At 45.6% G+C, this 72,089-nt stretch overlaps 2 protein-coding genes across 3 annotated transcripts in view; both read right to left on the reverse strand.

Moving 5' to 3' along the window:
* Window positions 1-4,572, reverse strand: part of batf (basic leucine zipper transcription factor, ATF-like) — an 11,116-nt gene extending 6,544 nt beyond the window's left edge. The window contains exons 1-2 of the mRNA XM_080201920.1: window positions 4,435-4,572; window positions 907-1,011 (exon numbers count right to left, since the gene is read on the reverse strand). Of these exons, the coding sequence (XP_080058046.1) occupies window positions 907-1,011; window positions 4,435-4,500 (171 nt within the window). The 5' untranslated portion in view covers window positions 4,501-4,572. The remainder of the gene's footprint in view (window positions 1-906; window positions 1,012-4,434) is intronic.
* Window positions 4,573-23,935: 19,363 nt separating this feature from the next.
* Window positions 23,936-50,311, reverse strand: LOC145352372 (jun dimerization protein 2-like). Of its 2 annotated transcripts, none has more exons than XM_080202135.1 (4): window positions 50,216-50,311; window positions 44,186-44,429; window positions 39,086-39,193; window positions 23,936-25,794 (listed from the first exon to the last, which is right to left on the reverse strand). In XM_080202135.1, the coding sequence occupies exons 2-4, from the start codon at window positions 44,384-44,386 to the stop codon at window positions 25,612-25,614; spliced, it is 492 nt and encodes a 163-aa protein (XP_080058261.1). In that variant the 5' UTR covers window positions 44,387-44,429; window positions 50,216-50,311; the 3' UTR covers window positions 23,936-25,611. The 2 variants fall into 2 exon arrangements, with proteins under 2 accessions (XP_080058261.1, XP_080058262.1); XM_080202136.1 differs by lacking the exon at window positions 50,216-50,311 and adding an exon at window positions 49,418-49,797.
* Between the last annotated feature and the right edge of the window lie 21,778 nt (window positions 50,312-72,089).

A 72,089-nucleotide genomic window follows, 5' to 3' on the forward strand; every position in this document is an offset into this window, starting at 1 on the left:
GGGTTATGGTGAGCAGGCGGGTAAGTGGAGCTGAGTCCACAAAAAAATCAGCCATGATCTTATTGAATGGCGGGGCAGGCTCGAGGGGCCAGATGGCCGACTCCTGCTCTTAGTTCGTTTGTTCTTATGAATCAACCTGGTAAACCTTCGCTGTACTCTCTCTCTATAGTAAGGACATCCTTCCTCAGATAAGGACACCAAAACTGCACACAATACTCCAGATGTGGCCTCACCAACACCCAATACGATTCCACCAAAACATCCCAATCCCTGTTCCCAAATCCTCACGCCATGAAGGCCAACATACCTTCTTCACTGCCTGCTGTACCTGCGTGCTTACTTTCAACAACTGATGCATGAGGACTCCAAGGTCTCATTGAGTATCCACCTCTCTCAATTTACACCCATTCAAGTAATAATCTGTCTTCCTGTTACTGCTACCAAAATGGATAACCTCACATTTATCCACATTATACTGCATCTGCCATGCAGATACCCACACACTCAGCCTGTCCAAACACACTGAAGCTTCTCTGTATCCCCCTCACAGCTCACCCTCCCATCCAACTTTGTATCATCTGCAAATTTGGAGATAATACATTCAGTTCCCTCTTCCAAATCATTAATATATAATGTGAACAGTTGGGGTCCGAGCACAGATCCCCATGGAACCCCACTAGATAGAGAAATATGAAAGGAATCGAAGGGGTGGGAGGAGCCTCATGTGGATCATAAACACCAGCAAAGAGCAGATGGACTGAATGGCCTGTTCCTGTGTACACTTTCCTACTTTAATCCTGAAGCAGCTGCTACCTGGTTTGGGCATTTGTCCCTTTTCTGTCACTTTGTGGATTTAGTCTGACCTGGTGATCAAGTCAGTTTGTTTCTTTCACGCAATCCCTTTACCTGATGTAGTGTATCTGCTTTCAGTGTCTGTCTCTGTCGACTCTTCTGAGCTGCCAGCCGATTCTTTTCCCTTCTCATGACTTTCTTTGTCTCCTCAAAGCTTTCCTAGAAATACGTAAGATAATTGGATTGTTACTCAGTGACCGTGGAAATCTGAATTATGTACAACACAACTGTGTGCAGAATGGTGTTCTAGGCATGCAGGAGTGTTTCAAGGTAGAATCTAATATTGTATTCCATCTGTACAATGCTATTTCAAGCAGTGAAGTCTAACTGTTGCTGTTTATTATTCTGGCTCAGTTCTCTGGAAGGTCCACACCAATGTTGTAATTTTATATGTTATCATCATTTGACAGTAATGACAGAACTGATTAACTGTGCCATTTCGGGCTCTCTCTCATTCTGCACTTCACATCACCCAGACATTATCATCTTTCAATTATAATCTTTCAAAGTAAAATCAGTAATTCAAAATGTCATCATTTTATGATCAACTAGATGAACAGGTGCCTGTTACCCATTGGTGCGTAACTGAGTGAAACTCTTTCAGATAATGTTCTGGTTAACGAGTCACCCTATGTACATTGGTTAATTTCAACTCCATCACAAGTCTGGGACTATTAATTCTATGTTAAGGATTCTATATAAATGTAAGTTATTCTAAATTCCCACTCTCTCAATGCCTGCAGTCAGTTCCGTTCTGAAAATTTCTCCTATCAGATATACCCAGGGATGTTTGGAGGAGTTAACAATGTATAAAATTTGGATCATTTTTTTGTTGAGCTAATCCCTCTGATGCAGAAAAGTAAGATGAGAGCTTCCATCCCAGTGAACCAGTCTCAGGTCCTGTCCAAAGAAGGATCTCGACTCCATCTACCCAAATGTGTTCCATATCCCTTATTACTCCAGCCCTCATCCAACAAAAACCAAGCAATCTTAGTCTTGAAAATAGTGACTAATCCCAAACCTCAGCAGCTTTTCTGGGGACAGAGTTCCAGATCACCACTTCCCTTTATGTGAGGAAGTGATCCATCACCATGAATGGACCCCACTCTCACTTCAAACTTCTGCCGCTTGGATTTCCCCACCATTCCTTCAACTGTTTTAAACACCTTGATTGAACCAGCCTTCTAGACAAGTTTCTGCAACCTGTTCTCAGAATTAAACCTTAAACTAGTGAATGAGAGTAACCAGGCTTTGTATAATCACTCAATTTGCATAAAGTGCCAGGAAATAATTATCTCATAGTTTTCAAAATGTCAACCAAATGTCTGTCTGCCCCTGTAGATGAAGAAACACGCTTAAAATTAGATAAAAGAATAAACTAACATTTATAAAATCAGAGAATGTAACATTTTCACTTGTTACACACTATTTCACAAAGGCTCCAAGGGAGAGAAACCAACAGTACACTGTCCCCATCAAACACTCCCAGGACAGGTACAGCACGGGGTTAGATACAGAGTAAAGCTCCCTCTACACTGTCCCCATCAAACACTCCCAGGACAGGTACAGCACGGGGTTAGATACAGAGTAAAGCTCCCTCTACACTGTCCCCATCAAACACTCCCAGGACAGGTACAGCACAGGGTTAGATACAGAGTAAAGCTCCCTCTACACTGTCCCCATCAAACACTCCCAGGACAGGTACAGCACGGGGTTAGATACAGAGTAAAGCTCCCTCTACACTGTCCCCATCAAACACTCCCAGGACAGGTACAGCACGGGGTTAGATACAGAGTAAAGCTCCCTCTACACTGTCCCCATCAAACACTCCCAGGACAGGTACAGCACAGGGTTAGATACAGAGTAAAGCTCCCTCTACACTGTCCCCATCAAACACTCCCAGGACAGGTACAGCACGGGGTTAGATATAGAGTAAAGCTCCCTCTACACTGTCCCCATCAAACACTCCCAGGACAGGTACAGCACAGGGTTAGACACAGAGTAAAGCTCTCTCTACACTGTCCCCATCAAACACTCCCAGGACAGGTACAGCACGGGGTTAGATACAGAGTAAAGCTCCCTCTACACTGTCCCCATCAAACACTCCCAGGACAGGTACAAGTGCAATTTGGTTTAATCTATGCAGCCCTCACCATCTCTCCATTGCTAATACTGGAGTTAATTATCCATTATCCATTTTATTAGTTGTTCAAAGTGAACTCAAAACAGCAAAGTGATAGGTTTTTGATTTTTACCATTATCACTTTTAACAATGCAAAATGTACAACTGTGAAAATGAGAATTTTGAAACTATATTCAAGTGGCTTTGTGTAATAGAAACAGAAAATGCTGGTAAAGCTCAGCAGCATCTATGGAGAGAGAAGCAGAGTTAATGTTTCGAGTCACAGCTTCAGTCATATTGGAGTTGATAGATTAATTAACTGTTTCTTTCTCTACAGATGCTGCCAGACTTGCTGAGCTTTTCCAGCATTTTCTGATTTTATTTCAGATTCCCAGCATCTGCAATTTTCTCTTTTCTTTTGGTTTGGGTAATGTTGTATTCCAGTAACCAGCATTGCAGAATCAGAGTTTCAGAATAGGAAATGTCTCTGGCTTTGTGTAAGGGTCAGAATATTCTCTGTAGTTACAGCTTGGTTTTGGTGCATCCTCAAAACTTGTAAAGGAACCTTCCTGAATTTGTTGTGTATCAGGATGCACTGTTAGTGAATAGTTGGTTGGGAGTGCAATGATAATTGCTAAACATGCTAATTTTCAACAGTGAATTATTTTAGGCAATGGTTAATTTAGAGACATCTGTTTTGTTGTGTGGATCACACTATCACTCAAATATGAAATCAGCAACAGAAGCAACAATTCAGACAAAAACATCTGGAACCTGATTGAATGAGATTCAGCAGACTTGGATTGCCAGTTTGCGGGATTTGGCAATGAAAGGGTTAATATTGTGTGAAAAGAGTTCTAACACATTTCACTGCATAGAATTTGAACAGCAGTCACAAGCCAGCAAGGCTGTTGAGTTGAATGTTAAAATTCCATGTGTTCCTTTGTAACATGTGGGCTTTGAGTATGCATGTTGAAACCTCGGATAAATCTTGTGCAAACATTAAAAGCAGAGTAATGGACAGACGGAGAGCAGAATGATTGTAGTTTCAAACGAAACCACTCAGAGCTGCAGCAGTTATGGAGACTGACATTAGCAGAAACTCCGCTCACACAACTGCTCTGAGAATGCACGTGTACACATATCCAAGAGGCTCCCATTCAAACTCTTACTGTTCTGCTAAACTTTACACAATCCTGATCTCTGCTAATCAGAAGTTATACAAACCAGCCTAGCAATATCAGAAAATTCTAAACAGGAGAGAACTGGAAAACACAGTAAAAAGGTGCATCCTTTGACACATGGGACATTATCTCACAGTGTAGAGATATTACATTCAATTAAAATGCATCAATCCTCAGAAAGATTCAGCAAGCTTTCCAGATTCAGTTTTGAACACTACACACAACACACTATATCTGCCGCTCAGTTAGCCCATCCCCAATTCGGCTTTAGTGTACCTGTTTGCCACTGGACGGCTGATACCTGCTGTAGCCACTGTCGCTACTGTCAGAATCCTGAGCCATGCCTTGTGAAACAGTCCTTCGCACCCTCTCTCTGTCTCTCACTGGCTGCACCTCTCATCTCACTTTTCTTAAAGTCTCACTCAACCACTTCTGGTAAGTACATGCCCTGTTAAGCTGGAAGTCACGTGATGTGTGACGGAAACTGTCACACACAACTGGGAATGAAAGCTGCAAAAACCCTTCAAAAAACCCAATTCTCTCAGTGAGTGGGAGTGAATACAGAGAAATCGACTGACAGCCAGCAACAGAATTGCCACAAGAGTCACAGGAGACAGAGAAAAATTTTAAACAAATTCAGTTCAAGATGCAAGAGGGTCAGAGATTCAAACAGTTTTCAAATCATTAGTTTTTCAGAATTTAAAGAATTAACAGTTCTGAAAAAATAATTAGTTCTGTTTAAATGTATTCCAAAGGGGAAATGGAAAGATAGGATTGTGTCCAGTGAAGTCCCCAATATCACATCCAACTTGAGAAAAAATGAGAGAAATAATCTATTGGGTTTCTAACTGCCAATTTTCTCCTAATAATAGAAAGTGTTCCCATTCCTAACATTGACCTCCATTTCTTTGGCCATCATTCCCACACGGATGAGCTTTGTTAATTCAGCTCTGTGGGAGCTGAAATGTAAAGTGTCCACAATGTCAGAACTAAGAGCAAAATACTGCCGATGCTGGAATCTGAAACAAAATTAGAAAATGCTGGAGGAGTTCAGCGGGTCTGACAGCATACATGGAAGAGAATAGAGCCAAAGTTTCAAGTCTGGATCAGTCTTCATCAAGCTCTCTCCACTGTTGTCAGATGTGCAGAGCTTCTTCAGCATCTTGTGTTTTGAAGTGAGAACATTGATAATTGCAGAGAGTGTGAGAATCAATAAGAACCATTCACACCAACAAGTCATGAGTGACTGCAAGTCTCATCTAGTGACTGAGAATCCAACCAGTTTAGTTTCTACTTTTGGTGATTTCACTCTAATTTAGTGGATGCTTTGTAAATAAATACAGAAAATGCTGGAAGCACTTATGGGTAAGGTATACACGGGAATGTATGAACTGTAAAGAGTGAAAGTGAAAACAAGTTTCGGACCTCAACATCTGGCCAATTTAAGGGGCCCATTTCTCCCGGCTGTTCTCATGTCCCATGTCCATCACATACAAAGTAAAGCTCCCCATCAACCACTCCCTGGACACGTACAGCAAGGGGTTAGATACAGAGTAAAGCTCCCTCTACACTGTCCCCATCAAACACTCCCAGGACAGGTACAGCACAGGGTTAGATACAGAGTAAAGCTCCCTCTACACTGTCCCCATCAAACACTCCCAGGACAGGTACAGCACGGGGTTAGATACAGAGTAAAGCTCCCTCTACACTGTCCCCATCAAACACTTCCAGGACAGGTACAGCACGGGGTTAGATACAGAGTAAAGTTCCCTCTACACTGTCCCCATCAAACACTTCCAGGACAGGTACAGCACGGGGTTAGATACAGAGTAAAGCTCCCTCTACACTGTCCCCCCCATCAAACACTCCCAGGACAGGTACAGCACGGGGTTAGATACAGAGTAAAGCTCCCTCTACACTGTCCCCATCAAACACTCCCAGGACAGGTACAGCACGGGGTTAGATACAGAGTAAAGCTCCCTCTACACTGTCCCCATCAAACACTTCCAGGACAGGTACAGCACTGGGTTAGATACAGAGTAAAGCTCCCTCTACACTGTCCCCCATCAAACACTCCCAGGACAGGTACAGCACGGGGTTAGATACAGAGTAAAGCTCCCTCTACACTGTCCCCATCAAACACTCCCAGGACAGGTACAGCACGGGGTTAGATACAGAGTAAAGCTCCCTCTACACTGTCCCCCCATCAAACATTCCCAGGACAGGTACAGCACGGGGTTAGATACAGAGTAAAGCTTCATCTGAAAATATTTTTTTTGTGTTAGAAGTATACTGTAGCTTTTGATTTGAAGATTTTTTTCAAAGCAGAATTCTTACTGAAGGTGCGATATTTGGAAGTTCCCTCAGGTTTGAGACTGTGGGTGCTTGCTGGACCAGTCGAAGACTGGAGTTTCCAATTCACTTTGAATAATTAGTGACAGTAAACAGATCTCATCATCCTTCTCATAACACCATTCAAAGATAATAAGTGACCCTGAGCTCACTGAGGTAAAGATAAGGATCATATATTTCTCAGCAGTTAGTCTAGTTGAAGCAGTGACAGTACATCCAGAGGAAATTGATGGGCTCTGATGAAGGGCCATCCAGACTCGAAACATTGGCTCTATTTTCTCTCGACAGATGCTGTCAGACCAGTTGAATTTCTTTAGCATTTTCTGCTTTTGTTTCAGGTTCCAACATCTGCAATATTTTGCTTTAAACTTGCTTGGCCATTTAAGAGTCATCCACATTGCTGTTGTTCTGGAGTCACATGTAGGCTAGACCAGTTAAGGACAGCAGATTTCCTTCTCTAAAGGATATTAATGAACTACATGGGTTTTTACAACAATCGACAATAGTTTCATGGGCATCATTAGACTTTTAATTCCAGATTTTTATTGAATTTAAATTTCACCATCTGACATGGTGGGATTCGAACCCAGGTCCCCAGAGCATCACCCTGGGTCTCTGGATTCCTAGTCCAGTGACAATAGAGGAGGATTGGACAGACAGTGCAGGAATCTTCTGTGGCCATTCCCCTGCAAAACAAATATACCATCCTGAATACTGTCGAGGGGAATGACCTCTCAGGGGAAAGCAGCAACAGCAAATCCATTGCCCCACAGTTGGCTCAGCTGCAGAGGGGAAGAGTAAAAAGTGTAGAATTCAATAGTTATAGGGGATTCAATTGTAAGGGGAATGGACAGGTGTTTCTGTGGCTGCAAAAAGACACAAAGGATGATATGTTGCCCCCCTGTTATTAGGGTTTCAGAGCGGTTATAGGACATTCTGAAGAAGCAGGTGAACAGCCAGTTGGTGTGTTACAACTGGTACAAACGACATAGATTTTAAAAAAGTGATGAAGTCCGAAAAGCAGAATATAGAGAGTTAGAAAACAAGTTGAAAGTTAGGAGCTCAAAGGTTGTGATCTCGTGGTTAATACTAATGCCTTGTACCAGTCAGAGTAGAAATAGCAGGATGTATTGGATAAAGCATGGTTGAAGAGATGGTGTGATGGGGAGGGTTTCAGGTTCCTGGGACATTGGGACTGGTTCTGGGGGAGATGGGACGACTACAAACTGGACCGGTTACATCAGGACAGGACCAGGACTGATGTCCTTGAAGGAATATTTACTGGAGCAGTTGGGGAGGATTTAAACTAGAATTACAAGGGGATGGTAACCTAAGCAGAGTGACAAGGGAAAGAGAAACAAGGACAAGAATAAAAGTAAGTGCAGTAAAATGTTAAAACGGTAGACAGGATAATCAAAGGCAAGAGGCAAATAGGGCCACAGTAAACATAAAGCCAAAGAAAAATTAGGATGATTAATAATGGCAAAAAGGCAAATCTAAAGGCTTTGTAACTTAAAGAAATGAAGCATTTGGAATAAGATAGACAAATTGACAGTGCAAGGTGAGATAAATGGATATAATCTCATAGCCATTACAGAGATATGGTTAAAAGATCAAAACTGGAAACTTAATACCCAGGGATATTTTATCTTTTGGAAAGGCAGAAAGGAAGGAAAAGATGCTGGCGTAGCACTGTTAATAAGAGATGAAATGAAGGGCGGGATTTTCCAGCCGCACATGCCCCAAGACCAGAGATTCCTGCAGAGCTTAATGGACCTTAAAATAGTCTGCCAAATTTTCTGTCCCACCAGGAAAATTCTGCCCAAGGTCAGTTGTGAGAGATGATCTCAGCTCGGATGATGTTGAATACTTTTGGGTGGAGGTAAAAAACAGCAAGGGAAAGAAGACATTGGTAGGAGTGTATAGACCCCCAAACAGTAACCACCCTGTAGGAAAAGAAATAAATGAGCAAATAATAGAAGAATGTAAAAAGAATAGAGCAATAATTATGGATGACTTTAATCTTCGTGTTAATTGGCTTAATCAAATTGGAAAGGGTAGCTACGACAACAAATTAATGGAGTGCATTAGGGATAGTTTCCTCGAGCAATATATCATGAGCCAACCAGAAGACAGACTTTCTTGGATCTGATAATGGGTAACGGGGCAGGTTTAATAAATGACCTCAGAGTAACATATCCCTAGGAAATAGTGATCATAACGAAATAGCGAATGGGATGCTGGCCTTCATAGCGAGGGGGATTGAATATAAAAGTAGGGAGGTCTTGCTGCAGCTGTATAGGGCATTGGTGAGGCCGCAGCTGGAGTACTGTGTGCAGTTTTGGGCACCGCACCTGCGCAAAGATATTTTGGCCTTGGAGGGAGTGCAGAGGAGGTTTACTAGGTTGATACCAGAGTTGAGGGGGTTGAGCTATGAGGAGAGGCTGAATAAACTGGGCTTGTACTCGTTAGAGTTTAGAAGAATGAGGGGAGATCTCATTGAGACTTATAAGATGATGAATGGGATGGATAGGATAGAGGTGGAGAGACTCTTCCCGCTCAAAAAAGACAGTAGGACTAGGGGGCACAGCCTCAAGATAAAAGGGGGGCGGTTTAGAACGGAATTGAGGAGGAACTTCTTCACTCAAAGGGTGGTGAATCTCTGGAATTCTCTGCCCGTTGAAGTGGTGGAGGCTACCTCGCTAAATATTTTTAAGACGCGGGTTGATGGGTTTTTGATAAGAGAGGGGATTAAGGGTTATGGGGAGAAAGCGGGAAAGTGGAACTGAGCAGCGACAGATCAGCCATGATCTTATTGAATGGCAGGGCAGGCTCGAAGGGCTGGATGGCCTACTCCTGCTCCTATTTCTTATGTTCTTATGTTCTTATAACATGATAGAATTTAATATTCTGTTTGAAAGTGAGAAACTTGGTTCTGAAACAATTGTGTTTAACTTAAACAGAAAGGAATAACAATGAAATTAGGATAGAGTTAGCTAAAGAGGACTGGGCAGAGAGATAAGCAGGAAAGACAGTGAGCAAGCAGTGGAGGATATGTAAGAAGGCCGTTCATGACTCTCAGCAAAATAACATCCCACGAAGGAGGAAAGATTCTAAGAGAGGGATGAACCAATCATGGCTAACCAAGGAAGTTAAAGAAAGTATTAAGTTGAAAGAAAAGCCATATAAAGAGGCAAAAATCAGTGATAGCCCGAAAGACTGGGATAAATTCAAAATCTAGCAAAGGAGGACTAAAAATATAATAGAAAATAAACTACAAGGGCAAAATAGCGAGGAATATAAAAATTCACAATAAGAACTTCTTAAAATATATAAAAAGGAAGAGAGATGTCAAAGTGAACATAGGCCCCTTAGGAAATGAATCTGGGAGATAGTTATGGGGAACAAGGAAATGGCAGAGGAGTTAAATAAATATTTTGCATCATTCTTTACAGTGGAATGTGTGAATGGCTGTGGGGGCAGGGTCCTTATCTATATTTAAGGCTGAGATAGGTTTTCGATCACTAAGAGGGAGTCAAAGGTTACGGGGAAAGGGCAGTCCTTGTGTATATTTAAGGCTGAGATAGATTTTTGATCAATAAGAGAATGAAAGGTTACGGAGAAAGGGCAGGAAAATGGACATGAGGAATGTCATTGGATCAGCAATGATCCTGTTGAATGATGGAGCAGGTTTGAGGGGCAGAATGACCTACTCCTATTCCTATTTCTTATGGTCTAATGATCTCAATAACATTATACTAACAGCTCCCCCACATGGTATCAGAAGATTGGGGAATTACAAGAATTACCCTCCTTGTTTAAAAAGGTGGAGAAGAACAAATCCAACAACAACTCAGTCAGTGTGTTAATATGAATATGGTCTTTGGAATTCTGAAGAATGAGGGGAGATCTTATAGAAACATATAAGATTATGAAGGGAATAGATAAGGTAGAAGCAGGGAAGTTGTTTCCACTGGCGGGTGAAACTAGAACGACGGGACATAGCCTCAAAATAAGGGGGAGCAGATTTAGGACTGAGTTGAGGAGGAACTTTTTCACACAGAGTGTTGTGAATCTGTAGAATTCCCTGCCCAGTGAAGCAGTTGAGGCTTCCTCATTGAATAAATAGATAAATTTTTGAACAGTAAAGGAATTAACGGTTATGGTGAGCGGGTGGGTAAGTGGAGCTGAGTCCCCGAAAAGATCACCCGTGATCTTATTGAATGGCAGAGCAGGCTTGAGAGGCCAGATGGCCGACTCCTGCTCCTAGTGCTTATGTTCTTATGGTTGGTGCAGACTCGATGGGCCAAATGGCCTTCTTCTGCACTGTGGGGATTCTATGAATACAAACCACTGTGAATGCTGAAAATCTGAAATTAAATCAGAAATAACGCAAATTTCCTTTCCAATGTTGGTGCGAAGTTCCAGAGTTAAACTTTGGGCAAAATGTTTAGCTTGGGTCACTTTCAGGTATATGGTGGGTGTGGGGGAATGGGAGGTCACTGACTGTGTCCTGATGGTGAATGGAATGCTGGCCTTTATAGCGAGGGGGATAGAATATAAAAGCAGGGAGGTCTTGCTGCAACTGTACAGGGTACTAGTGAGGCCACAGCTGGAGTACTGTGTGCAGTTTTGGTCGCCGCATTTGCGTAAGGATATATTGTCCTTGGAGGGAGTGCAGAGAAGGTTCACTAGGCTGATACTGGAGATGAGGGGGTTAGCCTATGAAGAGAGACTGAATAGACTGAGTCTGTACTCGTTGGAGTTTAGAAGGCTGAGGGGGGATCTTATAGAGACGTATAAGATAATGAAGGGGATGGGTAGAGTAGAGGCAGAGAGATTCTTCCCGCTTAGAAAGGACAGCAGGACTAGAGGGCACTGTCTCAAGATAAGGGGGGGGGCAGTTTAGAACGGAGTTGAGGAGGAACTTCTTCACTCAAAGGGTGGTGAATCTCTGGAATTCTCTGCCCGTTGAAGTGGTGGAGGCTACCTCGCTAAATATATTTAAGTCACGGGTAGATAGGTTTTTGATAGACAAGGGAATTAAGGGTTATGGGGAGAAAGTGGGAAAGTGGAACTGATCCACTTCAGATCAGCCATGATCTTATTGAATGGCGGGGCAGGCTCGAAGGGCTAGATGGCCTACTCCTGCTCCTATTTCTTATGTTCTTATGGAACAGTCTATTTATTGCTTGCAGGAGTATAATTTGGAATTTTTTTGTGCTGATGTTGATGGCAGGTTAAAGACAGGTCGAATTTCCCACTAATCTGTGTCAGGAACCTCATTTGCATTCATTAGCATTTTATAAATGCTCATTAGAAGGCCGACTCACCAGAAGAGGTGCCTGACCCACTGGATTATTAGAAGGGTCTGATTCTGACTGGAAGTAAGCAGTGTGCAGTGAGTAACTTTCCCTTCATCAGACTTTGAGGTGTGTAGACATTGCTTTCCCCTCCATTTAAGAGCAATGCTAAGAGATTTTGGGTATTTCCATCAGAAGCTGCACTAACATTGATTAAGGAAGACACAACCAGCTGGAAGGGGAAAATGGAGACAAGAGTTGGGGGGATTGTGGTGGGATGGGGTGGGGGGTGTGCAAGGATCAGAGCACCTTGAGGCAAGAGATATAAAACTGTCCGTAAACAGTTACAAACTGATCTGGGGTTGGTGCACACTGTCAGGGGGAATATTGTTATAATTCAGGTCAGAAACTCCAAAGTCTTTTATAAAGTCTGCCTGGATCATAAGTTTTGCATTTTGTTTTTTGCTCAGTTTCAACTGACCCACTAAGGAGCTTTCATCAAACAAAGTTTATTTAAGAACACAGTTAACATATGTAGAAAGAAAATTAGCAACAACTTTTACCTATTACAAACAAAAAAACTCCATGCTATTGTATAACCCTTAATAAATATACAAAATGTTCCAACCAAACAAACTTCCTGATACAAAACCCTTGCCACAGGTTTAGCACTTAAAATACAAATGTTCACATGGTGCTGGAACTTGGTCTTTTGTGTGGACAATTGAAACTCTGACTTCCCAGCCTTGTAACTTCTAGTAATCCTCTTGATCTACACGCAGACCAGCTTGGAGTCAGAACAGCTTCCCAAACACCAGAGAGAGAGAGACTGACTCTAGGCAAGCCATTCAACAACAGCAGATTTTTTTCACTTGAGGAAGGCCAGGAGACCCGTTACCAGCTTGTCAGCAGAATCTATAATACCAGGGACAGCGAGAGAGAAAAACTGCCTGCCTCCTGACAACCAGGGCAATTCTAATTCTAAAGCCAAAACTGAAGATAAATCCTTGGATTCTTTCGGGGGAGAAATGATCTGACTTGTAATCAATCTTCCCCCTCACAATGCAGGGTCATAAAAGATCCCAGAAAGTACTTGAGGCCCAGAGTAAAAATAAACACAACCCCATTTAAACTATTGAAGCAACAATAAAAGGGCTTCTAGCAGACAGCCTGGCAACAATGAAACCAAAAGGATTGCTTACAACTGCAGAGAACATGATTTAAAAAAAAGCACTTCTTACAGGTACACTAACATCACAATATTGAACATGCTGTCCTGGGGCTGAGGCCACACTGTCAGGGAGAATATTGAATGACTGTACTGTGCCTTTGAGAAATGTATTTGTATCATGCTTCTTGTAAAGGGAATGTTTTAAACTTAAGCTCTGATCATGTTGCTGATGTGTCTGCTCCAGACAGCACACCTGCTGAGAATGCAGAGCATAATTGATCTGAGTTCCAGGTATTTGTTTTAATCTGAGTTAATGCAGTTTTGTTGCTTTTTGGGTTGTCCCTTAGGGTTTCAGATTTAATTATTTGATTGACAAGAGCAGCTATGTGCTAATGGGAAGAGCTCGGCTTATAGAGAGAACAAGCCAGCAATTTCCGTTTGGATTTGTAAGGTGCAGCAGCTCATCTGTCTCTCTGGAAATTTAAGTTTCAGACCTGCTAGAAAATAGATATCCATCTCCAGAAGTATTAAAGAGCTTGAGACTAGCAACCCACATAAGACTGTGTGTTTTTGCTAACTGATTTTGAAGACAATGAGCAATATTGATTAAATTGGAACTAATAGAGATAGGATGGCAATTAAGAATTATATCTTATCATGTTTAAGTATTTCAATTGTTGGAAGTTTTTTTGGTGTATTTAAACTGCTTTATTAAATAAAGCTTGTTTTAATAAAAAAAACTTCCTCGTGAGTCAATAGAATCACACCTGGAGCATATCACCTTATTCTCGCACTAATGCCAAAATCAAAAATAGTTATGATCCAGCCTAACTTCATTAGACACCGTGGAGTTTCTGATCTGGTCTTCTAACTGAGGGCTCTTGCAGGATTAAAATCTGTAACTCCTTGTTTGGCTTTGGATTATTGAATTCAGAGATGTGGGTGTTGAGTATTTTTTTTCAGGTGTTGGATTTGGTTAGTTTAAATAGGGAATGCTTTGTGGAATAATGGCTCTTTCAGTGGCTACAGTTTCCCTGAGTGTGGAAAATGTCATTCAGGATGGTTTACAAAAAAATAGCTAAAACAAAGATTTTGGAATTGGCAAACAAGCTGAGTTGACGTTATCCGAAGGGACGAGGAAAGAGATAACTGCAGCGATAGCTCAAAAGTTTAAAATAGCCAGAAATACAGTCTGAATTAGAAATGGCCAGAATTCAATTACAAATGAAACAGCTTGAATTAAAACCTGAAGCAAAACAGACAGAAAGGCAATTGCAGTGGAAAAAGTGAGTTGAGACAATTTGAATTGTAATTAAAAGGAAAAAGGAAGAAAAGCCCTGGCACAACAAACAGAATAAAGAATGAGAACTTCAGGAACTGGACGGACAGTTTAAGGTTGAAGTGTTAGAGTAACAGTAAAAAACGCAGGTGATTTTGCATTGGTTCAGGAATCAAGGTGTGGTTTTCGACATTAGTTTCAGCCAGTGAGGGATAGAAACTGGGGGAAGAGAAATCCTCAGGGTGAAAAAGCAAAGGAGATCTCATGGCAGATAATAAAGACAACATTCCTCAGCTTGTAAAGAAAACACAGGAAGGTGGAAGAGAAATAAAATGCCTCGGATGTTTTCATTGTACTAAAGTTGGACACAAAGTCACAGTGTTGGCGGTTTAGGAAAAGCACAGGCAATAGGAAAAGCTCCAGCAGCAATAAAACCAACACCCTGATACCCATTCTGGCATTTGAGGAACCTTTAATGAGGATCCTGATTTTGATTTGATTTATTATTGTTACACGTAATAGTATACAGTGAAAGGTATTGTTTCTTGTGTGCTGGACAAAGCATGCTGTTCATAGATGACAGAGGAGAGAAGAAAAGGAGACAGTGCAGAATGTAGTGCTACAAAGAGCAGTACAGCACAGGAACAGGCCCTTCGGCCCACCAAGTCTGTGCCGACACAGATGTCTCTCTAATCTAATATTTTCTTGCCTCAATGTGGTCCATATCCCTCTATTCGCTGCCTATTCACGTATCTATTTAGATGCCTCTTGAACGTTGTTATAGAATCTGCTTCCATCACCTCCTCTGGCAGCACATTCCAGGCATTCACCACCCTCTGTGTGAAAAACTTGCCCCTTACATCTCTTTTAAACTTTCCCCCTCTCACTTTCAACCTATGCCCCCGAGTAATTGACCTTCTGACTCTGGGAAAAAGACTCTGACTATCCACTTCATCCAAGCCTGTCATTATCAAGTTCCCCCTCATCCTCTATTGAAAACATAGAACATAGAACATTACAGCGCAGAACAGGCCCTTCGGCCCACGATGTTGCACCAACCAGCTAAAAAGCAATGACCCTCTAACCTAAACCAAACCCTTTCCATCCATAAACCTATCCACGGATCTCTTAAACGCCCCCAAACTAGGCGCATTTACAACTGCATTTACAACAATCCAAGTTTGTTCAATCTTTCTTCATAGTCCATATCCTCCAAACCAGGCAATGTCCTGGTAAATCTCTTCTTCATCCTTTCCGATGCATCAACATCCTTCCGGTGGTGTGGTGACCAGATTTGTACAAATACTCAAAATGCAGTTATTTACAGTCATATCTAGGGTGTGTAAAAGATCAGATTCATATATGGTAGATCCATTCAAAAGTTTGACGGCAGCAGGGAAGAAGCTGTTCTTGACTCGGTTGGTACACGATCTCAGACTTTTGTATCTTTTTCCCGATGGAAGCAGATGGGAGAGAGAATGTTTAGGCTTCATGGGATCCTTGTTTATGTTGGCTGCTTTGCCGAGGCAGCTGGAAGTGTAGACAGTGGATAGGAGGCTGGTCTGAATGATGGACTGGGCTATGTTCACGACCCTTTGTAGTTTCTTGCAGTCTTGGTCAGAGCAAGAGCTATGCCAAGCTGTGATATATCTGGAAAGAATACTTTCTATGGTGCATCTGTAAAAATTGGTGAGAGTCGTAGCTGACGTCAAATTTCCTTAGCCTTCTGAGAAAGTAGAGGCATTGGCGGCTTTTCTTAACTATAGCATCAGCATGGAGGGACCTGGACACCTAGAAACCTGAAGATCTCGACCATTTCCACTTCACGACCGTCGCTGTAAACAAGGATTATGCTTTCTGAAGCCAATGACTATTTCCTTCATTTTACTGACACTGAGGGAGAGATTATTCATAGAACGATAGAATCATAGAACCCTACAGTGCAGAAAGAGGCCCTTCGGCCCATCGAGTCTACACCGAACACAATCCCACCCAGGCCCTATCCCCATATCCCTACGTATTATACCCACTAATCCCCGATTGTGCAATTGTCATCACACCATTCACCAAATTCCCTTCCTCTACCCCATATCGTCATTGTTTGAGATCCAACCCTCACCAGCAAACCTGTAGGCCATCAGGCCCCTGGGAACTTGTCTGCTTTCAATCCCAATAGTTTATTGAGCACAATTTCCCTATTAATCATGGTTGTTCTAAGCTGCTCCCTTTCTATTTCCTCTGCATTATCTTTTATCATTGGGATAATACTACTTTCCTCCACTGTAAAAACTGAGGCAAAATATTGATTAAACGTCTCTGCCACTTCGGTGTTCCCCACTATTAGCTCCCCAGTCTCATCCTCCAAGGGACCAATATTCACTTTAGCTAATATCTTCCCTTTTAGTTAAATATGGAAGCATAATTTACCTTTGATCATTTTATTACTTTAAGTAACGCTTTGTTGATCGTTAAAAACTTTTCAATCTTCCAGCCTGTCACTGGTCTTTGCAATATGGGCTGCCTTTATTTTTGTCTTTAGGTTGTCTTTAACTTTCTTGCTTAGCCATGGATGTTTTATTCTCCTCTTACAATCATTGTTCCCTCTGGAATGTATTTTAGTTGGAAGGAATTAATATCCTGAAAAACTGCCACTGCTCATTAACTGTCACACCTTTTAGCCTTCCTACCCAACCCACATGGGCCAAGCTTGTCCTTAGGCCAACATGATTACCTTTGTTTAACTCCAAAATGCAAGTATGGGACTCCAGTTTCTCGCCCTTGTACTGAATTTTAATTTCTATTATACAATGATCACTCTTCCCTAAAAGATCCTTCACTATGAAGACATTAATTAATCCCTGTTTATTACACAATAGCAAATGCAGAATAGCCTGCTCTCTGGTTGATTCCACAGCATATTTCTCCAAGAAATAATCTCTAATAATTCAATGAACTCTCCCTCAAGGCTACCCTTGCCAATTTGATTAAACCAGTCTATGTGCATATTAAAATCACTCATGATTATTACCAAACCTTTCTTACAAGCCCCCAGTATTTTGTAGTTTACACTGTGCCCCACTGCGAAACTTGTTTGGGGACTGATAGATCACTCTCACCAGGGACTTCTTTCCATTGCTATTTCTTATTTCTACCCAGTCTGATTCCACATCTTGATTTCTAGCACTTCTATCATTTCTCACTATGCTGCTCCCTTCCTTAACTAGCAAAGCTACAACACCGACTTTTCCCTTCTGTCTATGCTCCTGATATGCTGATTACCCTTGGATATTCAATTTCCAGACTTGTTCTCCTTGTAATCATGTTTCAATAATCGCCACCAAGTCATATCCGTTTGTCTCTATTTGCACTGTTAACTCGTTAATTTTGCTCCAAATCCTTCGTGCATTCAGACGCAAAGCCTTTAAGTTTGTTCTATTATCAAAGTTAGATGTCAATGTTGAAGCTGTACTGGAGCAGCTTGGTTAGGGACATGGCAAACTCTGGAATTTTCAGAACTATTGCTGGAATATTGTCAGGGCCCACTGCCTTTGCAGCATCCAGTGTCTTCAGCTGTTTCTTGATATAATATGGAGTGAATCGAATTGGCTGGAGATTGGCAGCTGTGATGCTGGGGACCACAGGAGGAGAACGAGATGGATTATTCATTTGGCACATCTGGCTGAGGATTGCTGCAAATGCTTCAGTCTTATCTTTTGCATTGACATCCTGGGCTCCTCCATCATTGTGGATGGGGAGATTTGTGGAACCTCCTCCTCCAGTGAGTTGTTTACTTATCCACCACCATTCATGGCTGGATATAACAGGTTTTAAACAGTGGTTTGACTTTCAGTATTTGCTGATTTGTCGACAGGTTGCTCTTCTCCTGTTTAACTATCTTTCTAAATTATGAATTATTACCAACTGAATTCGATAATGGAAAAACTTTGGTAGATAAAGTTTCGAGGAGTTGTCGTTATTGTGTGTAGTTGCGTGTGAACACACATGTACATTCTGAAATGCAAGTTATTCAAACGTAGAGAAAATAAGCCACTACAATTAAACCACTGGTTTCGAGTCCATGCGTGTGGGTTAAACAATGAAGTCAATGTAACTGAATTCTAACGATTGGAAGGTGCATTGATGGAGGCAGAGGCTTGTTGCAATGAAAGGGTTAAGTGGGTAGGCGTTAACCTACTGCAGAACGGACTCAGCTCACACTACAGGAGCACAGAATTCTTGGAGGTTTTTCTCATCAATGTGTCAGGCCAGATGTCAGCACCACATCAAATAAAAACATGTGCGTTAATGAGGGCAATGTGAGAAGCAGGGCTTCCAGACAAAACCTCATTTCACTCAAAAAAAAAGCTCAACTTCCCCGCAGCACCAGAAAGCAATATTCCCAGTGATGCCTCAAACGAGAAATTGACCATTTCAAACCATTTCAGCTCAAATATAGCAGTACACACAGCTCTCTCTGTGTACAGTGCTGATGTTCAGTACACACAGCTCTCCCTGTGTACAGAGCTGATGTTCAGTACACACAGCTCTCCCTGTGTACAGAGCTGATGTTCAGTACACACAGCTCTCCCTGTGTACAGAGCTGATGTTCAGTACACACAGCTCTCCCTGTGTACAGTGCTGATGTTCAGTACACACAGCTCTCCTTGTGTACAGAGCTGATGTTCAGTACACACAGCTCTCCCTGTGTACAGTGCTGATGTTCAGTACACACAGCTCTCCCTGTGTACAGAGCTGATGTTCAGTACACACAGCTCTCCCTGTGTACAGAGCTGATGTTCAGTACACACAGCTCTCCCTCTGTACAGAGCTGATGTTCAGTACACACAGCTCTCCCTGTGTACAGTGCTGATGTTCAGTACACACAGCTCTCCCTGTGTACAGAGCTGATGTTCAGTACACACAGCTCTCCCTGTGTACAGAGCTGATGTTCAGTACACACAGCTCTCCCTGTGTACAGAGCTGATGTTCAGTACACACAGCTCTCCCTCTGTACAGTGCTGATGTTCAGTACACACAGCTCTCCCTGTGTACAGAGCTGATGTTCAGTACACACAGCTCTCCCTGTGTACAGTGCTGATGTTCAGTACACACAGCTCTCCCTGTGTACAGTGCTGATGTTCAGTACACACAGCTCTCCCTGTGGACAGAGCTGGTGTTCAGTACACACAGCTCTCCCTCTGTACAGAGCTGATGTTCAGTACACACAGCTCTCCCTGTGTACAGTGCTGATGTTCAGTACACACAGCTCTCCCTGTGTACAGAGCTGATGTTCAGTACACACAGCTCTCCCTGTGTACAGAGCTGATGTTCAGTACACACAGCTCTCCCTGTGTACAGAGCTGATGTTCAGTACACACAGCTCTCCCTCTGTACAGTGCTGATGTTCAGTACACACAGCTCTCCCTGTGTACAGAGCTGATGTTCAGTACACACAGCTCTCCCTGTGTACAGAGCTGATGTTCAGTACACACAGCTCTCCCTGTGTACAGAGCTGATGTTCAGTACACACAGCTCTCCCTCTGTACAGTGCTGATGTTCAGTACACACAGCTCTCCCTGTGTACAGAGCTGATGTTCAGTACACACAGCTCTCCCTGTGTACAGTGCTGATGTTCAGTACACACAGCTCTCCCTGTGTACAGAGCTGATGTTCAGTACACACAGCTCTCCCTGTGTACAGAGCTGATGTTCAGTACACACAGCTCTCCCTGTGTACAGAGCTGATGTTCAGTACACACAGCTCTCCCTGTGTACAGAGCTGATGTTCAGTACACACAGCTCTCCCTGTGTACAGTGCTGATGTTCAGTACACACAGCTCTCCCTGTGTACAGTGCTGATGTTCAGTACACACAGCTCTCCCTGTGTACAGAGCTGGTGTTCAGTACACACAGCTCTCCCTGTGTACAGAGCTGGTGTTCAGTACACACAGCTCTCCCTGTGTACAGAGCTGGTGTTCAGTACACACAGCTCTCCCTCTGTACAGAGCTGATGTTCAGTACACACAGCTCTCCTTGTGTATAGAGCTGATGTTCAGTACACACAGCTCTCCTTGTGTACAGAGCTGATGTTCAGTACACACAGCTCTCCCTGTGTACAGAGCTGATGTTCAGTACACACAGCTCTCCCTGTGTACAGAGCTGATGTTCAGTACACACAGCTCTCCCTGTGTACAGAGCTGATGTTCAGTACACACAGCTCTCCCTGTGTACAGAGCTGATGTTCAGTACACACAGCTCTCCCTGTGTACAGAGCTGATGTTCAGTACACACAGCTCTCCCTGTGTACAGTGCAAATGTTCAGTGACATATGTGCCTCCAGCACCTACAGACATGGCCGTTGGGGACACACCTAGAGATCGGTGTGGTAGCACCTGATTGGACTCTTATCAATCGGGGGATCAAGTCCTGATCAATTGATTGCCAATGGCCAAGAGGAGTGCGGAACCAAACGGGGTATAAAGGGTGCTGCACAACCAGGAAGGTCTCTCTCTCTCTCTCTAACCCCACAAACAAACTACAACAATGATGACCATCGCCAGTGACGACCAGCACGAGGAGAGCCACCACACCCAAGAAGGAAGGAAAGGAAGACCGGAGCCAGGGTGCCAGACCAGAGCAAAGGACCAGACTACGCAGACAACTACCGAGACCGGCGCACAGATAAAGGCCAATATCTGCTTGGATACTCACCAGTCACACAAAGCTAAATCAAGGCCTTGTATTGTACTTAAACTTTAGTATTTTACTGTAAGATTACTTATTGTTGGTTGGGTGGGTGATTATTGGTTGTGTGGGTTTAAATAAATATTGGTTGCACTAATAGGACGTCTACTCGTAGTTATTTATCCACCATATAAGGGTTAAAAAAGACTGTGCGGCAGGCAACACTAGTGACCCAGATTGAGCCACTGTCTGTGTGGAGTTTGCACATTCTCCCTGTGTCTGCATGGGTTTCATCCGGGTGCTCCGGTTTCCTCCCACATTCTGAAAAATGTGCTGGTTAGGGTGGATTGATTCAAACAGGTGCCAGATTGTGGCGATGAGGGAATTTTCACAGTTACTTCATTGCAGTGTTAATGTAAGTCTTACTTGTGACACTGATAAATAAACTTTACTTTTGCTTTATCCGCTTGTTGATGCTCCAGCTTCAGAAACAAAAGTGCATTTGCTCAAGTTCCAGGGCCAATCAGTTTACTGGATTCCTGTTTTGGGCTATTTGATTGGATATTCAAATCAATGAACGATCTTTCTCACTCCCTCTCATTTGTCAGAATTCCCCAACTCGATCACTCTGGTTCCCTTTCCTCACCCATCAAACACACTCCCAAACAGCCCAATCCCAAACATTTCCTATCCCAAATATCCCTATCCCAATCCCAATCCCTCCTGATCACTGATTGCTCCCCATCCAGATTCTGTACAAGGTGAAAGCCAATAGGAACTCACTCAGTGTTGTTCCAGTTCCAGAGCTAGGGAGAGGTTATTTGACTGGGTGCGGAAGCGACAGGAATATCTCTCCCCTTCTCACCAGCTTCTCTTTGTTCTTCCAAATCTTTCCAACATTTCACTGATAGTGTGGGAGTTACTGCTGAGCTGCACAGTGTCAGCACGATGCTCCTTCTCTCAAACAGACTTAATCTCCCCCAATCTGGTGAGGCTGCTTCTGGAACTCCCACAACATCATCACCTTTAATCAATGCTCCAGCCTCACCCTCCTCACCCCCTGCTAATCCCCTCGCGCTCCTCACCCCTAGCTAACCCCCTCACTCCCTGCTAACCCCCCCTCACCCCTGGCTAACCCCCTCCTCACCCCTGGCTAACCCCCTAGCCTCCCTCACCCCTCCTTGCCCCTTCACCCCCTGCTAACCCCCTCACCCCCACCCCCCCCTCCCCCGGCTAACCCCCTCCTCACTCCCCTCAGGCCCTGCTAACACCTTCACCTTCTCCTCTTCCTGATCTCATTCACCCTCCCTCCTCTGTGAAGACAGAAGTAAAGTAATTGTTTAATTGTTCCACCTTTTTTTGTTTTCTGTTTTCCGTTCTCCTGTTCCAAACTGTAAGGGACCTACATTTGTCTTCAGTTAACTTTTTCTTTTTAATACTTAAAATACTTTTTATGTTCCTTGCAAGTTTACTCACATTCTTTAGTTTTCTTCTCTTGCTCAATCTCTTGGTCCTCCTTTGCTGAATTTTAAACTCTCCCAATATTCAGACTTGTTACTTTTTCTATAAGCTCCATATGACCCCTCTTTGAATCTAACATTAGCTTTAATTTCTTTTGTTAGTCATGGCTGAGCCACATTTCCTGTTGTGTTTGTACGTCAGAAAGGAATGTCTCACTGTTGCAATGCATGCATTCATTCCTTCAATATTAGCCGACCCATCCATCCCTCAATGCAGTAATCCAGCCAGCTTGTGCAGGCCCCATCGTTCCCAGAATCGGTCCCGGTGCCTCAGGAATCTAAATCACCCCTTCCGACACCATCTCTCCAGCTACACAGTCATCCGGTCCACTCTATTTCCTGATCTCGCCAGTAATCCTCAGATGACTTCTTTGAGGTCCTGCTCAAAGTTACTTCCTAACTCCCAAAATTGAGCTTTCACAATCTCATCCGTCTTTTTACCAATGTCCTTGATACCAACATGGGCCATAACCTCTGGCTGTTCATCCAACCCCTGCAGAACAACCTGCAGCTGCTCAGTACCATCCAGACACGAGCGAGGCAGCATCCCAACCTGGTGTCACAACTTATCTGTTCCCCTGATGACAGGATTCCTGATCATATTTGGCTTCCCACTATTTTAACCTCCCCATCTCCTACACCGCTGAACAATTTGGTGCCACAGGGGCATAGAGAGATGGGGAAATTAGGGGGAATAGGGAGATGGGGGGATTAGGGAGAGAATAGGGAGAAGGGGGAGAATGGGGAGAGAATAGGGAGATGGGGAGACGGGGGGGGGAGTGGGGAGATGGAGGTAATGAGGAGACGGGGGGAATGGGGAGATGGGGGGGAATGGGGAGTCAGGGGAATGGGGAGACGGGGGGAATGGGGAGACGGGGGGAATGGGGAGTCAGGGGAATGGGGAGACGGGGGGAATGGGGAGACGGGGGGAATGGGGAGACGGGGGGAAATGGGGATACGGGGGAAATGGGGAGACGGGGGAATGGGGAGACGGGGGAAATGGGGAGACGGGGGAAATGGGGAGACGGGGGGAATGGGGAGACGGGGGAATGGGGAGACGGGGGAATGGGGAGACGGGGGGAAATGGGGAGACGGGGGAATGGGGAGACGGGGGAATGGGGAGACGGGGGAATGGGGAGACGGGGGAATGGGGAGACGGGGGGAAATGGGGATACGGGGGAAATGGGGATACGGGGGAATGGGGAGACGGGGGGAATGGGGAGACGGGGGGAATGGGGAGACGCGGGGAATGGGGAGAAGAGGGACAGGAGATTTGGGGAAATAGAAAGAAAGGGGTCAGTGGGATTGGGGGACTAGGGAGATGGGGGAATAGGGAGAAGGGGCACAGGGGGATTGAAGGGATCATTTACCATTAGGTTTAGAGAGCAATGATTTGCAGACACTGTCAGCTTTTCTAAAGCAGAATTCTTTTTGAAATGAAGACCAACACCTCATTATACACAACACTGAATATTTACTGCTTCTTAAACAGCATAAAATTCTGATCTGGCTAAAAAATGATAAAGTTATAAACAGCAGAATAATAGTTTGTGTTGCTGCCAGTAATGAGTCTGAGCTGGAATTCAAGCAGCTAAACCTGCACAGCATCGATGGCACATGTCTCAACACTGAAAGACACGGATAGTGGCAGTGGCATCCAGAACCTTCCCGGCTGTAAATACACTGCATCATCTCCATGTGTACATCAGAAAGCACACACTGATGAAAGTGAAAATAGACAAAGCTGTTCCTGAGCTCTTGCGCACGAGGCAATCCCATTCCAATACTGACAGCTGGTAATGTTCTCACTCCAGGGGCTGGTGATTATAGACACTGCTGAACTGAAACCATTTTGTATTTCCGGGACGCAGTTTCCTGTGTTAGGCTGATGTTTCCTGCATTGGTCAGAGTGTCTCCTGTCCCACAGGATTACAGTTGTATGAAATACAGATTTCTATGGCCTCATGGTACAGCTCAGTCAATAACAGAGACAGCATGAGAACCCCAAAAACAGCACCTGGAATAGATATTCCCAATAGGGCACTCCATAATACTGGAACTCAGAGAACTGGGGCCCTGGGATCCTAACTTCATCATGGAGGCATTGAGATCACATTAAACTGAGAGGGGAGGGAGCAAAGGAGGGAGCGAGTGAGGGAGGGAGGGAGGGAGGGAGCAAGGAGGCAATGAGTGACAGAGGGAGCTAGAGAGGGAGCAAGGGAGTGAGGGAGTGTGAGAGGGAGGGAGCGAGGGAGGAGGCTACACAGGAGAGACAGAAGGCAAGAGAGAAACGGAGAGGTACAAGGAGAATGGAGGGACAAAAAGAAAGGAAGAATATCAGGGAGAGATGGCTTTTCTTCCTCTTCAGGTTTGGATATTTGATTCCACTGTGAGGGGGGGAGGAGATTAATTTTGTCAAGACATGGAGAACAGTGTGGGGTTTTGGGGGCATTGTTTTATTATTTTTTTCCAGATCTGTAAGAGGCAGGGTATTAATGTTTTGTGGAATCAGAGCCTGTGCCTCATATCTACAGCACAGTGTTTGCAGTTCCTGCTCTTCCACATTGCACACAGCATTCTGTTTGCAAACTGGCCCCTTTTGTCTTTAAATCAACTTCACTCCATCCAGATTGTTCTTGGAATCATAGCAATTCCGTCTTTTCTGCAATTGTTTACTCTTCCTCCATGTCCCTTCTTCACCAATCGGTCTCCTCATCTCTCCATCACTCCCTCCTTCCATCACTCCCTCCCTCCAGAGAATATCCCACATTGTCACTGGTAGTCCCAAAGTGGGAGTAGCCCCATTGCCTCGTTCTAAAATTGCTGTCATGACCACTGTAAGTGTGTACAATGTACACCACTGCCCAAAATGTTCTCATGTTGCAGTCTGTGTGATCCAGCACACTGTGGTTTCAGAGTATGTGTAAAGCAATTGATCATGTGAGTCTGTATTCCTGTCACTCCTGGTTCTTGCATACCACTAAATCTGAAGTCAATCTGCAACAAGATCTTTGAGAAATTCCCTGGGTTGCAGCAATTCTTTAAACCGTGAGCAGTGGGAATGATCTGAGGGCTGGGTCACTTTTCCAAAGCAGTTCTCAATCAATTGCAATTTCCAAGTTGCCTGAGGGGTTTGGAAACTTTCTCAATTCTTCAGTTGCTCAAGCAGTGGATTAGTCTCAGTCTCTGGGGTTTTGACACTGTCCGTTCTCACAATGCATGTAGGTCGGTGTCTGTTTAACATGTGAATCAGCTGCTGTCGTTCATGCTTCAGTTCTTCAATCTGTGCCTTTAGCTCCGAATTCATCAGTTCAAGCCTCTCTGATTCCTGTATGAAAAAGAGTAGACACGCATCTTCATTTAAACACACTTCAACATATATGAACACTTCCCAGTAAAGGAATTTGCATTTCAAATATTGTTAATATTCATGGAAATGTGTAAATAAAAGATGGTTGCATCTTGGACACCTACACAACTGCTTCAGGATTACATAAAAAAGATTGAAAAGACCAGGTCACTACACCACTTTACGTAGTAGGATCTGTCATTGATGATGTGATAGCAAGGCAGGGAGTTGATAAGACTCCAATTTCTAATGAAGAAATCCTGCAAGCTTTCAACTCTTTCTTGGAACTTAACAATAAAGCACTAAATTTAATTAAAGAACACAAAGACCAGGTGAAAACACAGATTAATTCATCAACAATCTCTATAGGCTGGCAGGGAATTGAAATGATGGACTTTTAAAGGGTGATTCATTCATAGTCATGGTCCTAGATAAAGTATTATCAGATTTTGAATTGATTAGCAAGAGCCAGCATGGATTTCCAAAGAGGAAATGCTGCTTAACAACCTGGAGTTTTTTACAGAGGTAACTATAATGATGCACATTCACACACTTCCTTAGAAACATAAGAACATAAGAAATAGGAGCAGGAGTAGGCCAACTAGCCCTTCGAGCCTGCCCCACCATTCAATAAGATCATGGCTGATCTGTCGTGGCTCAGTTCCACATTCCCGCCCTCTCCCCATAAGCCTTAATCCCCTCTCTTATCAAAAACCCATCAACCCGCGTCTTAAAAATATTTAGCGAGGTAGCCTCCACCACTTCAACGGGCAGAGAATTCCAGAGATTCACCACCCTTTGAGTGAAGAAGTTCCTCCTCAATTCCGTTCTAAACCGCCCCCCCTTTATCTTGAGGCTGTGCCCCCTAGTCCTACTATCCTTTCTGAGTGGGAAGAGTCTCTCCACCTCTATCCTATCCATCCCATTCATCATCTTATACGTCTCAATGAGATCTCCCCTCATTCTTCTAAACTCTAACGAGTACAAGCCTAATTTATTCAGCCTCTCCTCATAGCTCAACCCCCTCAACTCCGGCATCAGCCTAGTAAACCTCCTCTGCACTCCCTCCAAGGCCAAAATATCCTTGCATAAGTACGGCGCCCAAAACTGCACACAGTACTCCAGCTGCGGCCTCACCAATGCCCTATACAGCCGCAGCAAGACCTCCCTACTTTTATATTCAATCCCCCTCGCTATGAAGGCCAGCATCCCATTCGCCTTCCTGACCACCTGCTGCACCTGCAGGCTGGGTTTTTGCGACTCATGCACAAGGACCCCGAGGTCCCTCTGCACCGTCGCCTGCTGCAGTTTTTCTCCATGTAAGTAATAATCCTTCCTACCATTATTCCTACCAAAGTGGACCACCTCGCACTTGCCAACATGAAACACAAAATGAGTATTAATAAAAACTGTATGGCAGCCTCATGGCTGCATCAAGTTCCCTACATGTATCCAGCTCAAGAGAGAGCTCCAGCCCCTAGGACAATTAGCCACTTTGAGTCCCAATTGGTCTCACAAGCCAGGTGACCCTTACTCTGCTGTGTTTCCCTCAAAGGGACAATCACCATATCCCTCTCCTTTAACTCCTTTATATAATCTTCAAAACCAAGTTACTCAGTAATAAATTCTAACTAAACATTATGTACATGCATTGGACAATTGTAAATCAATTCTATGAGGGGGTTTTTTGTTTTTTGTACTGCGGTGTAATTCTGTACTCTGAGATGTTTCCACAGAAGCGGCAGAACCAGAGCTGCAATAATGGATACTCCTTCTGGCACAGACACTTCATCACTACTTGCTTCCAGGAGACATCATTTATGTCTACAACAGATCGATCAGGCACTTCGGTGCTTACGGGATCGAAAACATTTCTTGATGGCAACACTGACGGCTGGAGCACCTCTCTACTCCTCAAGTGGTCCACACGTTTACAAACAATCCATCCCTCCATGTCTACTTGGTACAACAGAGGTCCAGTCTCAGAGGCAATAATGACACCCATAGAGTTTGAATGGATATATAAGTGGGAAGCATGCGGTAAATGTGCGACTTCTGTTGAATAAGGCAGGTGAATTGAAACAGTCAAGAAATGGCAGATATACTACATAAATTTTTGCATCAGTCTTCCCTGTGGAAGACATTGGAAATATTGCTGAGTTGTTAGATAGGTTAATTTCAAATAACATAGTAGAATTTACAATAATCTCAATCACCAGGGATGAAGTATTAGAGCGATTCAAGAGGCTAAATGTGGACAAGTCGCCGGGACCCAATGAACTGCATGCTAGGATTTTAATGGATGTGGCTGCAGAGATAATGGACCCATTGGGTGAAAATTTTTGTAACTCGCTAAATTCCAGGAAGGTATTAGAAAGATTAGAAAACAGCCACCGTGATTCCTTTGTTTAAAAAGGGAGAAAAGACAGAAAGCAGGAAACTATAGGCCAGTTAGTTTAACATTTATTATTGGCAAGATGCTGAAATCAATAATCAAAGAGGAAATAGCTAATCATTTTGGAAAGCTGAATATAATCAAACCTGGTTAACATGATTTTATGAAAGGTAAATCATGTTTGACAAATTTGCTCAAATTCTTTGAGGATGTAACAGAGAGCGTAGAGAGAGGGGGGCCTGTGGATGTAGCATATTTAGTTTCCAAAAGGCATAAAAGAACAAGAACAAAGAACAACACAGCACGGGAAACAGGCCCTTCGGCCCAACGAGCCCGCGCCGCCGTCCCACTGTCTCAGTGACCTATTCATGATTTTAGTCTACGCCTAATGTGCGAGGATCAGGGAGGTCCAATTTAGGGACAATTTAGTACCCAATCAATCGGCCTAAAAGCACATCTTTGGGATGTGGGAGGAAACCGGAGTACCTGGAGGAAACCCACGCAACCACGGGGAGAACGTGCAAACTCCCACAGACACAGGCCCAAATCCATGTGTCCGCACAGCAACAGAGATAGTCTCTGAGCTGTCATGTTGCCCTCGAGATGGTCCAGTTTAAGCACACTAACGACATGAAGCAATAGGCAACTCCCGAAGCAACGTCCAAGAGCAGCCCACTACAACCTGCCGCATGCATGCCCCTTGCTGGACTTAAATGCCTGTGGAGACAAAAAAATTCATTATTAAACAGGCAAAGACTGTAACATCCCTGAGGCAAAAACGTAATCCCAAGCCTACAATGTTTAGTAAGGCCTGCTATATCCCCCTATATGTAGACCGCTCATGTGGCTGTCTAAGTGACTCTTAAACAACCCTAGCGTGCCTGCTTCCACCACCTTACTCGGTAGTGCATTCCACACCCCCACTACCCTTTGCGTGAAAAACTGCCCTCTAATATTTGTCTTATACCTAGCCCCCCTCACCCTAAGCCCGTGACCCCTCGTTCTATCCATTTCTAATAGCGGAAAAAGCTTACCACCATTTACTCTATCTATCCCCTTCATAATCTTATAAACCTCTATTAGATCCCCCCTCAGCCGACGTCTCTCAAGGGAAAACAGCCCAAGTTCGTTCAATCTTTCCTCGTAAGACAGCCCTTCCATACCAGGCAGCATCCTGGTAAATCTCCTCTGCACTCTCTCCAGGATCTCTACATCCTTCCGGTAGTACGGCGACCAGAACTGGACGCAGTACTCCAAGTGAGGCCTAACCAACGTTCTATACAACTGCAACATCAGACTCCTACTCTTATATTCTATACCTCTTCCTATGAAGGCTAACATACCATACGCTTTCCTCATCACATTCTGCACCTGCACCGACACCTTCAGGGACTTGTGCACTTGCACCCCCAGGTCTCTCTGCATATCTATACTCCGGATAGTTCTACCTTTTATCGTATAACTCCCCTCCACATTATTCCGGCCAAAGTGCATCACCTCGCATTTCTCCGGATTAAATTCCATTTGCCATCTATCTGCCCAATCTACCAGCCTGTCTATGTCCTGTTGCATTGCCAGGCACTGCTCCTCAGTACCCGCCAATCCAACCATCTTAGTGTCATCAGCAAATTTGCTGATCACACCACCTACCCCCTCTTCCAAGTCATTAATATATACCACAAATAGAAGAGGTCCTAGTACCGAGCCCTGCGGCACACCACTGGTGACAGACCTCCAATTGGAAAAGGAGCCTTCCACTACTACTCGCTGTCTCCTCCTCCCAAGCCAGTTCTCCACCCATCTACATACCTGGCCTTGTATCCCATGAGCCTTCACCTTTTCTATCAGCCTACCATGAGGGACCTTGTCAAACGCCTTACTGAAATCCATATAGACGACATCAACGGCTTGTCCTTCGTCAACCGTTTTTGTCACCTCTTCAAAAAATTCCACTAGATTCGTAAGGCACGACCTCCCTGTAACGAAGCCATGCTGCGTATCCCTGATCAGATTGCAGCGCTCCAGATGTTCATACATCCTATCCTTGAGGATCCTCTCCATTAGCTTGCCTATAACTGAAGTCAAGCTCACCAGCCTATAATTCCCTGGGTTATCCCTCTGACCCTTTTTAAACAACGGTACTACATTTGCAATGCGCCAATCCTCTGGGACCTCACCTGTGTCCAAAGAAGAGACAAAGATTTGCGTCAGAAGCCCAGCAATTTCATCCCTCACCTCCCTTAGCAGCCTGGGATAGATGCCATCAGGCCCCGGAGATTTATCCGTCTTTATACTGTCTAAAAGTCCCAACACCTCTTCCCTCGTGATGACTATTTCCCTCAACGGACCCTCAAACTCCTCAAGCACAGCACCAGACATCAGGCCCCTCTCCTGCGTGAATACCGACGCAAAGTATTCATTCAAGATCTCCCCCATTCCCCCAGGCTCCAAGCATAGTTCCCCTCCTCTATCCCTGAGAGGACCAATCTTCCCTCTAACCATCCTTTTATTTCTAACATAGGAGTAAAATGCCTTAGGATTTTCTTTAATCCTACCCGCCAAAGCCATTTCGTGGCCCCTTTTTGCCTTTCTGATGCCCCTTTTAAGTTCTCTCCTACATTCTCTGTATTCTTCTAACGCTATCTCTGTCTTCAAATGCCTAGATCTAATGTACGCCTCCCTCTTCCTCCTGACCAGGTCCTCAATATCCCTAGTTACCCACGGCTCTCTAATCCTACCCTTCCCATCCTTCCTCTTGACCGGCACATGTCTTTCCTGCAAAGATTTTAGTTTTCCCTTGAGAGACTCCCACATACCCAGCGTCGACCTGCCATCAAACAGCTTACCCCAGTCCGTATCTTTAAGATCCTGCCTAATCCGGTTGTATCTAGCCCTCCCCCAGTTTAACACCCTCCCCTTAGGACAGGCTTCATCTTTATCCATTAATATCTTAAACCAGACAGAGTTGTGGTCACTGTTAGCCACATGCTCTCCTACTTCAACGTCAACCACCTGCCCAGGCTCATTCCCCAGAACCAAGTCCAGTATAGCCCCCTCTCTGGTCAGGCTATCCACATACTGCTCCAGGGATCCTTCCATTACACACTGTACAAATTCCTCCCCATCAGCACCCTCTGATCTCGGCACCTTCCAATCTACCCCGGGGAGATTAAAATCTCCCACTACCACCACCCTATTCTTCCTGCACTTATACAAAGAACAAAGAACAACACAGCACGGGAAACAGGCCCTTCGGCCCAACGAGCCCGCGCCGTCGTCCCACTGTCTCAGTGACCTATTCATGATCTTAGTCTACGCCTAATGTGCGAGGATCAGGGAGGTCCAATTTAGGGACAATTTAGTACCCAATCAATCGGCCTAAAAGCACATCTTTGGGATGTGGGAGGAAACCGGAGCACCCGGAGGAAACCCACACAACCACGGGGAGAACGTGCAAACTCCCACAGACACAGGCCCAAATCCATGTGTCCGCACAGTAACAGAGATAGTCTCTGAGCTGTCATGTTGCCCTCGAGATGGTCCAGTTTAAGCACACCAACGACATGAAGCAATAGGCAACTCCCGAAGCAACGTCCAAGAGCAGCCCACTACAACCTGCCGCATGCATGCCCCTTGCTGGACTTAACTAGAATGTCCCTGCTTATCCCTTCTTCCACAGCCCTCGGGCTGTTGGGCGGTCTGTAGTACACACCCAACATAGTAACATCTCCCTTCCTATTCCTCAACTCCACCCAAAGCGACTCGATTCCTATATCCTCTATACCTCCCTCCCTCTGCACTGCTATGATGCAATCCTTTACTAACAACGCCACTCCCCCACCTCTCAGCGATCCACCCCTATCACGCCTGAAGCACTTATACCCGGGAACATTCAACTGCCAGTCCTGCCCTTCCTTTAACCAAGTCTCTGTCACCGCCACCACTTCCAACTTCCTTTCGAACATTAATGCCTTCAGTTCATCTGTTTTGCCAGTCACACTCCTAGCATTGAAACACATGCACCGAAGACCCTCAGAAACAATCCGATCCTTCTTCCTACCCTCCGGGCTTACCCTATCCCCAATCCCAGTTCCGTCCACCTCCCCACCCCCCCTCCATATTAGTTTAAACCCTGCCGAAACACTCCAGCTAACCTTCCAGCTAAGATATGCACGCCCTTCCCAGTTAACTGTACCCCATCCCTCTTGTATATTTGCCCCTCTTTCATAAAGACTTCCCAGTGGTCTACGAATCTAAAACCCTCTGCCCTACACCAATCCTTCAACCACGCATTTAGTTGGAGTATCTCATTATTTCTAGCCCTGCTAGCCCCAGGCACCGGCAGCAGCCCAGAGAACGCCACCCTGGAGGCCCTACATTTCAGCCTAGCTCCCAACTCCCTGAACTGCCTACGTATGTCCCCCCTGCACTTTGTTCCTACATCCTTCTCTCCTACGTGCACTATCACATCAGACTCAGTCCCTCCACCCTTCAAAATTCCCTCTACCCTTTCTGAAACATCCTGTACCCCTGCTCCCGGGAGGCAGACTACCATCCTGGAGTCCCGCTTTTGCCCACAGAACCGCCTGTCAATCCCTTTGACTCTCCCATCCCCCACCACTATCTCACACCCTGCACTCTTCCCTTCCTCCGAGGTATTCTGATCTCCCTCCCTTGCCTTCTCTACCCCAGCTGTCACCCCACCCTTGATATTCCGGGGTAATTCCTCCGGGGCGGTCCTAGTGCTATGACTCCTTTTCTTTTCGCTCTTCCTAACTGTAACCCATCCATCTCTCCTCCCAGGTCCTGGTATCTGCTCAGTGTTACTGTCCCTATCCATTATTTCCTCATTTTCCCTAACTAAAAAAAAATATCCTCCAGCCTCAGTTCCAGCTGCCTCACCCGGGCCCTTAAACATCTGATAACATGTCACATACGAGGCTGGCGCACAAAGGAAAACCCAGGGAATTGGAGCAAGTGTATTAGCGTGGAACGGCAAATTGTGCGGAGGGTGTGGAAAGTCTGCAGAGGGATCTAGATAGGCTGAGCGAGTGGGCAAGGACCTGGCAGATGGAATACAATGTTAGCAAGTGTGAGGTTATCCACTTTGGCAGGAATAATGGTAGGAAGGACTACTACTTACAGGGCGAAAAGCTGCAGCATGCTACGGTGCAGAGGGACCTGGGGGTCCTTGTGCATGAGTCGCAAAAACCCAGCCTGCAGGTGCAGCAGGTGGTCAGGAAGGCGAATGGGATGCTGGCCTTCATAGCGAGGGAGATTGAATATAAAAGCAGGGAGGTCTTGCTGCAACTGTATAGGGCACTGGTGAGGCCGCAGCTGGAGTACTGTGTGCAGTTTTGGTCACCGCACTTACGCAAGGATATTTTGGCCTTGGAGGGAGTGCAGAGGAGGTTTACTAGGCTGATGCCGGAGTTGAGGGGGTTGAGCTAAGAGGAGAGGCTGAATAGACTGGGCTTGTACTCGTTAGAGTTTAGAAGAATGAGGGGAGATCTCATAGAGACGTATAAGATGATGAAAGGGATGGATAGGATAGAGGTGGAGAGGCTCTTCCAGCTCAGAAAGGACAGTAGGACTAGGGGGCACAGCCTCAAGATAAAGGGGGGGCGGTTTAGAACGGAGTTGAGGAGGAACTTCTTCACTCAAAGGGCGGTGAATCTCTGGAATTCTCTGCCCGTTGAGGTGGTGGAGGCTGCCTCGCTAAATATTTTTAAGACGCGGGTTGATGGGTTTTTGGTAGGCAAGGGAATTAAGGGTTATGGGGAGAAAGCGGGAAAGTGGAACTGATCCACTTCAGATCAGCCATGATCTTATTGAATGGCGGGGCAGGCTCGAAGGGCTAGATGGCCTACTCCTGCTCCTATTTCTTATAGAACATAGAACATAGAACACTACAGCACAAACAGGCCCTTCGGCCCACGAGTTGCGCCGATCACATCAACACCTACCAACCTACAGACCTATCTATAACCCTCAATCTCATTAAACCCCATATACTCATCCAGAAGTCTTTTAAAAGACCCCAGCGAGTTCGCCTCCACCACCACTGACGGCAGCCGATTCCATTCACTCACCACCCTCTGAGTGAAAAACTTACCCCTAACATCACTTCTGAACTTCCCTCCCCACACCTTAAATCTGTGTCCTCTCGTAGCGACCATTTCAACCCGGGGAAATAGCCTCTGAGAGTCCACCCTATCTATTCCTCTCAACATTTTGTAAACTTCTATCAGGTCGCCTCTCAACCTTCGTCTCTCCAGGGAAAAGAGACCCAGTTCCCTCAACCTAACTTCATAAGGCATGCCTCCCAGTCCAGGCAACATCCTTGTAAATCTCCTCTGTACCCTTTCAATAGCTTCTACATCTTTCCTATAGTGAGGCGACCAGAACTGTGCACAATACTCTAAATGAGGCCTGACAAGGGTCTTATAAAGTTATGGGTCAAAAAGTGGATGTCACATAGAAACTAGAGAGTTGGAATAAATAGGTCAAGATTTTATCAATGAGCCATCACCGCTGCAACAATAACTTTAACTGTGTACAGTTCTAAATATGGTCTTGCAAGGAACTGTTCCACACAGGACTGCTGCACATTCAGGTTCTGTCCTAGACTCTTCACTGATCATGAAACTACATACATCACTTTGTGGGAGATGCCATGCTCCAGCCTCATGCTAACCCTTGGTCTGCCGAGCACCTGACAATATAATGCATGCAGGCACATGTCATCACAAATCAACACAGTCTTCTGTCTTGACAGCTCTTTCACATTATTGACCTGTCATGTAACAGAATGATTGTAATACTCTGTTTCTGGGCAGCACGGTAGCACAGTGGTTAGCACTGCTGCTTCACAGCTCCAGGGACCCGGGTTCAATTCCAGGCTTGGGTCACTGTCTGTATGGAGTTTGCACATTCTCCTCATGTCTGCGTGGGTTTCCTTCGGGTGCTCCGGTTTCTTCCCACAGTCCAAAGGTGTGTGAATTAGGTTGATTGGCCATGCTAAAAATTGCCCCTTAGAGTCCTGAGATGTGTAGGTTAGAGGGATTGGTGGGTAAATATGTAGGGATATGGCGCTGGGGCCTGGGTGGGATTGTGGTTGGTGCAGATTTGATGGGCTGAATGGCCTCCTTCTGCACTATAGGCTTCTATGATTGCTGCTTCTTGTGCTTTTCCATTCACGTGACTATTCCAGCAATCTTGTCCTGCCGCATAGAGCGAGATTTTATGACCTCACTTGGGTGAGATCATAAAATCCTGTCTGAGGCTAGCGGAGATTTCCATTCTGCAAACATTGCCCCCCTCCCCCGATTTCAGGGCCAGCAGAGCGGTAAAATTCCAGCCATAATCTCAGTTTCTTTCTCTGTCTGAATTGCTCATTCTGCTGTCAATTTCACCGCTTCGGTTTTACCTCTTCAGTTAATTTCTCATTTCCAAGCTTCCTTCTTCAAACTCTTATTCTCCCGAAACAATTCCTCACTTGATTTGTCCTTATTTTCTAGTTGCTTTTCGTGGAATTCAGCTTATTCTGCATTGTCCCCCTTAATTTCTCCTTTTTCCTTAACTTCATTTTGTAAATCTTTGTAACTTGTTTTAACTTTGCTGGCAGTCATTTCATCATGTTGTTTTAATGTTCAATAGTGCCTTGCTCCTTTTCAAATCTTTAATTTCTATGTTTCTTCCGAGGGGGAATCCATCACGTTGTTACTGGACAGATACATTTCACCAATGGAACCTTTATTTCCACTTGTTTAAACTTCAGCCAAATCCTATTGGCATTGTTGTTGGTTGGGGCTGTCTCTGATAAAGTGTTGACTTGTTTCCATTCTGCAATTCTCTCATTGTCTTTCATTTGGTTATTTAGTGTCTTTCATTGACCTCCTTTTGGGCTCTCTGCTGGCTCCTCTGAGGTCTTCCGTTGCTGATGGACATTTTAGAGAGTTCTCTCTATTTGTGGTCTTCTCCAATTTTCCTGCCCATACCCATTTGAACCATTGAATCCGTGCCGTGCAGAGGGAGGCCATTCAGCCCATCAAATCTGCACTGACTGGAGGAAACAGCATTTTAATCAGGTCCACACCCCCCCCCCTGTAATCCCACGCATTTACTCGGGCCAATCCACCGAACAGGACATCTTTCTTCCTTCATGTCATTGCTGCTTTAAATGAGCACTTTAAGACTTTGATTTACATAGCTTTCCGCAGTGGCTGGCTTCCTTGTTATTTTTCCTTCACTTTAGGTTTTGGTACAAACCTTGACTGTTCTTTGCCGAACATTTTAAACTTCTCCAATCGCTGAGGGCAGGTTGATTCCGGAGTGATTTTCTTCTGGACATTTGGAAAATCCGTTTCTTTTCTTTGTTGTGTTGGATTTTTGTTAATTTCACTCAGAGACCCGTGAGGAAGGTTTTCAAAGCTTGCAGAGGGATTTGGACGAACTAGAAAAATGGGCTGAAAAATGGCAAATGGAGTTTAATGCAGACAAGTGTGAGGTATTGCACTTTGGAAGGACAGACCAAAGTAGAACGTACAGGTAAACGGTAGGACTCTGAAGAGTGCAGTTGAACAGAGGGATCTGGGAATACAGGTACAGAATTCCCTAAAAGTGACGTCACAAGTGGATAGGATCATAAAGAGTGCTTTTGGTACATTGGCCTTTATAAATCAGACTATCAAGTATAAAAGTTGGAGTGTATTGGTAAGGTTATACAAGGCATTGGTGAGGCCAAATTTAGAGTATTGTGTACGGTTTTGGTCACCTAGTTACAGGAAGGATGTAAATAAGGTTGAAAGAGTGCAGAGAAGGTTCACAAGGATGTTGCTGGGACTTGAGAAGCTGAGTTACAGAGAGAGATTGAATAGGTTAGGACTTTATTCCCTGGAGTGTAGAAGAATGAGGGGAGATTTGATATAGGTGTATAAGATTTTGATGGATACATATAGAGTGAATGCAAGCAGGCTTTTTCCACTGAGGCTAGGGGAGAAAAAAACCAGAGGGCATGGGTTAAGGGTGAAAGGAGAAAAGTTTAAAGGGAATATTAGGGGAGGGATTCTTCACGCAGAGAGTGGTGGGAGTGTGGAATGAGCTGCCAGATAAAGTGGTCAATGCGGTGTCACTTTTAACATTTAAGACAAACTTGAACAGGTTCATGGATGAGAGGGGTGTGGAGGGATATGGTCCAAGTGCAGGTCAGTGGGACTAGGCAAAAAATGGTTTGGCACAGACAAGAAGTTTCTGAGCTGTAATTTTCTATGGTTCTATGGTTCGAAAGGTCCAAGTGGACATTGCTGTTATAAGCTGTTAATCTGTTTTTGACTGAAGTTCTGCAATTGTTGCCATGGAGGCACCACAGGTTCTCTTCCAACATTGGGAATGTTCCAGCTCCTGGTTTTGCAGTGAACTGTGACACTCATCTTTCTTTGCAGCACTGATTTCTGGAAGCGCTTTTCCTTTATGACAAAATTTTAGAGCAACGCTTTTATTAAACTTTAAGCACTTGCTTCAGAGGGACTTTGCTCATATTTCTAAACTGGTGACCGAAAGGGGAAATTCACGGTTGTTCTTCATCTCTCACTTAGCCTATCGAATCCAGGGAGTTTTCTGGACCACCCCACCCCATGTCCACAATGGAAATGGATGTTTCTGTATTTCACTAAAGTCTGCGTGGGGATTCTCAGCCAAGGTTTCACTGTGTGGCCCACGCCACACAGCCTGGAACTGTCTAACTCTATTTAGACTAAACTCAGGGACTGGCTAACCCTAACCCTGACCCTAACCCTAACCTGAACCCCGACCCTAACCCTAACCCTGACCCTAACCCTAACCTGAACCCCGACCCTAACCATAACCCTGACCCTAATCCTAACCCTGACCCTAACCCTAACCTGAACCCCGACCCTAACCCTGACCATAACCCTGACCCTAATCCTAACCCTGACCCTAACCTGAACCCCGACCCTAACCCTGACCCTAACCCTAATCTTAACCCTAACCCTGACCCTCACCCTAACCCTAACCCTGACCCTCACCCTAATCTTAACCCTGACCCTGAACCTCACCCTAACCCTGACCCTGAACCTCACCCTAACCCTCACCCTGACCCTGAACCTCACCCTAACCCTCACCCTGACCCTGAACCTCACCCTAACCCTGACCCTGAACCTCACCCTAACCCTCACCCTGACCCTGAACCTCACCCTAACCCTGACCCTGACCCTCACCCTAACCCTGACCCTGAACCTCACCCTAACCCTCACCCTGACCCTGAACCTCACCCTAACCCTGACCCTGAACCTCACCCTAACCCTCACCCTGACCCTCACCCTAACCCTGACCCTGAACCTCACCCTAACCCTCACCCTGACCCTGAACCTCACCCTAACCCTGACCCTGACCCTCACCCTAACCCTGACCCTGAACCTCACCCTAACCCTCACCCTGACCCTGAACCTCACCCTAACCCTCACCCTCACCCTGACCCTCAACCTAACCCTGACCCTGAACCTCACCCTAACCCTCACCCTGACCCTGAACCTCACCCTAACCCTCACCCTGACCCTGAACCTCACCCTAACCCTCACCCTGAACCTCACCCTAACCCTGACCCTGACCCTGAACCTCACCCTAACCCTGACCCTGAACCTCACCCTAACCCTCACCCTGACCCTGAACCTCACCCTAACCCTCACCCTGACCCTGAACCTCACCCTAACCCTCACCCTGAACCTCACCCTGACCCTCACCCTGACCCTGAACCTCACCCTAACCCTCACCCTGACCCTGACTGGAATCAGCTCAATTCACAGTCAATGTGAGAATCGCGAGAACGACTCAATTCACCATGTGTAAATTTCTCACCTTCTGGAGGAAATCTGTTCTCTCTTTCTTTTTATTTCGACAGCGAGCTGCAGCCACCTTGTTTTTCTCTCTCCTCCGTTTCCGCCGCTCATCATCCTCGCGATCTGTCTGGAAAAGATTTCAAATGTGAACATTCCACCTGAACTGACAGTGTACAACCACTGGAGGTCAGCGTTTACACTATTATCAGCCTCACCGGCTTCCCATTACTCAGTGTTCAAAGAAACAGTCTTTTCTCTATATCTGGACCAAATACTGTCCTGAACAACAACATTTCACTTACTGTGAACAAACCACATGATCTACAAAAAGCCACCATCCTTCATACTGTTAAACAGATAAAACATTGCAACTAATTCATACCAGTAATTGCAGAGTAAAGCTCCCTCTACACTGTCCCCATCAAACACTCCCAGGACAGGTACAGCACGGGGTTAGATACAGAGTAAAGCTCCCTCTACGCTGTCACCATCAAACACTCCCAGGACAGGTACAGCACGGGTTTAGATACAGAGTAAAGCTCCCTCTGCACTGTCCCCCATCAAACACTCCCGGGACAGGTACAGCACGGGGTTAGATACAGAGTAAAGCTCCCTCTACACTGTCCCCTCATCAAACACTCCCAGGACAGGTACAGCACGGGGTTAGATACAGAGCGGGAAGAATCTCTCTATCTGTACCCTATCCATCCCTTTCAATATCTTGTATGTCGCTATAAGGATAGCAGGACTAGAGGGCACAGCCTCAAGATAAGGGAGGTGCAGTTTAGAACAGAGTTGAAAAGGAACTTCTTCACTCAAAGGGTGGTGAATCTCTGGAATTCTCTGCCCGTTGAAGTGGTGGAGGCTACCTCGCTAAATGTATTTAAGTCACGGGTAGATAGGTTTCTGATAGACAGGGGAATTAAGGGTTATGGGGAGAAAGCGGGAAAGTGGAACTGATCCACTTCAGATCAACCATGATCTTATTGAATGGTGGGGCAGGCTCGAAGGGCTAGATGGCCTACTCCTGCTCCTATTTCTTATGTTCTTATGTTTTTATGTTCTTAGCATGGGGTCAGATACAGAGTAAAGCTCCCTCTACACTGTCCCCCCATCAAACACTCCCAGGACAGGTACAGCACGGGCTTAGATACAGAATAAAGCTCCCTCTGCACTATCCCCCGTCAAACATTCCCAGGACAGGTACAGCACGGGGTTAGATACAGAGTAAAGCTCCCTCTACACTGTCCCCATCAAACACTCCCAGGACAGGTACAGCACAGGGCTGGATACAGAGTAAAGCTCCCTCTACACTGTCCCCCATTAAACACTCCCAGGACAGGTACAGCACGGGGTTAGATACAGAGTAAAGCTCCTTCTACACTGTCCCCCATCAAATACTCCCAGGACAGATACAGCACAGGGTTAGATACAGAGTAAAGCTCCCTCTACACTGTCCCCCCATCAAACACTCCCAGGACAGGTACAGCACGGGGTTAGATACACAGTAAAGCTCCCTCTACACTGTCCCCATCAAACACTCCCAGGACAGGTACAGCACAGGGTTAGATACAAAGTAAAGCTCCCTCTACACTGTCCCCCATCAAACACTCCCAGGACAGGTACAGCACGGGGCTAGATACAGAGTAAAGCCCCCTCTACACTGTCCCCCCATCAAACACTCCCAGGACAGGTACAGCACGGGGTTAGATACAGAGTAAAGCTCCCTCTACACTGTCCCCCATCAAACACTCCCAGGACAGGTACAGCACGGGCTTAGATACAGAATAAAGCTCCCTCTACACTGTCCCCCATCAAACGTTCCCAGGACAGGTACAGCACGGGGTTAGATACAGAGTAAAGCTCCCTCTACACTGTCCCCATCAAACACTCCCAGGACAGGTACAGCACAGGGCTGGATACAGAGTAAAGCTCCCTCTACACTGTCCCCCATCAAACACTCCCAGGACAGATACAGCACGGGGTTAGATACAGAGGAAAGCTCCTTCTACACTGTCCCCCATCAAACACTCCCAGGACAGGTACAACACAGGGTTAGATACAGAGTAAAGCTCCCTCTACACTGTCCCCATCAAACACTCCCAGGACAGGTACAGCACGGGGTTAGATACAGAGTAAAACTCCCTCTACGCTGTCCCCCCATCAAACATTCCCAGGACAGGTACAGCACGGGGTTAGATACAGAGTAAAGCTCCCTCTACACTGTCCCCATCAAACACTCCCAGGACAGGTACAGCACAGGGCTGGACACAGAGTAAAGCTCCCTCTACACTGTCCCCCATTAAACACTCCCAGGACAGGTACAGCACGGGGTTAGATACAGAGTAAAGCTCCTTCTACACTGTCCCCCATCAAACACTCCCAGGACAGGTACAACACGGGGTTAGATACAGAGTAAAGCTCCCTGTACACTGTCCCCATCAAACACTCCCAGGACAGATACAGCACGGGGTTAGATACAGACTAAAGCTCCCTCTACACTGTCCCCCCATCAAACACTCCCAGGACAGGTACAGCACGGGGTTAGATACAGAGTAAAGCTCCCTCTACACTGTCCCCCATCAAACACTCCCAGGACAGGTACAGCACAGGGCTGGATACAGAGTAAAGCTCCCTCTACACTGTCCCCCATTAAACACTCATGATGTGGGTATGCCAGCGTTGGACTGGTGTAAACACAGTAAAAAGTCTGACAACACCAGGTTTTAGTCCAACCTATTTATTTGATAATATACTCACCAGCTTTCGGGGTTAGCCCCTTCGTCAGGTGAATGGAGAGTTCTGGCCTCAGACAGAGCATATAAAGCACAGACAGTTTAGAGATTACTGATTAGAATGCGAATCCTTACACCTAACCTGCTGTTCAAGACCTGAAGTGGCTGATAATGTGAGTGGAAGGAGCACTGATCACAGGTTACAGAGAGGTGTATTGTCTCCAGACAGTACAGTAAGTGAGGTTTTGCACACCCAGGCAAGTCACGGGGGTTACAGATAGTGTGACATGAACCCAAGATCCCTGTTGAGACCGTCCTCATGTGTGCGGAACTTGGCTATCAGTCTCTGTTCAGCGACTCTGCGCTGTCGTGTGTCGTGAAGGCCGCCTTGGAGAATGCTTACCCAAAGGTCACAGAAGACGGCCTTCACGACACACGACAGCGCAGAGTCGCTGAACAGAGACTGATAGCCAAGTTCCGCACACATGAGGACGGTCTCAACAGGGATCTTGGGTTCATGTCGCACTATCTGTAACCCCCGTGACTTGCCTGGGTTTGCAAAACCTCACTTACTGTACTGTCTGGAGACAATACACATCTCTGTAACCTGTGATCAGTGCTCCTTCCACTCACATTATCAGCCACTTCAGGTCTTGAACAGCAGGTTAGGTGTAAGGATTTGCATTCTAATCAGTAATCTCTAAACTGTCTGTGCTTTATATGCTCTGTCTGAGGCCAGAACTCTCCATTCACCTGACGAAGGGGCTAACCCCGAAAGCTTGTGAGTATATTATCAAATAAATAGGTTGGACTAAAACCTGGTGTTGTCAGACATTTTACCCCATTAAACACTCCCAGGACAGGTACAGCACGGGGTTAGATACAGAGTAAAACTCCCTCTACACTGTCCCCATCAAACACTCCCAGGACAGGTACAGCACGGGGTTAGATACAGAGTAAAGCTCCCTCTACACGGACCCCCATCAAACACTCCCAGGGCAGGGACAGCACAGGGCTGGATACAGAGTAAAGCTCCCTCTACACTGTCCCCATCAAACACTCCCAGGACAGGTACAGTATGGGGTTAGAAACAGAGTAAAGCTCCCTCTACCTGTCCCCCATCAAACACTCCCAGGACAGGTACAGCACGGGGTCAGATACAGAGGAAAGCTCCTTCTACACTGTCCCCCATCAAACACTCCCAGGGCAGGGACAGCACGGGGTTAGAAACAGAGTAAAGCTCCCTCTACACTGTCCCCCATCAAACACTCCCAGGACAGGTACAGCACGGGGTTAGATACAGAGGAAAGCTCCTTCTACACTGTCCCCCATCAAACACTCCCAGGGCAGGGACAGCACGGGGTTAGAAACAGAGTAAAGCTCCTTCTACACTGTCCCCCATCAAAAACTCCCAGGGCAGGGACAGCAGAGGGCTGGATACAGAGTAAAGCTCCCTCTACACTGTCCCCCCATCAAACACTCCCAGGACAGGTACAGCACAGGGTTAGATACCGAGTAAAGCTCCCTCTACACTGTCCCCCCATCAAACACTCCCAGGACAGGTACAGCACGGGGTTAGATTCAGAGTAAAGCTCCCTCTACACTGTCCCCCCATCAAACACTCCCAGGACAGGTACAGCACGGGGTTAGATTCAGAGTAAAGCTCCCTCTACACTGTCCCCCATCAAACACTCCCAGGACAGGTACAGCACGGGGTTAGATTCAGAGTAAAGCTCCCTCTACACTGTCCCCCCATCAAACACTCCCAGGACAGGTACAGCACGGGGTTAGATTCAGAGTAAAGCTCCCTCTACACTGTCCCCCCATCAAACACTCCCAGGACAGGGACAGCACGGGGTTAGATACAGAGTAAAGCTCCCCCTACACTGTCCCCATCAAACACTCCCAGGACAGGTACAGCACGGGGTTAGATACAAAGTAAAGCTCCCCCTACACTGTCCCCATCAAACACTCCCAGGACAGGTACAGCACGGGGTTTGATACAGAGTAAAGCTCCCTCTACACTGTCCCCATCAAACACTCCCAGGACAGGTACAGCATGGGGTTAGATACAGAGTAAAGCTCCCTCTACACTGTCCCCCCATCAAACACTCCCAGGATAGGTACAGCACGGGGTTAGATACAGAGTAAAGCTCCCCCTACACTGTCCCCATCAAACACTCCCAGGACAGGTACAGCACGGGGTTAGATACAGAGTAAAGCTCCCTCTACACTGTCCCCATCAAACACTCCCAGGAGAGGTGACAGATCACTGTTGTCACCTTCTCATTGTTCAGGACATTAAAAAAGCTGCAACAGTAAAATTAATTCCCAGCTTCTTTCTGTTAATCGCCAAGCTCTTTGAAATGGAAGTTAATTCTCACCTCGGGCTTCAGTGAGAGTGTTTCCTTGTTGTATTTCACTCCCAGGAAATGGAGAGGTGAGATGATGGTACCCACATGCTGGAGATGTGTAAATTTCTGTTGCTGCATTCTCAGTGTGTTTATTGGCATTGCCCTGAAGGTTTCAATGACAGGGATAGATCCCGTTCTTAACGAGTGATCCGCAATCTCTCCAGGCATCATCACCAGAGGATCCAAAGATAGCTTCTTGTCTCTGTCTGAATCCCTGGGACAGACAGAGATTGAGTTCAAGGTCACAATCCTCAAATTCCAGTCACCAAGAACGAGCAATTAACAAGCAAACTCATTCCAACTGTCCAGAGGTTGAACTTCACAAACTTCATCTTCCTTCTCACTATCATGGTAGGAGCTAACAAGCACTCATTGACCTTTTGAGCTGTTGACCACCTGAGACCCCCACTGACCCCTCACTGACCCTTGCTGACGCTCACTGACCCCTCACTGACCCTTGCTGACGCTCACTGACCCCTCACTGACCCTTGCTGACGCTCACTGACCCCTCACTGACCCTTGCTGACGCTCACTGACCCCTCACTAGTCCTTGCTGACCCCTCACTGACCCTTGCTGACGCTCACTAACCCTCACTGACCCTTGCTGACGCTCACTGACCCCTCACTGACCCCCACTAACCCTCACTAGTCCTTGCTGACCCCTCACTGACCCTTGCTGACCCCCCACTAACCCTCACTGATCCTTGCTGACCCCTCACTGACCCTTGCAGACCTTTGCAGACCCAAGCTGACCCCCACTGGCCTTCAGTGACCCCTACTGAACTGCACTGACCCTCACTGACCCCCACAGATCCTTGCTGACCCTCATTGACCCCACTGACCCTTGCTGACTCTCACTGACCCCTACTTACCCTCACTGACCCTTGCAGACACCCGCTGATCCTTGCAGACCTCCACTGACCCTTGCTGACCCTCACTGACCTCCACTGACCCTCGCTGACCCCCAGTGACCCTCACTGACCCTCTCTGGCCCCCACTGGCCCTCGCTTGCCCCCATAGGACCATTGCAGCTTGCTGATTCTTGCTGACCCTTAAACAATGTGACTGTGTATACAGCCCTCTGGATGTGGTCTCACTAATGCCCTATACAACTGATGGATAACCTCCCTACTTCTGTCCTTGTATTCCAGTTGCTGAAAGTAAGCGTGCAGGTACAGCAGGCAGTGAAGAAGGCACATGGTATGTTGGCCTTCATAGCGAGAGGATTTGAGTATAAGGATAGGGATGTTTTGCTGCAATTGTACAGGGCCTTGGTGAGGCCACACCTGGAGTATTGTGCGCAATTTTGTTCTACTTATTTGAGGGAGGATATTCTTGCCACAGAGGGAGAAGGTTTACCAGGCTGATTCCTGGGCATGGCAGATCTGTCATATGAGGAGAGACTAAGTCAGTTAGCATTATATTTGTTGGAGTTCAGGAGAATGACAAGGGATCTCATAGAAACTTTGAAAATTCTAACAGGACTAGACAGGGTAGATGCAGGGAGGATGTTCCCGATGACGGGGAGTCTAGAACCAGGGGTCACAGTCTGAGGATTCAGGGTAGACCATTTAGGATGGAGGTGAGGAGACATTTCTTCACCCAGAGAGTGGTAAGCCTGTGGAATTCATTTATCCACAGCATGTGGCTCTTTCAAAGAACTCCAATAAATTGGTTAAATATGATTTCTCTTTCACAAAACCATGTTGAATCTGCCTGTTGTCTTGAACTTATCCAAATGCCCTGCTATGTAATTACTCATAGCTTCTAACATTTTTCCAACAACAGGCTAATTGGCCTGTAGTTTAAAAGCCAAATACTGTGGATGCTGGAATCTGAAACAAAAGTACATAATGTTGGAAAATCTCAGCATCTGTGAACAGAGAATGGAGCCAACATTTCGAGTCTGGATACCCTTTGTCAGGACTGTAGTTTCCTGCCTCTATCTCCCTCCCTTTTTGTATCAAAAAGTTATATTTACGATCCTCCAATCTAATGGAACCTTCCCCAAATATAGGAACTTTTGGAAAATTAAAACCAATGCATCAACTATCTTATTAGTCACTTCTTTCAAGGACTTAGGGTGAAGCCCATCTTGACCCAGATTTGTCAGTCTGCAGACCCAACAATTAGCCCAATACCACTTCCCTGGTGATTGTAATTTTCCCCGAGTTCCTCCAGCCCTCCCATTTCTTGACTTACAGCTATTTCTGGGATGTTACTTGTGCCCTTGATAGAGGAAACAGATGCTAAATACCTGTTTAACCCATCTGCCACATCTCTACTTTCCATTAGCAATTCTCCAGACTCATTCTATAGGATCGATGCTCACTTTATCTGCTTTTTTATTTAAATATCTATAGAAACTCTGACTGTCCACCTTTTTATTACTGGCTAGCCTTCTCTCGTATTCTAGTTTCTCCCTCCTTATCAATCTCTTTGTCATTCTTTGATGTTCTTTATATTTTTCCAATCTTCGGACCCGTCATTCATCTTTGCCCAAATAATATGCTTTCTCTTCAAGTTGTATACTGTCTTCAACGTTTTAATTAACCACAGATGATGGGCCTCTCCTTAGGATTTTTCTTTCTCATATGAATGTATCTATTGTGTATTCGGAAATATCCTTTTAAGTGTCTGCCATTAAACCCCTGTCAATATGCTCCTTAAGCACATTTGCCAGCTCACTTGTTAGCTCTGCTTTCTTGCTGTCATAATTGGTCTAATTTAAGTTTAAAATACTATTTTGGACATGGTCTTCTCTCCCTCAAACTGAATGTAAAATTCGATCATATGATCGCTGTTACCGAGATGTAATCTTCACTATGAGGTTATCAATTCATCCTATCACATTGCACAATACAGGTCTAGTATAGTCTGCCCTCTGGTTGACTCCAGAATGTGCTGTTCTGAGAAACTACCCCAAAAAACATTCATAAATCATGTAGCGCGGAAGAAGACTATTTGGTCCATCAAGTCTGCACTGACCACAATCCCATTCAGGCCCTTATCCCCATACATTTATCCTAACTGGTCCCATGGACACTAATGGACAATTCAGCATGGCCAATCCATCTAACCTGCATATCTTTGGGAGGAAACTGGAGCATCCAGAGGAAACCCATGCAGACATGGGGAGAATGTGCAAACTCCACACATACAGTGACCCAAGCTGGGAATTGACCATAGAACATAGGACATTACAGCGCAGTACAGACCATTTGGCCCTCGATGTTGTGCCGACCTGTGAAACCAATCTAAAGCCCATCTAACCTACACTATTCCAATATCATCCATATGTTTATCCAATGACCATTTGAACGCCCTTAAAGTTGGCGAGTTCACTACTGTTGCAGGCAGGGCATTCCATGCCCTTACTACTCTCTGTATAAAGAACCTCCCTCTGACATCTGTCCTGTATCTATCACCTCTCAATTTAAAGCTATGTTCCCTCATGCTAGCCATCTCCATCCAAGGAAAAGGCTCTCACTGTCCACCCTATCTAATCCTCTGATCATTTTGTATGCCTCTATTAAGTCAACACTTAACCTTCTTCTTTCTAATGAAAACAGCGCCTTACCTGTACCCACCTCTTTGGTCACCTTCTCAAAGAACTCAATAAGGTTTGTGAGGCACGACCTACCCTTCACAAAACCGTGCTGACTGTCCCTAATCAAATTATTCCTTTCTAGATGATTATAAATCCTATCTCTCATAATCTTTTCCGAAACTTTGCCTACAACAGAAGTAAGGCTCACCGGTCTATAATTACCAGGGCTGTCTCTACTCCCCTTCTTGAACAAGGGGACAACATTTGCTATCCTCCTGTCTTCTGGCACCATTCCTGTAGACAATGAGACTTAAAGATCATAGCCAAAGGCTCTGCAATTTCCTCCCTAGCCTCCCAGAGAATCCTATGATAGATCCCATCTGGCCCAGGGGACTTATCTATTTTCACACTTTCCAGAATTGCTAACACCTCCTCCTTATAAACCTCAATCCCATCTAGTCTAATAGCCTGTATCTCAGTATTCTCCTCGACAACATTGTCTTTTTCCTGTGTGATTATTGACGAAAGGTATTCATTTAACACCTCTCCTATCTCTTCGCACTCCATGCACAACTTCCCACTACTGTCCTTGACTGGCCCTAATCTTACCCTAGTCACTCTTTTATTCCTGACATACCTACAGAAAGCTTTAGGGTTTTTCTTGATCCTACCTGCCAAAGACAACTCATGTCCCCTACTGGCTCTTCTTAGCTCTCTCTTTAGGTCCTTCCTGGCTAACTTGTAACTCTCAAGTGCTGTAAGAGAGCCTTCACGTCTCATCCTTACATAAGGCCCATTCTTCCTCTTCACAAGATTCAACTTCTTTACTAAACCACGGTTCCCTCGCTTGACCACTTCCTGCCTGCCTGACAGGTACAAACTTATCAAGGACACGCAGTAGCTGTTCCATGAAAAAGCTCCACATTTCAATTGTGCCCATCCCCTGCAATTTACTTCCACGTCCTATGCATCCTAAATCTCGCCTAATCACATCATAATTTTCTTTCCCCCAGCTATAACTCTTGCACTGCGATATATACTTATCTCTTTCCATAGCTAAAGTAAATGTAATTGTGGTCACTATCACCAAAGTGCTTACTTATCTCCAAATCTAACACCTGACCTGGTTCATTACCCAATACCAAATCCAATGTGGCCTCGCCTCTTGTTGGCCTATCTACATACTGTGTCAGGAAACCTTCCTGCACACATTGGGCAAAAACTGACCCGTCTGAAGTATTTGAACTATAGCATTTCCAGTCAATATTTGTAAAGTTAAAATCCCCCGTAACAACTACCCTGTTACTTGCACTCCTATTCAGAATCATCTTTGCAATCTTTTCCTCGACATCTCTGGAACTTTTTGGATGCCTATAGAAAACTCCCAACAGGGTGACTTCTTTCCTGTTTCTAACCTCAGCCCATACTACCTCAGTAGACGAGTCCTTATCAAACGTCCTTTCTGCCACCATAATACTGTCCTTGACTAACAATACCACACCTCCTCCTCTTTTACCACCTTCCCTGATCTTACTGAAACATCTAAAGCTCGGAACCTGAAACAACCATTCCTGTCATTGCTCTATCCATTTCTGTGAAATAGCCACAACGTCGAAGTCCCAGGTACCAACCCAGGCTGCAAGTTCACCCACCTTATTCCGGATGCTCTTGGTGTTGAGGTAGACACACTTCAAACCACCTTCCTGCCAGTTGGTACACTCCTGCCAGCTAGGATCCGAAGACACAGCCTCAGAGTAACAAGATGGTTCTTTAGAACCAAAGTGAAGAAGAATTTCTTCAGCCAGAGAGTGGGGAATGTGTGGACCTCTTTGCTGCAGAAGGCTGTGGAGGGCCAGGTCATTGAGTGTCTTTAAGACAGAGATGGATAGATTCCTGATTGGTAAAGGATCAAAGGTTACGGGAAAAAGATAGGAGAATGGGATTGAGAAACCTATCAGCCATGATTGAATGTCAGAGCAGACTGGTTGGGCTGAATGGCCTCGTTCTGCTCCTATATCTTATGCTCATTTTCTACACAAGGAGTAGTTTCTCTTTGCCTGAGGGCTAATTTCCTAAACCAGATTAATTATTCTACACAGGGGTAATGTTTCTATGGGGGGGGTCTGTATTTTGGTCCTGGGGTATTTTATGGGTGGACTGAGGTAGTTTGAAAGGGTAAGGGTTTCAACTAAACAGTGAAGTTTGCCGTTATGGGGGGGGGGGGGGGCGCCGGGGTCCCGGGGAGGGGGGGGTCCCGCTGTTATTCACCCCCAAAATTAGCAACAAAAGTGGCTGAAAGTTTCTTTAAAAAAGGCACAACATATTGGCGAAGTTGCAGAAAATGTTGCCGCGGGAGAGGTGGAGAATGCGGGAATGGGCAGGGAAAGGTTGGATGGGCCGACTGGCCGAGCTGCTAGCAGATTGCAGAGATTAGAGTGAGCGCATTGTACCTGTCAGAATGAGGGCTGCAATCTCCTCGCTGGCGATTCACTCTTGGACAAAGTGCAGCAATCCGGGCCCTTGCATCAGCCTCTGGTTTTATTGCGATCCCAAATTCTGGGAGGGTTTGGGAATGCGGAACCACTCCGGATCCAAACTCACGTCATTCCGTCTCCATAGCTCAGCCCTAGCGACCAAACAACAGAGAAAGTTCAACACAAGAAGTTTACTGAGAAACTGGAATTAAAACCGACAGAGAGAGAGACAGAGGGAGTGAAACAGAGAGACAGAGACAGAGAGAGTAAGAAAGAGAGAGACACATAGAAAGAAACAGAGAGAGAAAACCAGAGACAGAGAGAGACACACACACAGAGAAAGAGAAACAGAGACAAAGAGAGACAGAGACAGAGAGAGCAAGAAAGAGAGAGACACATAGAAAGAAACAGAGAGAGAGAGGTTGAGGGTGAAACAGAGTGAGAAAAACAGAGACAGAGACACAGAGGGAGAGACAGACACAGAGAAAGAGAAACAGAGACAAAGAGAGAGAGAGACACACACACACAGTGAAACAAAGAGAGACAGCAACAGCGAGAGACAGATTGGGAGAAAGACAGAGAGGGTGAGACAGAGATAGAAAAACAATAGGAGAGACAGAGAGAAATAGAGAGTGACAGAGACATAGAAAAACAGTAGGAACGAGAGGGAGAGAGAGAAACAGAGGGAGAGGGACATAGAGCGGGTGAGGCAAAGAGACAGAAACAGAGAGAAATCGAGAAAAATATCAATGCACATTTATATAAAGAGAGCGAGAAATACGTATGAAAATATATACCAGATCAGAAACCCTAAGGTAGATTATGAAGTCAGACTCGACCCCAAAATTCTGAAGGAGAGAATCTATCTCCATTTGGAGAGGCAAGGCTTGATCAGGAATAGTCAGCATGGTTTTATCAGAGGGAGGTCACGCTTAACAAATTTGATTGAGTTTTTTGAGAATGTAACCAAGTGTGTGAATGAAGGGAGTGCGGTTGATGTAGTTTACATGGATTACAGCAAAGCTTTTGACAAAGTCCCACATGGGAGACTTTTTAAGAAGGCTAATGCACATGGGATTCAGGGTGATCTGATATGGTGAATTCATAATTGGCTTTGCAGCAGGAGACAGAGGCTGGTGACAGGGGCTGCTTTAGTGACTGGAGGCCAGTGCCCAATGGTGTTCCACAGGGATCCATGCTGCACCCCCTATTGTTCATCATTTATATAAATGACAAAGGTAACTGGAGGGTAGGATCAGTAAGTTTGCCAATGACACAAAGATTGGCCGGGTGGTTAACAGTGGCATTGAGTGTCTTGGGTTACAGGAAGGTATAGACAAAATGGTCAAATGGGTGGATAAATGGCAGATGGAATTTAACCCTGAAAAGTGAGAGGTGATGCACTTTGGAAGGAGTAGTTTGACAAGGAAGTAAACTGTGAAAGATCTGAAAAACAGAGGGACCTTGGTGTGTTTGTCCATAGATAGATAGCGGAAAGGCAGGTTAATAGGATGGTGAAAAAGGCATAAGGCACACTCGCCTTTATCAATCAGGGTATAGATTACAAAAGCAGAGAGGTCATGTTGGTGAGGCTACAGTTAGAGAACTGTATAGTTCTGGTTGCCACATTATAGGAAAGACGTGCTCACACAGGAGGAGTTTCACTAGGATGCTGCCTGGGATGGAACATTCACGTTATAAAGAGAGGTTGGATAGGTTTGGGTTGGAGCAGAGAAGACTGAGGGATGACCTGATTGAGGTGTTCAAGGTTATGAGGGACATGGACAGGTTGGATAGGGAGCAGTTGCAGGGTCAGTTATGAGGGGACATGAGCTAAAAATGAAGGGTGGGAAGTTTAGGGGGGATTTGAAAAAAATTTTTTTTACCCAGAGGGTGGTGAGGGTCTGGAATGTGCTGCTTGGGAGGGTGATGGAGAGGGGATGCCTCACATCCTTTAAAAAATACCTAAGAACATAAGAACATAAGAAGTAGGAGCAGGAGTAGGCCATCTAGCCCTTCGAGCCTGCCCCGCCATTCAATAAGATCATGGCTGATCTGTCGTGGCTCAGTTCCACTTTCCTGCTTTCTCCCCATTACCCTTAGTTCCCCTGTCTATCAGAAACCTATCTACCCATGACTTAAATATATTTAGCGAGGTAGCCTCCACCACTTCAACGGGCAGAGAATTCCAGAGATTCACCACCCTTTGAGCGAAGAAGTTCCTCCTCAACTCCGTTCTAAACTGCCTCTCCCTTATCTTGAGGCTGTGCCCTCTAGTTCTGCTATCCTTTCTAAGCAGGAAGAATCTCTCTACCTCTACCCTATCCATCCCCTTCATTATCTTATACGTCTCTATAAGATCCCCCCTCAGCCTTCTAAACTCTAACGAGTACAGACCCAGTCTATTTAATCTCTCCTCATAAGCTAACCCCCCCATCTCCGGTATCAGCCTGGTGAACGTTCTCTGCACTCCCTCCAAGGCCAATATATCCTTGCGCAAGTGCAGTGACCAAAACTGCACACAGTACTCCAGCTGCGGCCTCACCAGTGCCCTGTACAGATGCAGCAAGACCTCCCTACTTTTATATTCTATCCCCCTCGCTATAAAGGCCAGCATTCCATTCGCCTTCTTGATCACCTGCTGCACCTGCAGACTAGGTTTTTGGATGAGCATTTGGCACATCATAACATGCAGGGCTCTGGGCCGAGTGCTGGCAGGTGGGATTAGGTGGACAGGTCAGGGCATTTAATGCATTGTTACGAACTCAATGGGCCAAAGAGCCTCTTCTGCACTGTAGTATTCTGTGATTCCATGAATTTTCTATTTTGGCATTAGTGTGAGGCTAAGGTGTTTCTCTCTGGTCGCAATTCTACTGACAAACTGGGGAGCTTTATCAAAACAAATGTGGTTATCAACAAAGTTTAACTATAACAAATGAATGAGCTTAACTTTTAATAATTGAACAATACATAAACATACGATACAAATCTTAATTTCTAACCTGTCTCAATGAGTTCCAATTCAAGCAATATTCTGCTTATAGACTTAAACCCCTTATTTAAAATGATTTAAAGAAACACAAGCATATTTGCTGTGACTTAAGTTATCAGTCCCAGAGATTTCAGAACACCTCTGGAGAGAGCAAAGGAGAGAGAGAGAGAGTAACACTGTTTTCCTCTGGCAGAGTAAAAAGTCTGACAACACCAGGTTTTAGTAAAACCTGGTGTTGTCAGACTTTTTACTGTGTTTACGCCAGTCCAACGCCGGCATACCCACATCATTCCTCTGGCAGCCCAAGCAGCAATTGCTTTTATTTTTAAATGAAACAGAAACAGTATTTCTTCACTGAAAACTTCGCTCCTTCCATTAAGTTCATGACTCTATCCCCGTCAATCAACCTAATCAAAACTCTACACTGAAACTCCCAGGGAGACCCAAGTAAAAACAAAAGCATTAGCTCTGCTTAAGATGAGTACTTACCCTGTGCTTCCAGCTACTAATTCAAAGGTTTTGCTAAACAATATGGCACCCTGCAAAATAGACCTGTATTCAAAACATACCCCGACAAGAAACATGATATACATATATTTATTTAAGGCACAGTATCATCACTATACATATATATATATATATATATATATACACATACATCCATATGCATATAGAGTGAGAGAGAAACAAAAACCCAGGAATGAGAACCAGATGTAATATTGGTGGCCAGGTATCAGTGGAGAGGGAACGTGTGGTATTCATTGGCACCAAAAAGGTTTTCAAAGAACAGGGAACAAAGAAAATTACAGCACAGGAACAGGCTCTTTGGCCCTCTAAACCCGCACCATCCATGATACCCTAACTGAACTAAAGGAAAAACCTTCTGCCCTTACTTGGTCCGTATCCCTCTATTCCGTCCCTGTTCACGTACCCATCCAGATGCCTCTTAAATGTTGCTAATATGTCCACTTTCACCAGCTCCTCTGACAGCGTGTTCCAGGCACCCAGCACTTTCTGTGTGAAAAATTTCACCGACACATCTCCCTTAAACTTTCATCCTCTCACCTTGAACCTGTACCCCCTTTGTCATTGACACTTCCACCCTGGGAAAAAGCCTCTGACTATCCACCCTGTCTGTGCCTCTCATCATTTTGTAAACATCTATCAGGTCTCACCTCAGCCTCTGCCTTTCCAGTGAAAACAATTCTAGTCTATTCACCTCTCCTCATAGCCAACACCCTCGAGACCAGGCAACATCCTGGTGAACATTCTTTGCACCCTCTCTAAAGCTTCCACCTCCTCCTGATAGTGTGGTGACCAGAATGGCACACAATACTCCAAATACAGCCGAACCAAGGTTTTATATAGCTGCAACATGATTTCCCAACTCCTGTACATAGTGCCCTGACTGATGAAGGCAGGTATGCCATATGCCTTCTTAACCACCTTGGCTGCCTGTGTTGTCACTTTTAGGGAACTGTGGACTAGTACACCCAGATCCCTCTGTATGTTAATGTTCCTAAGAGTTCTGCCATTGTATAACTCACACCTAAATTTGATCCTCCAAAATGCATCAGCTTGCATTTTTCCAGATTGAACTCCATCTGCCATTTCTGTGCCCAAGTCTCCAATCTATCCATATCCTGCTGTATCCTCTGACAATCCTTGGCACTATCAGCAACTCCACCAATCTTTGTTTCATCTGCAAACTTACCAATCAAACCACCACGTTTTCAGATCTTTTATATATACTACAAACCGCAGGGGTCTCAGCACAGATGCCTGTGGAACACCACTAGCTACAGATCTCCATTCTGCTCGCATTCATCAGCCAGGGCACTGAGTTTAAAAATTGGCAAGTCATGTTGCAGCTTTATAGAACCTTAGTTAGGCCACATTTAGAATATAGTGTTCAATTCTGGTTGCCACACTACCAGAAGAATGTGAAGGCTTTGGAGAGGATACAGAAAAGATTTACCAGAATGTTGCCTAGTATGGAGGGCATTAGCTTTGAGGAGAGGTTGGAGAAACTTGGTTTATTCTCACTGAAGGTTGAGGGGAGACCTGAAAGGAGTCTACAAGATGATGAGGGACATGGACAGAGTGGATAGTCAGAAGCTTTTTCCCAGGGTGGAAGAGTCAATTACTAGGGGGCACAGGTTTAAGGTGCGAGGGGCAAAGTTTAAAGGAGATGTACAAGGCAGATTTTTTACACAGAGGGTGGTGGGTGCCAGAAACTTGTTGCTGGGGGAGGGAGTGGAAGTGCACATGGTAGTGAATTTTAAGGGGCGTATCGACAAGTACATGAATAGGATGGGAATAGAGGGATATAGTTCCTGGAAGGGTAGGGGGCTATAGTTCAGTTCGGCAGCATAGTGGTGCAGGCTTAGAGGGCCAAAGGGCCTGTTCCTGTGTTGTCATTTGCTTTGTTCTTTGTTCTTTGAAAAACACCCTTTCACCATTATTGTCTGTCTTCTTTAACCAAGCCAATTCTGTATCTAACTAGCCAGCCCACCACAAATCCCATGTGATTTTAGTTTTTGTTCCAATTTGCCATGTTGGACCTTGTCAAATGCCTTACTAAAGTCCATATATACTACATCCACAGCCCTTCCTTTGTCAATTATTTTTGTCACTGCTTCAAAAAGCCCAATCAAGTTGGTGAAACATGACCTTCCCTTTATAAAACCATGCTGCTTGTCACTAACTAGTCCATTTTCTTCCCAATGTGCATATATCCTGTCCTCAGTATCTTCTCCAACAGCTTCCCCACCACTGATGTCAGGCTCACTGGTCTATAATTTCCTGGATTATCCCTGCTTCCTTTCTTAAACAAGGGAACATCAACTATTCTCCAGTTCTCTGGAACCTTGCCTGTAGTCAAAGAGGATGTGAAGATATCTGTTAAGGCCCCAGCTATTTCTTTCCTTGTCTCCCACAGTAACCTGGGATAGATCCCATCCAGCACTTGTCTAGCTTAATGCAATTTAGGATACTCAACATTTCCTCCTTTGATATATTAACATTCTGTAGAGCTTTCACACAGTACACCTGACCTCAACATCTGTAATGTCCTTCTCCTTGGTAAATACAGATACAAAGTACTCATTAAGGATCTCACCCACTTCCTGTGGCTCCACGTGTAACTTCCCTCCATTGTCCTTGAGTGGGCCTACTCTTTCTCTTGCTACCCTCTTATTCCTAATATATGCATAAAAAGCCTTGGGATTCTCCTTGACCCTGTTTATTAAAGACATTTCATGGCCTCTTTTAGCCGTCTTAATTCCATGTTTAAGTTCCTTCCGACTTTCACTGTACTCCTCAAGGGTTCTGTCTGTTTTCAGATGTGTAAACCTATCATATGCTTCTTTTTTCCTTTTGACTAAGCTTACAATTTCCCTGTAATCCATTCTTCCTGAATCCTGCCATTTCTGTCCTTCACTTTTGCCTGTCCTGCACTTCAATCAACTGGCCTTTAAAAGCCTCCCACATGCCAGATGTGGATTTACCCTCAAATAGCTGCTCCCAATCCACATTCCCCAGTTCCTGTCTAATTTGGATTTAATTGGCCCTCACCCAATTAAGCACCTTCACCCGAGGGTCACTCTTGTCCTTATCCATGACAACCCGAAATCTTTTAGTTTAAAGTTCGTTTTATTAGTGTCACAAGTAGGTTTACGTTAACATTGCAATGAAGTTACTGTGAAGATTCCTAGTCGCCACACTCTGGCACCTGTTCAGGAAATCAAAATCTTATGGAATTATGGTCGCGAAGCCCAAAATGCTCCCTCACTGAAACATCAATCACCTGATTCAGCTCATTCCCTAATACCAAGTCTAGTATGGTCCCCCCCTCCCTGCTTGGATTGTCAACACACTGTATGAAAAAGCCCTCCTGGACACATCTAACAAATTGCTCTCTATCCGAACCCTGGCTGTAAGGGAGCCCCAGTCAATATGAGGAAGGTAAAGTCACCCAATCCAATATCCTGCTTTTTTCACACCTTTCCAATATCTGACTACACAGCTGCTCCTCTGTCTCCTGCAGGCTTTGGGAGGTCTATAGTACACTCCCAACATTGTGCTTTCACTCTTCCTATTCCTCAGCTTCACCCATGATGCCTCACTGTAAGATCCCTCCAATATCTCCTCCCTCAGCACAACCGTGATCTATTCCCTAATCAGAATGCAACTCCCCCACCCCTTTTGTTTCACCTTCTGTCCATCTAAAACAATGATATCTCGCAACGTTAAGCTGCCAAACCTGTCCCTCCTTTAACCATGTCTCTGTAATTGCATTAATATCATAATTCCATGCAGTAGCCCCGGCTCTCAGTTCATCTGTTTTACTGCTACACTCTTGCATTGAACCAAAAGCACTCCAGCCCTCAGTCTCATTGAGTCCCGCAGCCTCCCTCTGCTGGCTCTTACTCTGCACTGTGTCTATCTCAGTCTGAGTCCCGCAGCCTCCCTCTGCTGGCTCTTACTCTGCACTGTGTCTATCTCAGTCTGAGTCCCATAGCCTTCCTCTGCTGGCTGTTATTCTGTGCTGTGTCTATCTCAGTCTCACTGAGTCCCGCAGCCTCCCTCTGCCGGCTCTTACTCTGTGCTGTGTCTATCTCAGTCTCACTGAGTCCCGCAGCCTCCCTCTGCCGGCTCTTACTCTGTGCTGTGTCTATCTCAGTCTGAGTCCTGCCCATTCCTGGCCCATTCGCCCTGCCTATCTAGATCCTTCTGTGGAGAGTCTACAGAAGGATCTAGATAGGCTGGGCGAATGGGCCAGGAAATGGCAAATGGAATTTAATGTTGGCAAGTGCGAGGTGGTCCACTTTGGTAGGAAGAATGGTAGGAAGGACTATTACTTACGTGGCGAAAAACTGCAGCAGGCGACGGTGCAGAGGGACCTCGGGGTCCTTGTGCATGAGTCGCAAAAACCCAGCCTGCAGGTGCAGCAGGTGGTCAGGAAGGCGAATGGGATGCTGGCCTTCATAGCGAGGGGGATTGAATATAAAAGTAGGGAGGTCTTGCTGCAGCTGTATAGGGCATTGGTGAGGCCGCAGCTAGAGTACTGTGTGCAGTTTTGGGCGCCGCACTTACGCAAGGATATTTTGGCCTTGGAGGGAGTGCAGAGGAGGTTTACTAGGCTGATTCCGGAGTTGAGGGGGTTGAACTATGAGGAGAGGCTGAATAAACTAGGCTTGTACTTGTTAGAGTTTAGAAGAATGAGGGGAGATCTCATTGAGACGTATAAGATGATGAATGGGATGGATAGGATAGAGGTGGAGAGACTCTTCCCGCTCAGAAAGGACAGTAGGACTAGGGGGCACAGCCTCAAGATAAAGGGGAGGCGGTTTAGAACGGAGTTGAGGAGGAACTTCTTCACTCAAAGGGTGGTGAATCTCTGGAATTCTCTGCCCGTTGAAGTGGTGGAGGCTACCTCGCTAAATATATTTAAGACGCGGGTTGATGGGTTTTTGATAAGAGAGGGGATTAAGGGTTATGGGGAGAGGACGGGAAGGTGGAACTGAGCCACGACAGATCAGCTATGATCTTATTGAATGGCGGGGCAGGCTCGAAGGGCTAGATGGCCTACTCCTGCTCCTATTTCTTATGTTCTTATGTTCTCCCTCTGCTGGCTCTTACTCTGTGCTGTGTCTATCTCAGTCTGAGCCCCACAACATCCCTCTGCCGGCTCTTACTCCGGACTGTTTATTTCAGTCTCACTTTTTTCCAGAGTCTCTGCACTTACTGGCCTGCTGGTCCAGTTCCCAACCTCTTGCCCCATGAGTTTAAACCCTCCCAATCAGCATTAGCAAATGTCTGCCTTGGATATTGATGGCCCTCCAGTTCAGGTGCAACCTGTCTTTCTTGTACAGGCCCCACCTTCCCAGTGATCCATATCTCTAAAGCCCTCCCTCCTACACCAGCTCTTTACCACAATGAGCTGGGCTCCTCCATCATTGAGGATGGGGAGATTTGTGGATCCACACCCTCCAGTGACTCGTTTTACTGTCCACCACCATTCAGGGCTGGATGTGACAGGACTGCAGAGCTTAGATCTGATCCATGGGTTGAGGAATTATTGAGCTCTGTCTATTACTTGCAGTTGGACATACAAATAGTCCTGTGTTGCAGCTTCACCAGGTTGACACCTCATTTTTAGGTGTGCCTGGTGTTGCTTCTGACATGCCCCGCTGCACACTCCATTGAACCAGAGTTGATCCCCTGACTTGGTGGTAATGGTGGAGGGAGGATATGCTGGGCTGTGAGGTTACAGATTGTGGTCCAGTACAATTCTGCTGCTGCAGACGGCCCACAGTGCCTCATGGGTTCCCAATCTAGAGTTTCTAGATCTGTTCAAAGTCTTTTCCATTTAGCACAGTAATAGTGCCACACAATAGGATGCAGGGTATCTTCAATGTGCAACATAGAAAATTCGAGCAAGAGGAGGCCATTCAGCCCTTTAAGCCTGCACTGACCATGCTGCCCAACTGAACTAAAGCCTCCTATCCTTCCAGGAGCCATATTCCTCTATTTCTATCCTATTCATGTAAACATAAATAAGAACATAAGGAATAGGAGCAGGAGTAGGCCATCTAGCCCTTCGAGCCTGCCCCGCCATTCAATAAGATCATGGCTGATCTGTCGTGGCTCAGTTCCACTTTCCCGCTTTCTCCCCATAACCCTTAATTCCCTTGTCTGTCAAAAACCTATCTACCCATGACTTAAATATATTTAGCGAGGCAGCCTCCACCACTTCAACGGGCAGAGAATTCCAGAGATTCACCACCCTTTGAGTGAAGAAGTTCCTCCTCAACTCCGATCTAAACTGCATCCCCCTTATCTTGAGGCTGTGCCCTCTAGTCCTGCTGTCCTTTCTAAGCGGGAAGAGTCTCTCCACCTCTATCCTATCCATCCCCTTCATTATCTTATATGCCTCTATAAGATCCCCCCTCATCCTTCTGAACTCCAATGAGTACAGACCCAGTCAATTTAGTCTCTCTTCATAGTCCAACCCCCTCATCTCCTGTATCAGCCTAGTGAACCTCCTCCGCACTCCCTCCAAGGCCAAAATACCCTTCCGCAAGTGTGGCCACCAAAACTGCACACAGTACTCCAGCTGCAGCCTCACCAATGCCCTATACAGCCGCAGCAAGACCTCCCTACTTTTATATTCAATCCCCCTCGCTATGAAGGCCAGAATCCCATTCGCCTTCCTGACCACCTGCTGCACCTGCAGACTGGGTTTTTGCGACTCATGCACAAGGACCCTGAGGTCCCTCTGCACCGTCGCCTGCTGCAGCTTTTCGCCCTTTAAATAATAATCCCTCCTACTATTATTCCTGCCAAAGTGGATAACCTCACACTTGCTAACATTGTACTCCATGTATTTGTCAAGACGCCCCCTAAAACTCACTACCATATCTGCTTCCACTACCTCCCCCAGCAACAAGTTCCAGGCACCTACCACCCTCTGTGTAAAAAACTTGCCTCGTACATCTCCTTTAAACTTTGCCCCTTCCACCTTAAACCTGTGCCCCCTAGTAATTGACTCTTCCACCCTGGGGAAAAGCTTCTGACTATCCACCCTGTCCAAGCCTCTCATAATCTTGTCGACTTCTATCAGGTCTCCCCTCAACCTCTGTCGCTCCAGTGAGAACAAACCAGTTCTCACTGGGTCAGTTCTGCTGGTGGGACAGGACATAGAAATCATAGAATCATAGAAATCCTACAGTGCAGAAAGAGGCCATTTGGTCCATCGAGTCTGCACCGACTACAATCCCACCCAGGCCCTATCCCCACACACTTACCCGCTAATCCCTCTAACTTACGCATCTCAGGACACTAAGGGGCAATTTTTAGCATGGTCAATCAACCTAACCCGCACATCTTTGGACTGTGGGAGCACCCGGAGGAAACTCATGCAGACAAGAGGAGAATGTGCAAACTCCACACAGACAGTGACCCAAGCCAGGAATTGAACCCAGGTCCCTGGAGCTGTGAAGCAGCAGTGCTAACCACTGTGCTACCGTGCCACCTTTGTAAGAAGTCTCACCACACCAGGTTAAAGTCCAACAGGTTTATTTTGTAGCAAAAGCCACTAGCTTTCGGAGCGCTGCCCCTTCGTCAGGTGAGCAGGAGTTCTGTTCACAAACAGGGTATATAAAGACACAAACTCAATTCACAAAATAACGGTTGGAATGTGAGTCTTTACAGGTAATCAAGTCTTAAAGGTACAGACAATGTGAGTGGACAGAGTGTTAAGCACAGGTTAAAGAGATGTGTATTGTCTCCAGACAGGCTGTTTAGTGAGATTTTGCAAGTTCAGGCAAGTCATGGGGATTACAGATAGTGTGACATGAACCCAAGATCCCGGTTGAGGCCGTCATCACATGTGCGGAACATGGCTATCAGTCTCTGCTCAGCGACTCCGCGCTGTCGTGTGTCGTGAAGAGCACCTTGGAGAACATTTACCCGAAGATCAGAGGCCCAATGCCCGTGACCACTGAAACCAATTGTTTGACTAATCTGCGGGACAGGTCTACCAATTTTGGCACAAGCCCCCTAGTGTTTGAAAGAATGTTTTATTACAATAATTGTCATTTAATTCCACCAACTACAGCTTTAATTCTGCTAATTATTATTTAATTCTCCTAATTGTGGATATAATTAGGACTGGAGAGTATGGAAAAAGAAAGTGTATGTAAAAATGAGAAAATAAGGTTCAGTTGGGTCGCTTGAGGGTTACAAGGTAGCTCGGAATGAGTTAAAAAAAGGGCTTAGGAGAGCTAGGAGGGGACATAAGAAGTCCTTGGCGGGTCGGATTAGGGGAACATAAGAACGTAAGAAATAGGAGCAGGAGTAGGCCAACTAGCCCTTCGAGCCTGCCCCGCCATTCAATAAGATCATGGCTGATCTGTCGTGGCTCAGTTCCACATTCCCGCCCTCTCCCCATAACCCTTAATCCCCTCTCTTATCAAAAACCCATCAACCCGCGTCTTAAAAATATTTAAGAACATAAGAACATAAGAAATAGGAGCAGGAGTAGGCCATCTAGCCCTTCGAGCCTGCCCCGCCATTCAATAAGATCATGGCTGATCTGTCGTGGCTCAGTTCCACTTTCCCGCCCTCTCCCCATAACCCTTAATCCCCTCTCTTATCAAGAACCCATCAACCCGCTTCTTAAAAATATTTAGCGAGGCAGCCTCCACCACTTCAACGGGCAGAGAATTCCAGAGATTCACCACCCTTTGAGTGAAGAAGTTCCTCCTCAACTCCGTTCTAAACCGCCCCCCCTTTATCTTGAGGCTGTGCCCCCTAGTCCTACTGTCCTTTCGGAGCGGGAAGAGTCTCTGCACCTCTATCCTATCCATCCCATTCATCATCTTGTACGTCTCAATGAGATCTCCCCTCATTCTTCTAAACTCTAACGAGTACAAGCCTAGTTTATTCAGCCTCTCCTCATAGCTCAATCCCCTCAACTCCAGTATCAGCCTAGTAAACCTCCTCTGCACTCCCTCCAGGGCCAAAATATCCTTGCGCAGGTGCGGCGCCCAAAACTGCACACAGTACTCCAGCTGCGGCCTCACCAATGCCCTATACAGCTGCAGCAAGACCTCCCTACTTTTATATTCAATCCCCCTCGCTATGAAGGCCAGCATCCCATTCGCCTTCCTGACCACCTGCTGCACCTGCAGGCTGGGTTTTTGCGACTCATGCACAAGGACCCCGAGGTCCCTCTGCACCGTCGCCTGCTGCAGTTTTTCGCCACGTAAGTAATAGTCATTCCTACCATTCTTCCTACCAAAGTGGACCACCTCACACTTGCCAACATTAAATTCCATTTGCCGTTTCCTGGCCCATTCGCCCAGCCTATCTAGATCCTTCTGCAGACTCTCCACACCCTCCGCACAATTTACCTTTCCCCCAATTTAGCGAGGTAGCCTCCACCACTTCAACGGGCAGAGAATTCCAGAGATTCACCACCCTTTGAGTGAAGAAGTTCCTCCTCAACTCCGTTCTAAACCGCCCCCCCTTTATCTTGAGGCTGTGCCCCCTAGTCCTACTGTCCTTCCTGAGTGGGAAGAGTCTCTCCACCTCTATCCTATCCATCCCATTCATCATCTTATACGTCTCAATGAGATCTCCCCTCATTCTTCTAAACTCTAACGAGTACAAGCCTAGTTTATTCAGCCTCTCCTCATAGCTCAACCCCCTCAACTCTGGCATCAGCCTAGTAAACCTCCTCTGCACTCCCTCCAAGGCCAAAATATCCTTGCAAAAGTACAGCGCCCAAAACTGCACACAGTACTCCAGCTGCGGCCTCACCAATGCCCTGTACAGCTGCAGCAAGACCCCCCTACTTTTATATTCAATCCCCCTCGCTATGAAGGCCAGCATCCCATTCGCCTTCCTGACCACCTGCTGCACCTGCAAGCTGGGTTTTTGCGACTCATGCACAAGGACCCCGAGGTCCCTCTGCACCGTCGCCTGCTGCAGTTTTTCGACCCCAAGGCTTTTTACTCTTATGTGAGAAATAAAAGAATGACCTGGGTGAGGTTAGGGCCAGTCAAGCATAGTAGTGGGAATTTGTGCATGGAGTCAGAAGAGATAGGTGAGGTGTTGAATGAATACTTTCCTTCAGTGTTCACTAAGGAGAGGGGCCATGTTTTTGAGGAGGAGTGCGTGATACAGGCTGATAGGATGGAGGAGGTAGATGTTCTGAGAGCAGATGTATTAGCAATTTTGAAAAACCTGAGTGTGGATAAGTCCCCTGGGCCAGATAGGATACGTCCGAGGATACTTTGGGAGGCAAGGGATGAGATTGCAGAGCCTTTAGCTTTGATCTTTGGGTCCTCACTGTCCACAGGCATTGTGCCAAAGGACTGGAGAGTGGCAAATGTTGTTCCTGTCTTCAAGAAAGGAAATAGGAATGACCCTGGTAATTATAGGCCAGTTAGTCTTACTTTGGTGGTCGGTAAGTTAATGGAAAGGGTCCTGAGAGATAGGATTTATGACCATTTGGAAAGATGCAGTTTAATCCGGGATAGTCAGCACGGATTCATGAGGGGTAAGTCCTGCCTCACAAATTTGATTGAATTCTTTGAGGAGGTAACTAAGTGTGTAGACAAAGGTAGAGCAGTTGATGTCATATACGTGGATTTTAGTAAGGCGTTCGATAAGGTTCCCCATAGTAGGCTCATGAAGAAGGTAAGGAGGTATGGGATAGAGGGAAATTTGGCCGATTGGATAGTAACTGGCTGTCTCATAGAAGACAGAGGGTGGTGGTGGAGGGAAAATTTTCAGACTGGAGGCCAGTTACCAGCGGTGCACCACAGGGATCAGTCCTGGGTCCTCTGCTATTTGTGATTTTTATCAATGACTTGGAAGAAGGGGCTGAAGGGTGGGTTAGTAAATTTGCTGATGACACCAAGATTGGTGGAGTAGTGGATGAGGGGGAGGGCTCTTGCAGGCTGCAAAGAGACATTGATAGGATGCAGAGCTGGGCCGAAAAGTGGCAGATGGAGTTTAACCCTGATAAGTGTGAGATGATTCATTTTGGTAGGACAAACTTAAATGCAGATTACAGGGTCAACAACAGGGTTCTGAGGAATGTGGAGGAACAGAGAGATCTAGGGGTTCATATCCACAGATCTCTGAAGGTTGCCACTCAAGTGGATAGAGCCGTGAAGAAGGCTTATAGTGTGTTAGCGTTTATTAACAGGGGGTTTGAGTTTAAGAGCTGTGGGATTATGCTGCAACTATACCGGACCTTGGTGAGACCACATTTGGAATATTGTGTTCAGTTCTGGTCACCTCACTATAGGAAGGATGTGGAAGCATTGGAGAGAGTGCAGAGGAGATTTACCAGGATGCTGCCTGGTTTGGAGGGTAGGTCTTATGAGGAAAGGTTGAGGGAGCTGGGGCTTTTCTCTTTAGAGCGGAGGAGGATGAAAGGCGACTTAATGGAGGTTTATAAGATGATGAGAGGGAGAGATAGAATGGACGTGCAGAGACTATTTCCTCGGGTGGATGTAGCTGTTACTAGGGGGTATGACTATAAGGTTCATGGTGGGAGATATAGGAGGGATGTCCGAGGTAGATTCTTCACTCAGAGAGTGGTTGGGGTGTGGAATGCACTACCTGCTGTGATAGTGGAGTCGGACACTTTAGGAACTTTCAAGCGGTTATTGGATAGGCACATGGAGCACACCAGAATGATAGGGAATGGGATAGCTTGATCTTGGGTTTGGACATAGCTCGGCACAACATTGAGGGCCAAAGGGCCTGTACTGTGCTGTACTGTTCCATGTTCTAATTCATTTAGTCGTGAATAGATTCCACTAATTGCAATTGGATTCCATGAATGGAAACTGATACGAATTAGAATCTGATTCCACCAATTGCTAATTAATCTGTAGTTTTCAAATTCATTTCACTATTTGGGCTTTTCCTGCTGGTAATGCACTAATTCTGCTAGTTACACACTAATTCTGTTAGTTAAACACTAATTCTGCTGGTAACACATTAATTCTACTAGTTAAACACTAATTCTACTAGTTACACATTATTCTGCTAGTTATAAGAACATAACATAAGCACATAAGAAATAGGAGCAGGAGTAGGCCATCTAGCCCTTCGAGCCTGCCCCGCCATTCAATAAGATCATGGCTGATCTGTCGTGTCTCAGTTCCACATTCCCGCCCTCTCCCCATAACCCTTAATCCCCTCGTTTATCAAAAACCCATCAACCCGCGTCTTAAAAATATTGAGCGAGGTAGCCTCCACCACTTCAACGGGCAGAGAATTCCAGAGATTCACCACCCTTTGAGTGAAGAAGTTCCTCCTCAACTCCGTTCTAAACCGCCCCCCCTTTATCTTGAGGTTGTGCCCCCTAGTCCTACTGTCCTTTCTGAGCGGGAAGAGTCTCTCCACCTCTATCCTATCCATCCCATTCATCATCTTATATGTCTCAATGAGATCTCCCCTCATTCTTCTAAACTCTAACGAGTCCAAGCCTAGTTTATTCAGCCTCTCCTCATAGCTCAACCCCCTCAACTCCGGTATCAGCCTAGTAAACCTCCTCTGCACTCCCTCCAAGCCAAAATATCCTTGCGTAAGTGCGGCGACCAAAACTGCACACAGTACTCCAGCTGCGGCCTCACCAAAGCCCTATACAGCCGCAGCAAGACCTCCCTACTTTTATATTCAATCCCCTTCGCTATGCACTAATTCTGCTTGTTACATACTAACTCTGCTAGTTATACATTAATTCTGCTGGTTATGCACTGATTTCACTAGTTATGCACTAACTCTGCTAGTTACATACTTATACCGCTAGTTACTCACTAATTCTGCTGGTTACGCATTATTCCACTAGTCATGCACTAATTCTGTTAGTTACGCATTATTCCACTAGTCATGCACTAATTCTGTTAGTTACGCACTAATTCTGCTAGTTACGCATTATTCTGCTAGTCATGCACTAATTCTGTTAGTTACGCACTAATTCTGCTAGTTACGCATTATTCTGCTAGTTATGCACTAATTCTGCTGGTTACACAATAATTCTGCTAGTTACACAGACTCCATTAGCTATGGACTAATTCCACCAATTACACACTAATTCTGTTAGTTATGCACTAATTCCACTTGTTATGCACTAGTTCCACTAGTTACACATTGATTTGCTAGTTATGCACTGATTCCACTATTTATGCAGCAATTCTGCTAGACACGGGTTTAAGGTGCGGGGAGGAAAGTACAGAAGTGATGTTAGGGGTAAGTTTTTCACTCAGAGGGTGGTGGGCGAATGGAATCGGCTGCCGTCAGTGGTGGTGGAGGCGAACTCGCTGGGGTCTTTTAAAAGACTTCTGGATGAGTATATGGGGTTTTATGGGATTGGGGGTTATAGATAGGTGTTGATGTGATTGGCGTAACTCGTGGGCCGAAGGGCCTGTTTGTGCTGTAGTGTTCTATGTTCTATGTTAATGCACTAATTCAGCTAATTATGCATTAATTCTACTGGTTGTGCACTGATTCCACTAGTTAGGCATGAATTCCACTGGTTATGCGCTAATTCTGCTAGTTATGCACTAATTTTGCTGATTATGCACTGATTTCACTAGTTATGCATTAATTCCGCTAGTTACAGCCTATGCACTAACTGTGCTAGTTAAGCAATAATAGAACATAGAACATAGAACATTACAGCGCAGAACAGGCCCTTCGGCCCACGATGTTGCACCGACCAGTTACAAAAACAATGACCCACTAGCCTATATCAATCCCTTCTCGTCCATAAACCTATCCATAGATCTCTTAAACGCCCCCAAACTAGGCGCATTTACAACTGCAGCAGGCAGGGCATTCCAATCCCTCACCACCCGCTGGGTAAAGAACCTACCCCTGACATCCGTCCTGTAGCTACCCCCCCTTAATTTAAAGCCATGCCCCCTCGTGCTAGCTTTCTCCATCCGAGGAAAAAGGCTATCACTATCCACCCTATCTAAACCTCTAATCATCTTATATGTTTCAATAAGATCCCCTCTTAGCCGCCTTCTTTCCAACGAAAACAACCCTAAATCCCTCAGTCTCTCCTCATAGGACCTCCCCACCATACCAGGCAACATCCTAGTAAACCTCCTCTGCACCCTCTCCAAAGCCTCCACATCCTTCCTGTAATGTGGGGACCAGAACTGCACACAGTACTCCAAGTGCGGCCGCACCAGAGTAGTGTACAGTTGCAACATGACGCTGCGACTCCTAAATTCAATCCCCCTACCAATAAACGCCAAGACACCGTACGCCTTCTTAACAACCTTATCTACTTGATTCCCAACTTTCAGGGATCTATGTACACATACACCTAGATCCCTCTGTTCATCCACACTATTCAAAGTCCTCCCGTTAGCCCTATACTCGACACATCTGTTGCTCCTACCAAAGTGAATTACCTCACACTTCTCCGCATTAAATTCCATCCACCACCTCTCGGCCCAGCTCTGCAACCTATCTAAGTCTCCCTGCAGACTATGACACCCTTCCTCACAATCTACCACACCTCCGACTTTGGTGTCATCAGCAAATTTACTAATCCACCCAACTATACCCTCATCCAGATCATTAATAAAAATTACAAACAACAGTGGCCCCAAAACAGATCCCTGAGGCACACCACTCGTAACCGAATAATACTGCTAGTTACACACTGATTCCACTAGCTACACACTGATTCTGCTCGTTTTGCACTAATTCTGCCAGTTGTGCACTATTTCTGGTGGTTAGGCACTAATTCTGCTAATTACACACTGATTCTGCTAGTTATGCCCTAATTTTGCTAGTTGTGATTTATGCCACCAACTACATTTACTGATTCTACGAATCAGATTCTGATTCCACTAATTTTGAACTGATTCCATTCTTTGCATTTTTTCCACTAATTACAAACTGATTCTGCTCGTAAGAATCTCGTTTTGCTATTACACACTGATTTTGATAATTACAGACTGAGTTTAAGAATTACATGTGGATTTTGAGAATTACACACTGATTTTGAGAATTACATACTAATTTTGAGAATTACACACTGATTTTGATAATTACAGACTGAGTTTAAGAATTACATACTGATTTTGAGAATTACACACTGATTTTGAGAATTACACACTACTTTTGGGTATTACACTCTGATTTTGAGAATTACACACTGATTTTGAGAATTACACACTGACTTTGAGAATTACACTGATTTTCAGAATTACACACTAATTTTGAGAATTACACACTGATTTTGAGAGTTACACACTGACTTTGAGAATTACACTGATTTTCAGAATTACACACTAATTTTGAGAATTACACACTGATTTTGAGAATTACAAACTGATTTTGAGAATTACATGCTGATTTTGAAAATTACACACTGGTTCCACTAATTGCATTTTTCTGCTCATTTTAAATTGATTTTGCTAATTTCCACTTATCCACTAATTAGAATCTGACTCTGCTGATTAGAATCTGAAACTACTAATTAGTTTTCCCTGCTAATTTCCCTGATAGATTAGACTGGGATAGATAGATAGAGAGAGAGAGACTGGGATAAAGAGAGAGAGATACTGTGATAGAGGGAAACTGGCATAGGGAGAGAGAGAAAGAGACTGGGATAAAGTGAGAGAGAGAGAGAGAGAGAGACTGGAATAGAGAGAGAGAGAGACTGGGATAGGGAGCAAGAGAGAGACTGGAATACAGACAGAGAAACCGTGATAGAGAGACAGTGAGAGAGAATGGGATAGAGAGAGAGAGAGAGACTGTGATAGAGAGAGAGACTGGGATAGAGAGAAAGACTGGGATGCAGAGAGACTGGTGTAGGGAGTGAGAGAGTGGGCCTGGGATAGATCGAGAGAGAGAGAGAGGGAGACTGGGATAGAGAGAGAGAGAGACTGGGATAGGGAGAGAGAGATACTGTGATAGAGGGAAACTGGCATAGGGAGAGAGAGAAAGAGACTGGGATAAAGTGAGAGAGAGAGAGAGAGAGAGACTGGAATAGAGAGAGAGAAAGACTGGGATAGGGAGCAAGAGAGAGACTGGAATACAGACAGAGAAACTGTGATAGAGAGACAGTGAGAGAGAATGGGATAGAGAGAGAGAGACTGGGATACAGAGAGAGACTGTGATAGAGAGAGAGACTGGGATAGAAAGAAAGACTGGGATGCAGAGAGACTGGTGTAGAGAGTGAGAGAGTGGGCCTGGGATAGATCGAGAGAGAGAGAGGGAGACTGGGATAGAGAGAGAGAGAGGGAGACTGGGATAGAGAGAGAGAGAGAGAGACTGGGATAGGGAGAGAGAGAGACTGGGACAGAGACAGACAGACAGAGACTGGGATAGAGAGAGAGAGAGACTGGGATAGAGAGAGGGAGAGAGAGAGAGACTGGGATAAAGAGAGAGAGAGAGACTGGGATAGAGAGAGAGAGAGACTGGGATAGAGAGAGAGAGAGACTGGGATAGAAAGAGAGAGACTGGGATGGAGAGAGAGACTGGGATAGAGAGAGAGACTGGGATAGAGAGAGAGAGACTGGGATAGAGAGAGAGAGACAGTGGTATACAGAGAAAGAGACTGAGATAGAGAGAGAGAGGGACTGGGATAGAGGGAGAGAAAGAGACTGGGATAGGGGGCAAGAGAGAGACTGGAATACAGAGAGATTGTGATAGAGAGACAGTGAGAGAGAATGGGATAGAGAGAGAGAGAGACTGGGACACCAAGAAAGAGACTGTGACAGAGAGGGAGACTGGGATAGAGAGAAAGACTGTATGCAGAGAGAGAGACTGGGGTAGAGAGTGAGAGAGTGGGCCTGGGATAGATCGAGAGAGAGAGAGAGAGAGAGAGACTGGGATAGAGAGAGAGAGAGAGAGACTGGGATAGAGAGAGAGAGAGAGAGACTGGGATAGAGAGAGAGAGCGAGGGACTGGGATAGAGAGAGAGAGAGAGGCTGGGATAGAGAGAGAGAGAGGCTGGGATAGAGAGAGAGAGAGAGAGAGAGACTGGGATAGAGGGAGAGAAAGAGACTGGGATAGGGAGCGAGAGAGAGACTGGAATACGGAGAGAATGTGATAGAGAGACAGTGAGAGAGAATGGGATAGAGAGAGAGAGAGACTGGGACACAGAGAAAGAGACTGTGACAGAGAGGGAGACTGGGATAGAGAGAAAGACTGTATGCAGAGAGAGAGACTGGGGTAGAGAGTGAGAGCGTGGGCCTGGGATAGATCGAGAGAGAGAGAGAGAGAGACTGGGATAGAGAGAGAGAAACAGGGATAGAGAGAGGCAGGGAAAGAGACTGGTTTAAAGAGAGGGAGAGAGAGACTGGGATAGAGAGAACGAGAGACTGGGATAGAGAGAGAGAGAGACTGGGATAGAGAGAGAGAGAGAGAGTGGGATAGAGAGAGAGAGACACTGTGATAAAGAGAGAGAAACAGGGATAGAGAGAGGCAGGGAAAGAAACTGGTTTAAAGAGAGAGAGAGAGAGAGACTGGGATAGAGAGAACGAGAGACTGGGATAGAGAGAGAGAAACTAGGATAGAGAGAGAGAGAGAAAGAGACTGGGATAGAGAGAGAGAGAAACTGGGATGGAGAGAGACAGACTTGGATAGAGAGAGAGAGAAACTGGGATGGAGAGAGAGGAAGAATGGGATAGAGAGAGAAAGAGAAATGGGGAGAGGGAGAGAGAGACTGGGATAGAGAGAGAGAGAGACTGGGATAGAGAGAGAGAGAGAGACTGGGACACAGAAAGAGAGACTGGGATAGAGAGAGAGAGACTAGGATAGAGAGAGAGAGGCTGGTGTAGAGAGAGAGCAATGGGGATAGAGAGAGAGAGAGAGATTGGGATAGAGAGAGCGACAGACTGTGATAAATAGAGAGAAACTGGAATAGAGAGAAAGAGACTGGGATAAAAAGAGAAAGAGAGTTGGATAGAGAGAAAGAGACTGAGATAGAGAGAGGGACTGGCATAGAGAGAGAGAGACTAGGATAGAGAGAAAGGCATAGAGAGGGATAGAAAGAGAGTGAGAGAGGCTGAGATAGAGAGAGAGAATCTGGAATAGAGAGAGGGAGAGACTGGGACACAGAAAGAGAGACGGGGATAGAGAGAGAGAGACTAGGATAGAGAGAGAGAGAGGCTGGTGTAGAGAGAGAGAGCAATGGGGATAGAGAGAGGGAGAGAGAAAGACTGAATAGAGAGTAAGACTGGGATGGAGAGAGAGGAGGGAGAGTGTGTATGTATTTGAGTGATTGTAATGTGTGTGTGTGTAGAACAAACAAAATTACAGCACAGGACCAGGCCATTCGGCCCTCCAAGCCTGTAC

Source organism: Carcharhinus amblyrhynchos, chromosome 14 (assembly GCF_965287045.1).
Source record: "Carcharhinus amblyrhynchos chromosome 14, sCarAmb.v2.hapA, whole genome shotgun sequence".
Classification (NCBI taxonomy): Eukaryota; Metazoa; Chordata; class Chondrichthyes; order Carcharhiniformes; family Carcharhinidae; genus Carcharhinus; species Carcharhinus amblyrhynchos.

Coding starts and splice junctions, on each gene's coding strand:
- LOC145352372 (XM_080202135.1), bottom strand. CDS start 44,386: ATGATGCCTGGAGAGATTGCGGATCACTCGTTAAGAACGGGATCTATC. Junction 39,194..44,185: donor CACTCTCACTGAAGCCCGAG/GTGAGAATTAAC, acceptor AATCTTTTCCAG/ACAGATCGCGAGGATGATGA. Junction 25,795..39,085: donor GAACAGATTTCCTCCAGAAG/GTGAGAAATTTA, acceptor TTTTTCATACAG/GAATCAGAGAGGCTTGAACT.